At 41.5% G+C, this 60,948-nt stretch overlaps 3 protein-coding genes across 3 annotated transcripts; 1 reads left to right on the top strand and 2 right to left on the bottom strand.

Annotated features, from left to right (window-relative positions):
• Window positions 1-882: 882 nt before the first annotated feature.
• Window positions 883-6,051, bottom strand: LOC141779648 (2-iminobutanoate/2-iminopropanoate deaminase-like). The gene is made up of 6 exons (XM_074654559.1): window positions 5,935-6,051; window positions 5,153-5,258; window positions 4,167-4,221; window positions 4,010-4,078; window positions 2,059-2,114; window positions 883-1,393 (listed from the first exon to the last, which is right to left on the bottom strand). The coding sequence occupies exons 1-6, from the start codon at window positions 5,997-5,999 to the stop codon at window positions 1,334-1,336; spliced, it is 411 nt and encodes a 136-aa protein (XP_074510660.1). The 5' UTR covers window positions 6,000-6,051; the 3' UTR covers window positions 883-1,333.
• A 236-nt stretch (window positions 6,052-6,287) lies between these two features.
• On the top strand, window positions 6,288-21,201 carry pop1 (POP1 homolog, ribonuclease P/MRP subunit). Its single transcript, XM_074654557.1, has 16 exons — window positions 6,288-6,420; window positions 6,638-6,770; window positions 7,917-8,057; window positions 9,281-9,456; window positions 9,586-9,846; window positions 9,968-10,055; window positions 10,880-11,058; window positions 11,907-12,181; window positions 12,293-12,386; window positions 12,488-12,596; window positions 12,717-12,836; window positions 15,634-15,755; window positions 15,882-16,073; window positions 17,116-17,270; window positions 18,755-18,991; window positions 19,679-21,201. Exons 2-16 carry the CDS (start codon window positions 6,641-6,643, stop codon window positions 20,367-20,369), a joined length of 2,970 nt encoding a protein of 989 aa, XP_074510658.1. The 5' UTR covers window positions 6,288-6,420; window positions 6,638-6,640; the 3' UTR covers window positions 20,370-21,201.
• An 833-nt stretch (window positions 21,202-22,034) lies between these two features.
• nipal2 (NIPA like domain containing 2) lies at window positions 22,035-54,704 on the bottom strand. Its single transcript, XM_074654558.1, has 11 exons — window positions 54,456-54,704; window positions 42,472-42,540; window positions 40,589-40,757; window positions 31,257-31,316; window positions 30,537-30,658; window positions 28,129-28,225; window positions 26,800-26,935; window positions 26,468-26,556; window positions 22,974-23,037; window positions 22,783-22,880; window positions 22,035-22,621 (listed from the first exon to the last, which is right to left on the bottom strand). The coding sequence occupies exons 1-11, from the start codon at window positions 54,564-54,566 to the stop codon at window positions 22,515-22,517; spliced, it is 1,122 nt and encodes a 373-aa protein (XP_074510659.1). The 5' UTR covers window positions 54,567-54,704; the 3' UTR covers window positions 22,035-22,514.
• Window positions 54,705-60,948: the final 6,244 nt, after the last annotated feature.

The raw sequence follows: 60,948 nt of genomic DNA, 5'->3' as shown, positions 1-60,948 counted from the left end.
TGTAATCATAGTATATAACATTGTTGTAGTACTCGAGATCGGTTTCAAGACCACCTTTTTGAAGGCCTCGGTCTCTTCTCGGAATTGACCGCATTTCTGCTCAGACTCGGAAAAAGAGGACTGCAAGGATCACTAAATTGTCAGATTTATTTGTTAACATCATTACTGTGATTAGATGTAAAACTTCCTGCTTCAAATGCAACCAATAACTTGACTCATTTCTAACTTGATATTTTTGTTACTGTTAACGGCCTTCACCCCTCCGAGTCCCACCTTCACACTCACTCCAAGAAAGTGAAAGCGGGAGACAGGAGAGGAAGCTGTGGCTGTCTGAAAGAAGATGTCAGCCAAATCTTCCGTAATAAAATGTGGATGCCTGAAAACACACAGCAAGACTGGGACTGGGACTGGTCTTGACTCGGTCTTATCCTGCCTTGGTCTTGGTTTTGACTCAATCTCAACCCCTCAAAGTCTCGGTCTTGTCTCGGTCTCTATACACTCTCGTCTTGGTCTTGACTCGGACTCGCCCTGCCTTGGTCTTGCTTTGACTCAGTCTCAACCCCTCAAAGTCTCGGTCTCGATACACTCTGGTCTTGGTCATGACTCGGTCTCGGTTTAGGTGGTCTTGACTATAACACTGGTATATAAGCCAAAAATCCTTAGAGCACTGGTTATAGCAGGACTGCTGTAATCTATAATCTATTTTGACCATTATCTAGGGCAGCATAACCCATACTGTCCTCTTGTCTATAAATCCTATACAACCCTGGGGGCATCAACACATATCCAATATAAAAGAACCAATCACCGAGGACACGAAACACACTTCACAAAGTGATCATCCACATATAGTTCTGCTGACATCAAGGAGACAAATCACCATTTAAGCAGATTAAAAACATTTATTATTGAGTAACATTTGATCATCCATCCATCCTCTGGCACAATGAGAGAGGACTCACTGCCACGGGTACGGCCGGTGACAACATGGCTGGTAGTGTAATTCAATAGGGCCAAACAAGCTTAGGTACTTTACAGCTATTGTAAGTGAAACGTGAGCAGAGGGGATTTAAAATGCGGTGATGTCTCATCAATGTTAATGAAAGAGGAGAAAGTGTACTGATCCTGACTGCTGTTAGTCTGCGAGGTGACACATGACAATGTTTATTTATGGCAGCGTTAAATGCTCTACAAAATATGATACATCTATAATAGAAATGATTACGGGAATTTTGTTTTATCGATTCTTGACTACTCTACAAAACAAGGCACATACTGTATAATGTTCAGTGATCGTGGCTTTTCCAGTTTTTACTTTTGTTAGATGTAATTGTTATGAAGCATCGGTCAGAGGGCCCAATACAGCAACGGCCTCAATCTCAACCAGTCCATCCTAGAGGAAAAATAAAGACAGGGGCTGTATTTGAAACTGCCTACTACATTCTACTGACAAATGCAGTATACAGTAGTATACAGTACATACTTCATACTGCATTCCTGAGTAGTATGCAACGGTTAAAGCGATGTATTTTGCAGTATGCTAGGCCAGGCTTTAGCCTTTAAACCGACTCATAAAGCACTGAATAAAAAAACAAAACTCGTAGAGCAAATGTTCAATTTGCCATCTAATATTGTAAAACTGTAAACATTCAAAATCTACACAGTTGATTTCTCACCTCAAAAATTTCAGAAGTGAATTAAGTGATGAAATAGCTACGAAAAATTTTAAAAAAAAACTCAACTGTGACTGCTGTTGTTGTTGCAACCATAGTCTGTACTGTTCCAGTGCTTTGCATTGTGGGATACAGTAGGCGAGGTAGACTGATCCGATGCATACTGGAGATTTTTTTTCCAAATCAGTACGACATCCGGGTACTTTTGGCATACTGTAGATTTTGCTTTTGTTCGCGTACTGCATACTACATGCTACATTTTGGTCAAATCAGTACATATTACTAGTATAGTATACGGTTTTGAATACAGCCAGAGAGTTTCCAGTTTGGGTTCATTCTACTGCAGAACAATGAAAACCAGCATAAGTGTTCATCAGATACTTACTCTGGGGAGAGCAGCGACCTGGTAGGCAGCTCTGGCTGGGTAGTTAGTGCTGAAAACTGGAGAGCAGCACATTTAATGGCATTAAGTTACCAACACACACATATTAAATGGAATAGACACATGGCAAAAAACCCGGAGTACAATGGGATATATAGACAATAGTGTAACTTGTGATTTCTGAGAAGGATGTGCTTTAACATGAGGCACAACTAAGGATGACAATTAACTTTCCTGCTAACTCCTGCATGTTTACATCCTGTATTTTATACTGATGTTCATTAACGTGCTCTGTCCATATCATATGAATAAATAAATGAATTTTTATTAAAAACCTGACACACCTCTGATTTGAAGTTATAATAAGCAACATGTTAATATGAAATGCTCCTCACTGAAGACACTTCATCTGTCACAGCAATAAAAGCTCAGGTGTAACTAATAACATTAATTAGGGGCTCCGCTCCATTGGCCCAGTCAGTCTACACAAGCAATCATTAGTGTTATTATTTACACTAGTGTTTTTTCCTGCTAAGACGCATCAGTGAAAAGCTCTTTTGTTACTGAACCTACATCCTGTTTATGAGAGCTTTTGTACTTGATGTTCCACTGAGTGTCAGGTAGGTATTTAATTAAGAAACATCCTCTTGTACACAGCAAATGATGTGTTTTGAGGCTACACTAACAACGTGGGTGACATGCAAAGTCAAAATATTGAATCTTTGGGAACACATTTAGCTTTCTTTTGTGAATTGGCAAAAGCTTTCCAAAGTGTGTTTTACTGACACACAGATATAATTTTCTTATATAATATACCTGTATACTTTAAGATTATATGGTACAGTTGGAACTGGGACACGGATAAAGGAAAATCAAAATCAAATCCAAACCTTTCCTTTTGTTTAAACTACTTCAAATGACACTGAAATGAATATGATGCCTGTAGATGAAAGTCATACTCTCCATAATGAATATTTCTGGGTTCCCCTGCATGCTTTGTAATTAGAGTTAAAGGATTTTTTTTGGCAGTGTGCTGAGCATCAAATGTGACATGTTGTCTGACATTTACACCACAGGCAGCAGCAGATCAGGTTTCACTCCGCTTAATACTGACTCAGCACACGTCAGCACTCCCCGTACCGGTGTGGTGACAAAAAGTCGGCTTATTTCATACCTCTGAGTGTACTTTCTTGGCATATTTACAATAGGAAGAGGCAATATGAAGGATAACAATCATCTCAAGGATGCGGCCAGACAGATATAGTGGTTAGGTTGCTTGATTGTATGTTTTATTTTAAAAGTATATAACCATAGATGAGCACTCAGTTAATGGTGTGAACTCTGGGTAAGAATGAGACCAGTATGCAGCCAACCAAGTAAAAGTAACACGTGTGTACGCCGGGTTATTTAATGCAGGTTTCCTGGATTGTGCTGACACCCAGTGGCAAAGTCTGTATTACAAGATGCAAGTGATGAACTTTTGCCTGAGTAGTCACAAGAAGAGTAAAAGCTTCAGTAGGCAGAATATTTTTGGCATTATTGGGCAAAAAATCCACAATAACCTTTCAGCTTTATTGTAATTCAGTGTTCTGAGAGAAAACTAGACTTCTGCACCTCCTCATGGCTCTGTTTTCAGGCTTTAGAAAATCTAGCCCGTGATGGGAGACTTTGGCCAATCACAGGTCATTTCAGAGAGAGAGCGTTCGTATTGAGCGTTCCTATTGGCTGTGAAATCTTGCAGATGCCATTAGGAGCACCGGAGGACAGAGGCACATGACTTTTTTTCAGATTACCTGTCTCATGAACTACTGTCAGGATATAGTGATCATTTCATAAAAATATATTTTTTTAAATCATATTTGCTCCATTTCTACCCACTGCAGCTTTAACCATGGCTCGGCAGCAATGAAAAATTGCAAATACAAAAATTGATAAGTGAATCAATGATACTTACACTGCTTGTAAACATCGTTGACATTGGTAAAGTCCTTCATGTCAGCTAAGAGCACTGTGGTTTTCACAACTGCAGGAAACAATGACAAAATGTTTAAGAGAATTCTCCTCTTTCCAATTAAAATGCAAAAGTTTTCAGACAGCAGAGTTTTTCTCACCGTTCTCATAACCACACCCAGCTGCTTTAAGGATTTCGCCCATATTCACAAGAGCCTGTGGAAACATAATTTCCAAATGTACAGTAGGTGCTCTGTTCTTTAGTCGTGTATTTTGATTTGCTCTTCTGTGAGACAAAGCTGATAGAAAAAGAGATTGAAATGAGACGAGAGGAAGCTCGTGGATAGGGATGCACCGATACCGGATCGGATGTCGGACTGATACTCACTCTTATGGGGCCGATCTATTCAATTCAATTCTGTGTTTATATACTATATATATTATATACAGTTATTTTGATTCCTGTTTATGCGTTGACCAATTTGTTGCTACATTAAAAAAATAACACTTAATTTTGAAGTTTTTTTACCAAGTTGCTGGTGTACGATTTATTATTTTAATAATAAATAAAAATTCAGTAAATCTATATCTATGTATTTATTCATAAGATTTTGTTTTACAAACTTAGTAAATGCAATGTTTAAGTCAAACCTGACGTTTCCTTACACATAACAGAATGATCCCGGTCACTTCCACACAGTGAGGCACACAGCTTATTAATTAAACACCGGTATCGGATCGGTACTCGGTATCGGCCAATATCCAAAGCCCAGGTATCGCTATCGGTATCGGGACTGAAAAAGTCAGCTCGGTGCATCCCTACTCCAAGAGAAAAGATTAATTTACTCTCAATAATAAATTCTAATTATACATTTATTCACACTGTAGCAGCCTCTTGATGAATAGAAAATGAGAAACCTAAGAGAGATTAACTTCGTGAACAGAATAAATTGGAGAAACCACATCAAACTCATCATTACAGTAAACAACTTAAATAACATCTTAGATAGTTTCCCATTCTGCAGTGCACCTGGTTAATGAATGAATGAATGAATGAATGAATGAATGAATGAATGAATGAATGAATGAATGAATGAATGAATGAATGAATGAATGAATGATGGGAGGGTGTTTTATGGTGGGTCACCTGTCTGGTTTGAGCCTGAACACCCCCTTCCACCAACTGTCCACTGGCAGGATCCATCCCCAGCTGTCCTGAGACGTACACAGTCCGATCTACCACCACTGCTTGGCTGAGGGACACAAACAGGAAGAAAGAATCATCTAAATGGGATTAAAGGCTCTTCAGAAAGTGTGAAATCTTCTGGTCCTTTCTGGTTCTTTCTAGTGCTTTTCATTGCAGAGCAGACAGGCAGTAAACAGACATTTTGTTAATTTCCAAAGTTACTGATAATGCAGAAATTTGGATTTAAAAAAAGACTTTATTTATGTGTATCACAATTTGACTACACCTCCACTTGCTTTTCTCTTTTATCAACTCCTCTGCAGGGTTCATGTAGTTTCACAACTGCAAGTGTAGTTTAGAAACAATTTAACCAAACATCTGAATGCAAAGTCATACTAAACTTGATAAGGAGAACTCCATTGATACAACTTTTAACAAAGTTTGCTGTTGATCTTAATAGTTTAGCCTTTCAATGGTTTTCAAAGTTTAAAGTGCAATCCCAAAAAAAACCTGTACTTTGGCCCTCAGCACATCTCACTGTAACTACTGCCCTATACCTCCAACCACTACTAGACCACACAGTGTGCACTTAAACACAGCCTGTAGGATTATAATGAGGAAAATATCAATAGCCAGAACTCTCTTAACATCTCACCAACTCTGTTAACACAATATGGTGCATGAATGTTATTTTCCCAGCTGTTTGCCAGCTGTGACTTGGTCTTCTTTCAAGCTCTTCTCACCTGTACGGCCCGATAGCAGCAGGAGCTTTAGCTGTGCTGATAATCCTCCTGATTAATGCAGCCATTTCATGAGGAATATACGAATGAAACCAGTGCTGCAACTGAGCTGCAAGCAAGGACACTAGTCACTGGATGACGTCACGAAAGGTGGCCTTACTGTAAATTACGTTTTAGACGCGCAAAGAAGTTTTTTATTTTCCATTTTTTGAGTACAGGCATACTGTTGAAATATTACATCCTCAATTTAAAACAAGTCGTGACAAAAGAGGACATAATTTCAAGCGAAATGTCGGTTTGTTGACAGTGTAATTTTTTAGTTGCGCCCATACACTACAACTCCCATGAACACCACGTACCAGGAAGCAAACATGACGTCAACACGTCAACCAGCGTGAGGAGAACTCACATGGTGTGCTAACTGGAAGAAGAGCAGACGCCTACATTTACAAAGTTTACTCACTTACAATCATACTGGGGAATCTAGAGGTGAACACATGCTATGTAAACATTATGTACTTCTTATCATTGTTTAGATATGTTGTGTTTTTGTTAAGTAAACCAACTCAACGTGGAGTAAAGTAGCCTCGCTAGCTGGGTAACGTTAGCAGCAGCAGACACTGGCCAGTCATGGAGGTGTTTTATAAGTGTCACACTGTCAGCTGGCGTCTAAAACGTGCCTTCTTGTTTCTTTGTTTCTTCATAGAAAATGTCTGCAGCTAAAGTGAAGATGAGGGGGAAGAAGATGAGGAACCAGCCCGCCAGTGTTCAGTATCCATCATCTTCTCCTCTTAATGCGGGGGGCAGCAGACAGAACGGAGGAGACTCTCCGGTACCCGGTAACCTCACTGTGCCTTCTGCTTTCATCGGTTATGGTCCAATATGTCTGCCTTTGTTCTCCCTCTTCACCCCTCTTTCTCTCCATCACCTCGTCTCCTCTTGTTGCTGCATGCTCAGCGTTTCAGAGGGTCAGCAGCACATTACAGTCTGCATCCTGTCTGTCTGACACCATCATTTATTCATGTATCTGTCAATGAATTAACAAACACATCCCAGTGTTACTGTCTTCAACCCATCCGAACCTCCCTGCGGAGTTTATTTAAAGGGAATAATGATGTTAGGAGCAGCATTCATGGTCGAATTAACTCATTAGGGGGACTTTGGGGGTAAAATGAGCTGTGGCCTCCTATGCTGTAATAATAGTCTCCCCCAGGTTCACTGTGTGTCAGTCAGTTGTGTGAGATCCTTTGAAATAACACTATTGTTTTTAGGAATGTGCTATGATTGTGTAAGCATAACAACAAAAGGAATTGCTGTAGCCTTTTGTCGGAAAAATCCAACTTAAATCGAAGGCACTGATTTAAGTTTGATTTGTGGCCACTGATGCACCATGGGTATGTGTTTTACGCATACTAAAGAGTCCATTGTCCATACAAAATGTATAATGTTCCTGATGATTTATTTATCCAAAAAGAAAGCAAACGAACACAAAGAAAACATGGATGTCGCTGCCTCTCTTGTTCTGATTAAAAAAACAAAAACAATATAAGCCCACCCAGGTGCATGCTGGTCCTATACAGTACCTACCTACCTACCTACCTATATAACCAGTTTTACCTGATTCATGAACAAAAGAAAACAAAATACTAATTACACAAAATACTAAATATAGGCTACTAAACAAGAAATTAATTAAACTAAACAAATAACTAGCAAAAGAAAACACATCTAGAATAATACATCAAACAATACTACTTATTATTAGTAAAACAACAACTAAATACTAACAACAAATAAATAGCTCCTACAGGAATATTAAAGGTATAAAAAACAGATTTTGACACAGAGCTCCTCTTTAAGTCAGAACCACATGAACAGTACAGAAGTCACCATAAGACCCTTGCCATTTCTGTTTTTATCCTGCTTTATTAACAAACACATGTTTAAATAATCACGCAAATGACAAAATAATGATCATCCCACAGGTGCAGGTGTTGATAAAGGTCCATCTGACGTCCATCCAAGCACAGGAAGGCCAAAGAACCCTCAGCAACGGGGGGGATGGGTCCGAGGACACCAGAGAGATGGTGGAGGCTACGCCAAGGAGATGCCCAAGTACATCACTGGTAAACACATTGTCCTACTCATACAAATTCACACTCTACTGCATACTGTAAATACGTTTTTTTTTTTTTTTTTTGAAAGATAGTATGACTTCACCCCCCTGTGTGATTGTCCAATGAGAAATTCTGATAGCTATTGAGAGCCGTCTTTCACCATTTATTATGCTGCAGGCCAACGAAAATGAACAGTAAAATGATAACATTTCGTCCTTCACGTAAACATCAACTTAGGACACTGCAAATGCAGTATCACCAAAGAACGTAAATTGCTAAGAAGTGAAAATCAGTTGATCGTTCCATTGCAACGTCAATGCCCAGCAGCAAAGCTACGTTCCCGCCATTTTGGACTGAAAACAACTACCGGACGCCAGTAAAACGTCCGCCTACAAAGGGCTGTACAAAAGTAAAACAAAATTATTTCTGTTCTATTGTCATAATTTTAATATCTCTACTGAAATGGCCTGTGTTGAACAATACAAATATTATAAATATGCATACTATTACAACTATTTAGTTACAAAACCTCCAAAATAAATCTAATAGACCACAGACCATGGATGTAGAAGAGGTTGTGTCCTGTGCTTTTGCCCTGCGTGTTAGTAAATAGCCTACAACTACATTAAAGTCTGTTTATGTCGTGCTACCAGCACTACTATCTACTGGCCGATAGCCGGTTATTTGGGAACAGAGACGTTAATACATCCACCGCGGTACAGGCTTACAGCATACAGCCCATGGGTGTACTATAAGACAATAAAAGTGATGAATAACAGCCAATATATCCATTATTACAGCCGCATACAGCTAGCAGGAAACAGAACCCTATATGTCATATGAACGTGCAGGGCGGCGCAGTCCCGTGGGTCTGGTGCACGTTCATTATGGCGAGAAAAACACTAATTTGGCTATTAGTGAATTTTACAACTTTTAGGACATAATGATTTAAATGAGGGCTATATAAGTGTTCGTACTGGGAAGTTGATTTACCTAAAAAGAAATTACCCTCTGATTTACAGATGGCTCTTTACACATCCATGGCCACAGACTCATTGGTGTTTTCAGTCCAAAATGGCGGCAGCACTACCGCAGCGCCATCTAACGGCTGTTTTAAAAAAAGCACCGGAGTTTCGTCTCTTTGCTTCTACACTCTTTGGTATCACAGTCAGATTAATGACATTTAAAATTCAGTGCCTCCACCCTTCTCCCCTGCTCCCATCCCTACTCAGGTGGAGCTTTTGCCAGGGCCAGGGCGGCAGAGGTGAGCACCATGCAAAAGGCCGTCGCCAAGATAACGGGCAGCTGTCATGTGTTTGGAGCTCTGCCTAAACACATGAGGAGACGGGCCATGGGCCACAACACCAAGCGGCTCCCTCTCAGACTGAGAGATGCGGCCAACAGAATGGTGAAGCTCAGAATGTTTCCTTTTAGCATCTTAATGTCCTACTTAACATTTGATGTCTCTCGTTCCGTAGACCGACTCTCCCCTTCTCCGAGTACAGTCAGTGACATTTCTGTTTCCTTCCTCCACCAGCGGGATAAGAGCCTCCAGGCCGGCTCCAAGAAGAAGAAAGAACAACCAAAGTGCAAGAGCCGCAAGGCCCGGCGCCGGCACGGAAATCTGCTGCTGGAGTTCAACCGCCGCCAGAGGAAGAACGTGTGGCTGGAAACGCACATTTGGCACGCCAAGCGCTTCCACATGGTTAAAAAGTGGGGCTACTGCCTCGGGGTCAGAGCCACATACAAATGCTACCGGTCTAGCTACAGAGCAATGAGCAACCACTGCCTGCTACAGGTAACCATCACAGCGTTGGAGTGTGTGTTATGTTTCATTTTTGTCACAAAATTAGGATTATAATTAACTGGATTTTGCTGCCAGTAAAAAAAGTGTGACCTTTTTGGTTTTGTCGACCCAGGACCTTTCTTACTACTGCTGCATAGAGCTACAAGGAGAGGAAGACAAGCTGCTAGCTTCACTGTCACAGCTGACCAGCAAGGAGGCCGGTGAGAATACAAAATATAAATTTTGTCTTTTGTTTATGCTAAAGAATACTGGGATTGTGGACGTGTTTTCCCCATGCATCCTTCCTCAGTGAGTTTTGAGCATAGACTGTGTATATATAGATGGACAACATGTCTCCACTTCCTCCCACTGTACAAAAGAGAAGTCAAAATATCCTGGAAACGGGGGCTGCCGTCTTGAGATTTGGACGTCATTTGGAGCCAGAGTCTGCGCAGTAGTGATAGGGCGGTGGAGCCGCGGTATCAAGGTCGTGCCCGCACACCCGCGTGAAACAATCACGAGTCGAACACAGCCGCAGCTTGTTAGCGTGAGCCACCTAGCTGCTACGTTACTACTTCACTCAGAGTAGCTTTCAATCACAACGATCACCGTCTTTTTATAGCATGAAATTACTCATCAGAAAAATGAACACTTGAACATACATCAGTGTGATAAGAACTGCCTTAAACAACAGAAACCATCATGGGAAAAATGGATTTGACGTGCACTTTGACTTTTTAGTTTGGACCATCCGCTAACATGGAGGGGGTGGGATTCATGACCTAGAGTGCAGCCAGCCACCAGGGGGCGATCCAGATGTTTTGGCTTCACTTTTGGGGTGCTGTCATGTCGTCCATCTTTATATACAGTCTATGTTTTGAGTAGTAATCTGTGTACTTGTTAAGAACAATGCAATCTGGTCAAAGACAAGTAGATCACTACTTGATTATTAAAAGTTTGGAAATTGCAATGTTCAGCTTTAATTTCAATGATAACATTTTTGTTTGAATAATTGGAGTAATATGAATGTGGCATGTGTTTTCAGGTCCTACATTTGCTGCAGCACTGAGTCTATCAGGGCAAAGACAGGGCAGTGTGGTGGTGTACAGAGCAGGACAGTACCCCTCCCAGCCCGTGGGCCCTGTTACCTTCCTCTGGAGACCCCGTACACATGGCTCAACACACAGGCAGCTGTGGATTTGGGCTCATCCCACTATTAAGCAGGTACAGTGGGTGCATTATGAAAATAGAAAAAAATTAGGATGTAATGTTCTGACAAAAAATTAAGGCTGTCAGTCGATTCAAATATTTAATTGTGATTAATCGCACATTTTTTATCTGTTCAAAATGTACCTTAAAGGGAGATAAGTCAAGTATTTAATACTCTTATCATCATGGGAGTGGGCAAATATGCTGCTTTATGCAAGTGTATGTATATATTTACTATTGGAAATCAATTAACAACACAAAACAATGACAGATATTGTCCAGAAACCCTCACAGGTACTGCATTTAGCATAAAGAATATGCTCAAATCATAACATGTCAAACTGCAGCCCAACAGGCAACAACAGCTGTCAGTGTGTCAGTGTGCTGACTTGACTATGACTTGCCCCAAACTGCATGTGATTATCATAAAGTGGGCATGTCTGTAAAGGGGAGACTCGTGGGTACCCATAGAACCCATTTTCATTCACATATCTTGAGGTCAGAGGTCAAGGGACCCCTTTGAATATGACCATGCCAGTTTTTCCTCGCCAAAATTTAGCGTAAGTTTGGAGCGTTATTTAGCCTCCTTCTTGACAGGCTAGTATGACATGGTTGGTACCAATGGATTCCTTAGGTTTTTCTAGTTTCATAATGATACGATGTTCTAGCTTTAAAACTGAACCCGCTACAACCTAATAATTGTTGCATTAATACGTTAAATAAATTAGTGCCATTAAAACAAATTTGCATTAACGCGTTATTATTGCGTTAGCTTTGACAGCCCTAAAAAAAGGGTTTAAAAAAGGTTTAATTTTAGTAGATGAATGGAGAGACATTAACTCCAGTAACTGTGCTCTTTGCAGGAACTTCTTCCTGAGTTACAGACTGTGTGCCAGTGTTGTGAGGCTGTAGTGCCTCCAGTTGTTCCAGCGGTGACACCTGCTGAGGTTGTTCCCACTCCTGAACCAGAGCCAACGCCTGAAAAGACCCCCGAGTCCAAGCAGATCACTGGAACCAAGAGAAAGCGACTCTTTAAGGATGCCAGTGAACCTCCTGCCAAGAAGATCCTGGGAGATGGAACCAGATCTCCCACCACCCCAGTTACCTGGAGGTCCAGCTCAAATGGAATAGTTATAAAGTTAGTAGTGAATTTAATTGAGATCTAAACTGAGTAAAATGTGCCTTGGATGAATTATTTTTTTACTCCAAATGGTGATGTATTTGTATTTCACTCATGGATGTGTTGCAGTGATCTCACAATGGAGATTGTACGCTATCGCCTGATTGGACCACACTCCCATTCTGTCCTGGCAGAAACTATGGAAGCAGCTACAGACTGTGACGTAAGACTTGTACTGTTAACAACATGAAAAGCAGAAAAGCCTCTGAAATATATTTGCTGTTCACTCTGGTTGTTTTATATGAGTTTGTTTTTTCTTTTAAGGAAATGAATAAATCCCAGCCCTCCTCCCTCTGGTGGCCCGAGCAATGCAAAAACGAGAGCAATATGAATCTGCATCAACAACAAGCTGACGTCTTTCACATACTGAAAGGTCTATTGTTATTTTATTGTCAGTGTGAATCAAAATACCATTGTTACCATTTGTTTTTTTGGCACTTTTTGTGAGGTATGTGTGTGCTTGTTTATCTAACTGTGACTGTAATTCATCCAGGCATCTATTCAACTGGAGAACTCCCCTCAGGCACAGTGCTGGGTCTGACTGTAGATGACCCCAGGCTGACTTTACCAACAAAGAAGGTTAAAGCTTTGCCCTGTGTAAAGCAGGCACAAGGTAAAATCTGACCTACCAGACAGACAGTGGAGGAGTGTGGGCAGTTAGTTTACAGATACACATGGTTAAAACGGGCATGCAATCAGAGATTATTTCCCTAGACTTTAATCTCTTTACTAATGTGGACTTTGACCTATAGATGGATGAAATGTTCCTTTTTATATATGCCTGACCATTAAATAAGACATATACCTGTATAAAGTTGAGCATAGAGTCAGTCTGTTGTTTTCTGGTCACGAGGTTGTTTCACTGAGTACACATCTGGTTCTGTGCTCCGGGGGGCCTCTGCCTGGCCATGCAGATGTTCCAGGTTCGAATCCTGGCAGGACCCTGTACTCCAAACACACCCTCAGTGACGGACAACAGCTGATTCGCTTTGCTCAATTCTGATTTGAATTTAGTCATTCCCTTCGCTGTAGAGCTTTTTCTCAGTTGGCACATTTCTAATTTACGCTAATATTAGGCCAAAGATGCTGGTGCTTTGCTCGCATTAGCGGTTTGGAGTAGAGGATCAGAAGGTCATTGCTTCTCCTTCTTATATTTTACACATTGGACCACCCTCATCTACAGTCTTGCATTTATAATTTTAAGATCAACCAATCACAAGATATTTCTTGCTTTGCATTAATATTTACCAGCAGCTTGATCAGCATTAGCAGCCATAAACAGCCAGGATTATTTTTCAAGCCTGTGACATGTAATCACAAAATGATGAAAACCTCTTATAAACTGTGTCTCCGGATTAGGAGAACAGCGGGAGGTGTCACTAGTTTCATGAGATTCACATTTGGAATTTCTCTCCTCACAGAGCTGCCCACTGGCTGACATACATTGGGGCTTAATGATTCTACCCAAAGTGTGAATGGCTTTGCAGCCTCATTAGCCAATAGTATTTGTAAATTACACCTTGTGTTTATTTTAATTCTCCACATGGGAGTTCCAGACATTGAAAGCCTGCTTCAAGAATTAAGTTTACTGAGTTACCTGGTTGATGTTGTTGAGTAAAACCTGGAACAGGTTGTTTTACAGTGAACCTGGAGTGATTTATAGGGTAAATACCTTATTATCATACAAGAGAATAGTCTTTGTTCCCCTCAAATCTTTTCTCTATATCTGTGGGTCCATTAGTGTGTTATCACTTTTAATGATTGTCAAGTTAGATCAGGTATATATCCTTTGGACTTGAGCTTTAAATCACAGAGAAAACTTTTGTAGATTTTCAAATCCTTGGGAATGTCAGAGCTGCTCTTTCACTAATTGTTCAAACCCGATCACTACCAGATTCTGTAACATTACATCAATTATATCATTTAATATTTTTTTCTATATTGTAGCTCCAAAATCAATCTCACTTCTGCACACTCATTTCAAGAAACGGCAATATACATTATTTATATTGTACATGAAAACATTTAATTAAAGTAGTTTTATGCTCTGTGACAAAGCAGCATGTTAAACACATTTAAAGGAACAGTGTGTAACATTTGGGGGGATCTATCGGCAGAAATTGAATAGACTTTAGACTTTAGACTTTATTGTCCCACAAGGGGAAATTCTTTTTCATAGCACTGTACTTCTCAGACACCAATACATACAACAGCACACAGTAAAACACAGCGACAGCAATACAACAGTGACAACAACAGAAAAAGACGGACAGCAGTACACACTCAGGCCTGTTCAGCGACCCCAGTTGTTTAGGGCAGCTATGACTGCTGGTATCAGGCATTTCCTGAAGCAAGCCCTATTGCACCTCAGTGTTCTGTACCAGGGCCCAGAGCGGGGCATTATGGTGAGGTGGTGAATGAGTGGGTGTGTGATGTCCTGTGCTATTGAGATTGCAATGCGTGCAATGGCTTTGTTGTTGAGTTCTGTGAGGTTGGGTGTGGGGAGACCAATTATCCTGGCAGCAGTGTTGGTTATCGATGTGAGTTTTGTCCGATTAGTGACGGATAACATGTTAAAAAGGCAGGTGGAACAGTAGAGTAGGATGGGCTGGGTAATGCTCTGGTACAACAGCAGGAGGAGATGGGGGGCAACATAAAGTCCTTTCAGTTTGCGGATGACAGATAGTCTTTGATGACTCCTTTTTTGAATGTCATTGATGTGTTGGTCAAACCTGAGTTTATTGTCTAGAGTCACTCCGAGGTATTTAAAGCTATCAACTACTTCAACTGTTTGGGTATCGATGATGATGAATATAATTTTAATGAATATGTTTTCTTTAGTGTTTAATCACCTGAAAATAAGAAGTGTTGTGTTTTCGTTACCTTAGAATGAGCCGTTGATACCTACATAGGGAGCGGGTCCTCTTCACGGATCTGACCGCCATGTTTCTACAGTAGCCCAACAAACCAAACACGGGCTCTAGAGAGGGACATTCACGTTTTCGCATCAGTCACCGTAGTTCTCCTACACGCTTGGCACACGATAAAAGTTTCAGTTGGTTGCAATCTGCAACTTCACCAGTAGATGCTGCCAGATCCTACACACTGCACCTTTAAAATTTGAAATGTCACATTTAGTACTCATTGTGAAACCCAGTAAACATGGCTGTTTTGTGGTGTTTAGGGTATTTTGCCAGACCAAAATATCCGTTGAAGCTTAGCGTCACCACACCTGCGTAAATGAAGGTGCGTCTTATATAAAGTATGAATAATATGTAAATGAGGCTCTGTTAGACTGTGCCAGATGTTGGGATATAAATCAGAAGTAGAGAGCTTCACAAGTCTGTCCTGACACTCGTGATGCTGGTCATACAGGAGCGTGCCATGTGTGTGCTGTTTGTTTGTTCCAGAGGTGGACGAGGAGAAGAGGAGGGAGCTGATGTTGCGAGGAGTCCCAGAACCCTGCTGTCAGAGTTACCTGTGGGAACAGTCTGTCCGGGACAACGTCACCGATAACAAGATATCCGAGCAGGTAGTTTATCATTTTCTTACTTCCAGAAATGTCACTCTTGATACTTTCTTCTACGTCTTAGCCTAAGAGCACAGATAAGCGTAGGTGTTGCTCTTACCTCTATCATTGTCTTAACATTGCCTGCAGGAGTTGAACCGTATGAAGAGAGAGGTGCTGGTGCCGGGCTCCAGGCTGAGCCCCACTCCCCCACAGGGCCGAGTCCCCATCCTGCTGGTTCACCAGCCTGGCAAGCAGGTGGGACGTGAGATGAGCTCCTGGGGTGCTGGATGGGACCTGCTGCTCCCTAAAGGATGGGGCATGGCCTTCTGGGTACCACTGGTAGGTAGCATAGACAGTGCCTTTTTATTTGATTTAATTTCACTTTATTATCTTTTAATTTCTACCAGGAAGTAGCAGTTTTCCTACAGTAATATAAGTAATAAGTTTGGTTTAAAACAATTAAAAAACAAACATCCATTCCATTCTGAAGAGCTGCTGCCATTGTCACACATGCGCGAATGCAGGTGAGTTACCATCGCCTGCTGAGGAGATATTTGCCTGAAAGTTTACCAAAGTTGAACTCTACACGAATCCCAAGTTGTGAATTTGCTTTGCAACCGGAAGCAAACGTTTTTTTTGCCCCTTCGCTCGCAAAAAATAGAAGTTAACGGTAGCCAATTGTTAATTTTGAGCGTGTATGACGGTGCTTTGACACCTCTTTCTAACCGAATGCGATGTGAACATCAGATTGTTTCAGTTTTTCCCAATGAAGTTGTCCTAACCTGCTCTGTGCTTCAGCAAACAGGCTAAGTGACGTGCCGCTTGCTTACAAAAAAACGCTCGCCCCTGGCTCTATTTTAACAAAGTTTTGCGCACCTCCAACCTGTTTTCATTTATCAAAATCGATGCTGACAATAACTGACAGTTAATCAATGTCAGAGTGACATTGCTCGTAGTATATCTGGACAATTCTTCACGCTCCATTCGCCAGAGTTCGCTCGCTGTATGTTAGACATTAATACATATGAGCTATATTATATCAGGTAGATTGATAAGGCCTATTTGGTGATATGGATTTTATTAAAACTAAAAATGTGTAGGTTTCCTTGTATTTCACTGAAGGTGCTCTGAGGCTGCATGTATACGGTGTATATTACACTGGATGTCAGTATGAAAAGCTCTGTGAAAGATGTTTTCATTATTCGGTTGCCTCGTCCATGTTTTGGGGCAGTTCCATTTTGTTTGGACAAGCACAGTGAAATGTTAAATGTACCTTGAAATTTAAAGGCAGACCAGAAGCCCTCAGGTTTGCTTTGCTTTGTCCAAGTTCCCTAAAATCCAGCGTTGACTCGTTTCTGCTTTATTTCTCCCTCCCTGCCAGGTGTACAGAGGAGTTCGCATTGGAGGGCTGAACATGAGTCTGAAACATTCTCAGAATAAAGGAGCCCCCCACTTCCCCCACGATTACCCAGACTGCCCTGCGGGCGTCCGTTTCCAGGAGGAGCAGGAGGCGCAGCTCCTGGACAAGTTCAAAAGGTCAGCTGAAAACTGAGCAGGAAAGGAACCAAAAATAGTAATGTAGTATGTGATTATTATTATCAACGCTGTTTTCATCGGGGACTTCTTGTGCTGCCAAAGCTTTTGTATATCTTGTAATATTAGTTTGGCTCATAACGAGTATGTCAGCCTGCTGACGGAAAACAGAAACTTAAGAACTTGCCCAGAATATAGAAGGTCTATTTTAATGACAATATATTTTAATCAACCGTTGCCAAACTGAAAATGACCCTTTAAACTGTGAGGGGGAAACTGTTTTCAGTTAAATAAACATAAAGTAAGGTGATAATGAGACTATGTGGGAACTAAAGATGTTTCGTATGGTCTGTTACTGTATGACTGTACAATCATCTGCTAGGAAAAGATCATATTCACCAGCCTACAGCCTTTCACATCAGGGATTGGGGCCTGGATCTGAGTAAACTCGACCCCAAAGTCCAGTTCGTTTAATTAGTGTGAACGCTCCGTACCGTGCTCGGGCACGGATCGACGAACTGTGCCCGAGTCCACTTGGTGATCTCAGGCACGAATCATGTGTACTCGGGTACGGTTCGCATCAGTTGTGAAAGCCAACTGTACCAAGTGGACCGCTATTTAACACGAGTAATGTTTGGAGTCAGTGAGTAGTTTCGAAAGGGCAGACTTATTTCAACGTCGTCGGTCTCCTCCGAAATCTGTATACATATAAAACTGTTTCATGTCTATGTCTGTATCTGCGCGCAGCATCTGCCGATCTCATCCTCTGAACTGCACGGGCCGTGGGTGATAAAGCAGGAAGGCAGGCGAGAGGGTCCTTAAAATATAGACAGTACTAGGCATTGGAGTCGGGCGATGTTTGTTATTTTATTTAGCTAGTTTCATGATCTGCCTCCCAAGAACGAGAGCTGCTCAGCGGGCAGAGAGAGAGACAGCGGGGGGAAAGAACGTGCAGAATCGGCATATTTTCAAATCATACTCTGTGAAATAAGAGTTTATTTCGACCAAACCAGAGTTGGTGATAGTTGGAAAGACTAATGACGACAGTTTTGCTGAGTTTTTTATTTTGTGGAGTGTGAATAAAGTGTTTTACGATGCTCCGCCACGAGAACAGCTGATCTCAACATAAACAAATACACATAGATGATGACGCAAGCGTACTCGGGTACAGAACAACTTTACTAATGTGAAAGCTGATCAAAGACGGGGGGGGCAATCGTACTCGGGCACGGTATGGATCAATCATACCTAATATGAAAACGCCCTAAGTAAGTGGTGAGAATTTGATGGATTATAGGTTTTGATAGAGGGAAGCACTCCAAAGCTCTGACCCCAGTTATGCAGATCTTTCCCACCATGCAGACGAGATGGTTATAAGGCTGCGTGCTTCTCTTCCACTACTATCAGCAGTCATGATTTCTTACATGAATTGGCAGGGTTGCCCCCAGCAGTTTGACATGGGTTTGACCTTCTGACCTCTTCTGTAGGCGTCCGCCCGCCAAAAGGACCAATTACATCAAACATGGCTGTCTGGCTCCGTTCTGTTGCCCGTGGCAACAGCTGGCAGAGGAGTGGGAGCTTATCTTGAGGGAAGGAGGAGAGGAGAGGAAAGGAGAGTGCCAGACCCAAACCACGACAGAGGCTGACACAGTGATGGAGGAGGAGATGACATCACACAGAGATGTCACCGTAACAAAGCCTCCGAGCCTAGTCACCGTACTGAGGTAAATGTTTGTCGTCTTTTATATTCCTGTTTGTGATATATACTGAAGATTTATTCTTCTTTTTATTAGCCTCTCGCTTGTCTTATTGTGAAAATAAACTCATGTCTGTATTGACTCTAAACACACCCACTGCAGTTTTACGCCAAGCTCCCTTCAGACATCCCGCACATCTAAATCACACTTCTAACAATATTAATGCAGTTGACTTTTAAAGGTCCCTTGAGCAGAAATGTGCACAGTTTTTTTTGGGGGGCGTTTTGGCATCCGATCATCACTTCTTTCCTATTTTTTTATTAAGAGACCCCGGCGCAGCTTTTGACAGGCTTGATGCATGGTGCTTCTCCAGTCTACCTCCCTTTCATCATAACGTCCCTGATGAGAATACCCAAAGTACATCCAGCCTTAAATTGCTGCAATACATCACAGAGATTAGTAGAGGGGAAGAGTTGCATCTATCCTCATAAAACCATCACACAAGCTTTGAGTAATGACCGACTTTATGAGAAAGAAATTAGATTGATTCCCACCGTCCATTGGCTGCCTTTTTGTTTTCAGCATTAGGAATTAAAAAAATGTGCTTCAACCAAATTTAATGTCTCTCGGGGTGTTTAATGGCGCCAACTTTTCTTTAGAATATGAATCACTTGTTATAAATGGATATTGGTTGTTTTTTGTTATGCCTCCTAGGAACAGAAAGTCCCTGAGGCTGCTCTCTGGTTGGTGCAGACCTACTACATCTAAAGGTCAAAGGCCGCACCGTGTTGGTGAGGTACCTCCTCTGGACCGTTCAGCCATGACGTCGTTCCTCGCAGCACACGAGATGAGTCTGGTGTGGGTGCGTCTGTCGCTACTGTCCAAGGGCAAACCAGAGCTCCACGCCATGGTGTGTGTGCCAACCGCAGAGGACCTGAAGCTGCTGAAGAAAGCGCCTGTCAGCAGCGGCCCACAAGAGCCCCCGCACAGAGAACACTTTAAAAGTAGAAATAAACGCAAAAAGAAGGGCCCCAAGAAAGCTGCTGCATCATCTTCTAATAAGACTGAAAGCAAAGAGTCAGACCTCCCCTCTGCTCCTGAACCAACCCCCACTACATCTGAAGTCCCCAAACCATCCCCCCAGTCCTCCTTGGACGGCGTCTTTGGGGTGTGGCCGGACCCTCTGCCGAGCGTCACCTCTCACTGCTCCCGGGTGACTCTCGGCTGGGTCACTCAGGGCGACTTCTCCCTGTCTGCGGGCTGTGGGGAGGCTCTGGGGTTCGTCAGCGTCGCCGGCCTCCTCAACACCCTCTTCAACCAGCCGATGGAGCACAGGGGAACGTTGCTGCTGCGCAACCCCACGTCCCTGACCTACCGCTTTGCTAAAATCAACATAGAGGTCTGAAGGAAACATCTGAGCCCCTTCTACTCAACTTTCTAAAAGCTCTGAATTCTTGGGTATGAAAGATCAACACGACTTCTGTCCTGCAAAGGCCCTGAAACAATATGTAATTAAGTTGCATGATGCTTCATTCACTCAGTGATCCCTGTGCCTTGATAGTCCACGATGGCTGAAGACTTAACGGGATAGTTCGGGTGTTTTGAAGTGGGGTTGTATGAGGTACTCATCCATAGACAGTGTATTACCTACAGTAGATGACGGCCGGGGCGCCCCCAGTTTGGAAAAACAGACCAACACAGGAGCAAAGCGATGTACGAATGTGGACGGGGGCAGCAGCAAAACATATTTTGGCCACCTTAAAGAAGCAATATCCATTAAAGTGTAGACTATATTTAGAATATTTTCACCGCTACGCTGACAATGGATAAGTACCTCATACAACCCCACATCACAACACCCAAACTATCCCTTTAATGGCATGCATGGGGCATGACTACAAGCTACCTGGTTGTTGCAAAGATCATTTTTAGTTGTGTATATTTTACTCTGGGAAGAGGCATCCTTATTGTTTCAGTTCAGAAAGGTTGGTTGCCTTTGTCAGAGGGATGCTCCACAAAGGGATCAGTTTTCTTTTATCAACTGGGTTTCCAAAGTTAATTCATTTTACGGCTAATTTTACATCCTTCTCTATATCTCTGCTAATGACACTGCAAGCAGTCAAATTAATCAGTTTGAATTTGAGAAAGTGTCAGTTTCTGTTTAAAAAATGGCTCTGCATTGGAAAGGTTTTGTTTGAACATAAGCTAATAAAATCTTCATACTGCACTTGACAGAATTGGTCATCCGTGGGTAATTAGTGTCACCTCCTCCTTTTGTAAAACCCTACAAGTGTTACAGCACACTCAGTATGTAACCTCCAGCAGTGAAATGTGCATTGAACAACTGATGCTTTATCATGCATCTTTTTATAGTTACACTGCCATGAACACTGGTTTCCCACACATCCCATAATGTGTAGGTGGCAAAATAAGAGTTTTGTTGCTTGGCAACACTAAAGTTTAGTAGCGGTTGAGTGTATAGTCTGAGGTTTATTTGAGGTAAGGATGGGCAGGCAGACTGTGCATTAGTGCTTTTTACAGTGGAAACACTTGGAAACGGGTTTCAGAGTGATGCATGCTCATCAAAACAATTCAAACCTGCCAGGTAAGTGTGAGCAACTTTAAGACCCAATCCCAACGTCCACACTCACAGACTCTGAGGTGCGGTCCTGCAAAGTCCAAGAATGTTTCGGGCTGTCCCACTGTCAAATTGTCAGGCTCTCTCGCAGACATTTTTAGCCTTTTATGAACACTTTCCAAAACACAACAATTTCTACAGACTTTGCCTGAGGGAATCACCCACAATTTGCAGTGTTGTGACGTAAAACACAGGGTTACCACGGTTACCAGGGGAAGCTCAGAGGCATCAAAAAAGACATAAACGAGGAGGGAAGGTTTATATAACTACTGCTGAACTACTTCTCTGTTTGTCATTTCATATTAAGTGAATTAACTTCACCTCATATCAACACCACACATGTACAAAGTTTTCTGGTCATCTTTGAGCTCCCCCCCACCATTAGAGGGCAGTAGTGCTTTTATTATACCACATGACATGAAATCTCCAGACTGTTGAAACATCACATTTTGTCCTTTTATTTATTAACTGATCACACAAAGACCAATTTATTCAATCGATTACCGTAATACATATGTTATATTACATATATCTTTATACATTTGTCACAGTGGACCTTTTTTTTTTAATGAAACTTCTAGTAGGGCATTTAATGTTGCACTGTGATCCTGAGGTGTTTCATCGCATTTGGTCATTTATTTTCCTCATGACAACCCTGCTGGAAAATACTGTTAACTCGAGTTTTCTAGGATATTGAAAGAGATGCTCGCCATTTTTGACATAAAATCTAAGACCAATATGGCCACCGATACTGCCGCTCAGCTGGCACTTGTTTGAACTGATGCCTGCCGCTTATTTCTATAAATAAAGATATTATTGAAGTACCCAGGAGGAAGAAATGCGCACACACACACACACACACATACATACACAAATCCTCCAAAATTACAGTCCCGACAGATGGAGCTGCTCCTATGAATCGTCTGTTTGGAGAGTTCTGTTGCACATGAGTTTGGCTGCCAGCGATCCGTATGTCAGACTCTTTGCCTCGGGCTGCACTTTGTCTGTGTGACTTCTCCCTATGAACACGGACAGCAGAGCTCATTAGAGGGAACCTGCTGCCAGGGCTGCAGGCATTAGCAGGGTTACAGCTGGCTAATCAATACACACACCATACTCAATACAGTTACGTCAGCACTGTGTATATATAGAGCTGATTAAAAGTTGATCAAAAGCTTACTTGGAATCTTATCCATTGCGATAAAATTGGGATCTCGTTGCTTTATTTTTGGCCTGTTTCGTGCGATCAGGAAAACTCCGAGGAAAGACAGAAGACAACTGGAAAAGAGTTTCAGGGATGATAACATCTTACAGTAAATTATATCACATTTTAATAAGCTGCAAAATGCTGGTGTGTTATTGAATACTTACCCAAAAAGAAACATAAAAATGTTGAGCAATGCCAAGCCTTCAAATTCCTGGTAAAATACTATCCCTGCAAAATGAAAAAAAAAAAGCATATTTCACTTCTCATAGAATAACAGAATAATGTAGATCATCTCGAGTGTTTTGTTTGTGAAACATAGCCCTGGAAATCCTGAGCACATATTACACCGGGACGATGAGAGGAAAGAGTTTGATTATTAACTGAAGGGTGTAGTTCTTACAGATGAGTAGCAACACAGAAAATGTTGGATAGATCACTGATTAACCCTCAATAGAAAACTCACTTTTCCTTTGCTCCCTGCACCGTCCACAAGTCCACGGCTGTCCGACCAAAACAATAATGTGGAACAAAACTAATCCTTAAGGAGGAGTCCACCCCCAGATGTTATTATGCTGCCAGATATAATACATCAGCAATTTTGTGTTCAATGCGGTCAATTGTGGGTGATATGTGTGTAGGTGGAGAGAGCAATATGAGAGCAGGAGATTCTCAGAAGAGGTGAGAGGAACTCAAATCCCTGCACGCCTTGTCTCTTCCTCCTCTATGATTACAGGACATCAGTGCAAAATGGTGGAAAGAAGCTGTCGCTCTTCTGTTCTAAGAGACACCAAAAGCTGATGTTTTGGACCGCTGGAACATTTTCTGCTTTTACACTCCACTGACGCTGCACTGGAAATAGCTAGAAAGAACATCATGTCACCATCAATGTATCCACTAGAAGAACAACAAACAAGGTAATGGATTTAGTAATGCAAGGTCCGTTGTTTTAATAAGGGCTGTCAATCGATTCAAATAGTTAATTGGGATTAATCACAAATGAATTGCACATATTTTGATCTGCTCAAAAGTATTTAATACTTGTATGAACATGGGAGTGGGCAAATATGCTGCTTTATGCAAATGTATTTATATATTTATTATTGGGAATCAATTAACAACACAAAACAATGACAAATATTGTCCAGAAACCCTCACAGGTACTGCATTTAGCATAACAAATGTGCTCAAATCATAACATGGCAAACTGCAGCCCAACAGGCAACAACAGCTGTCAGTGTGTCAGTGTGCTGACTTGACTATGACTTGCCCCAAACTGCATGTGATTATCATAAAGTAGGCATGTCTGTAAAGAGGAGACTCGTGGGTACTCATAGAACCCATTTTCTTTCACATATCTTGAGGTCAGAGGTCAAGGGACCCCTTTGAAAATGGCCATGACAGTTTTTCCTCACCAAAATGTAGCATAAATTGGAGCGTTATTTAGCCTCCTTTGCTTCAAGCTAGTATGACATGGTTGGTACCAATGGATTCTTTAGGAATCTGTGTTAATGCGTTATCACGTTAACTTTGACAGCCCTAGTTTTACATCATAATAAAGTGTTTTAGCGTGTACTTTTCCCTCAAGACAAGCATGCTTTTGATAGTCTCTCTTAATGTTTTCAGATTGAACAAAGAGCACTATTACTGCCAGGATAATAAAGACCTGAGCCAACACAATACACACGCTGTAAATACTGCAGACTTTTGCTGAACAAGGACTCCTAAGTGGTTCACATATACAGCAATGAATCACCATCTTGACTGCGTATTATGTTCCACGGTGATGTGTCATGAATCGATTTCAACTATACTGCAGTGAGTTTTGAAGCACATCATCAGAAAAAAGTGTTGAGTTTGAGTTGGGATGTGATTTTTTTTTTCTTATTGCCAACAAATCAAAAGACCAAAACCAACAATGCGTAAGTCTAAAAATACTTTCTGACTCCTCTATCCTGTTTGTGGCACTCAGCCCATCGGTTACTACTGAAGATGTGAATCTTTGTCTTATGGGTCCGTAATTTAAGAATCATTTCACAGAATTTTCCTGGAAAGAATAATGTAATTTGGTATAAATTACAGGGAAAATATAAAAAAATGTCCTTGAAAGAAAAGCTTAATTTTGTTTCAAATAATTTATTGTCTTTTAAAACATTTATACAGAGTAGGAGCAGCTTAAATTTTTACACTATTTCCCGTGATTATATATATATATATATATATAGTGCTAAGCCTCCTTTGCGACAAGCTAGTATGACATGGTTGGTACCAATGGATTCCTCAGTTTTCTAGTTTCGTATGATGCAACTTTAGCTTTAAAACTGAGCCCGGAACAACCTCCGAAAGATCGATTGTGTTTATGCATTAAAGAAATTAGTGGAGTTAAAACGATTTTGCGTTAACACGTCATCGAGTTAAAGGCACGGTTGACGATGTTCTCCAGTCTACACTATTTGTTATATTGGTTGAAATGGTCTTTACACCCCGACAGCGATCCATTACTTATGATCTCCGAAAAAGGACCGGAAAAGAGCCGTCATCTGTAGCTGCTGTAATCCTGTAAAAACGTCTACCAATCACTGCCTCGCGGTCCGCTTGGAAAGAACCAATCAGATGCCTCCCTGTCTGCCTGCTCGTACTCTACCCCTGGTGTGCACCAGCCTGACCTCAAAGCGCGTCGCCGCCGCTAGTTTACTGGAGAATGGAAGAGGAAACTCAGCCCTGCAGTAGCACTGCCGCGGTTACTTGTCATGAGGTAGCGTTGTTGAGTTGAGGTCCTCTCTCCGCTCTGTGTCTTTGAAGTAGTTACGATGCGGCGGTGCTCGTGCATGTGTGTGTGTGGGGGGGGGCGTTACCTTGGAAGGAGCCCCGAGGGGAGAGGGGTGGGGGGGGTTAAGACGGAGCTCCTGAGGCTTTCCAACATCGTCGACCCTATCTTTAACTTTGACAGCCTTAGTTAAAAGTCATGTGTTCTCTCCTCTCCTCTTTGTCCTTCCCTTTTACTGAATTTTGTATCTCTCTGTTTGTGATATTGTTTTTCACAATATTTTCAAAACCTGCCAAATGTTGACAAAAGCGCCCAAAACGTCTTCTACCAGCCCAACGTTATTTTTCCCCGTCCAGCTTCATCAAAAGTAGCCCAATCGGGCAGAAACCAGCCCAATCTGGCAACACTGCGAGGCTGTGAGCATGATAAGTAGACTCTTGTAAAAAGGCTCAGTAATTTCCTGAGTACTGTAATTATTAGCAAACACAACTCAACATGAATCAATTATGTTTTCACTGGGGACAATATTCAGCCACAGATTAAAACGTATTTAGTTTGCTAACATTAGTAGCACCAGGACAATAAGATAAGATAAGATATTCCTTTATTAGTCCCGCAGTGGGGAAATTTGCAATGTAGGTGGGATTGACTCAAAATAAACTACAGTAGCTATAAAGGAACAGGTCACCATGTTTGGACATCAATGGAGCTCTGAGCCCCAGAATAAGTTCTATCAGGCTATGCAGAATACCAGTATTGGATCAATTCATTGCTGGTTTTGGTCTTTTAATAGGATTTGTTGACAATAAGAAACTTGTCTTATCATTTCAACAGACAAACAGAAGCTGGTGAGTGAGTAAACCACAGAGAGAGACAGCTTTATGGTTGACATACCTGCAAGAATGGCACTTGCGGTGAAAAACACAAAGTTGATAGGAACCACCTCTGTGGCATCGAACATCTTCATTGCCTGATTGAGAAATCTGTAGAGAGAGGAGATAAGAAGATTGGAGCGGTGGATATAATGACCTTGATTATAGAGACAGTGCATAGTGGCCTATTCATCCATCATAATAGTGTAGGTGTGCTGCAGGTACAATGTCACCATGTCCAATATATAATTCTCTTGAGTTTGTTCAGGAAGGAAGGAGGGGATTTGAGCTATAAAAAGAGGCTGGAAAAAAAAGAAGGTACACAGAAGAAGAGAGAGAAAAACCTTGACTAACTTGATCTGGAAGGCGCAGGAGGCGACCATGACGGCAAGCATGACGTAGAAGATGGGGTAGATGAGCTGCAGCTGGCCTTTTATTGACTCCGTGATCATCCCCGACACAGCTTTGACTGAGATGACTGTCAGAGAGGCTGCAGCAACACAGAAGCAACAGCAGTTTTTAAATATCGACGGTGCAACCGGTGCGGCACAGAATCTGTCAGATGGCCCAAAAATCACCTTCCTACACCGTGTACATACTGAATCCGTTATATGCCCTTCAATTACGTCATATAAACAAACCACGTAGGCTACCTATCAGCTGTGAGCTCCAGATCAGACCGGAGATGTAACCACTTATCTTCCTTCGTTTGTTCTTTTTAAACAGAAAACGAGTTTAATCTTGTGATATTTACTGGAAGTAACAGCAGTAGGAAACGTTCAGCTCTCTGGTGATCTCCCTCCAGCCAGCTGCCACCTTATTAAGGTTTTTGTAGTGAAATGAGGAAGATACAACTTCACCAATCAGCCGCTCCTGGTCCACTGAGGCGATTTTAAGGCGAGCGACAAGAATAAATAGAAACAGGTGGGCGTCTGACAAAAGTTCAGCTCAAAACGGCGTGCCACATCGCGTTGCGTCGCTCATGGCCAGGATATTCCAATAAAAAATGACACGGTTCTAAAGCGGTGTTGTTAATGACTTTGCGGAGCACAAGACTTGTAGGATAAACTTCTAATGGGTTCAGTACTGGTTTCTTTTTATTATGATGGAGTGGGATCAGGGATTTAAATCTATAGCACTGTATTGTTACGTCTCATATGTTGGAAAATGTGCCCCTACTGTTATCTGTGTCTGTGTGAACATTTGGCCGTTGAGTCCAGGGCAGGTTGTTAAATTAGCGCTGATAAATTTGGCGCTCCGGCTGCTGTCCGTGGTGCTGATATAAGGCTGGTTTGCAGTATGGGAGTTGTATTGTGAGCCTCTCCATGGTGGCACAGCAATTGTCTGGAGTGGTTGTGTGTATACGTGCATGTGTGCGCACAAGCGTACGCTTGTGTTTGGGGCGAGGGCCCAAGAAAAAGTTTTTGCATCCCAATTATGTTACGCTGCTGTCGATAAAAGACTTCCTCGTTGGATCATGCTGATTTGTAGAGGCGGTTGTGGTTTGTAGTGAGTTTCAGTGAACTATTTCTCTTCCGTCGTGCTCTACTCGGCTCTAAACTGAAATGATGACAGAGCACGAGTCCATTTTTGGTAGCCAGGCAACAAAGCAACCTCTGACTACCTAAAACGGTTTAATCTGTAACCTCTGCCCCCAATCAGACAGCTTCCATTTGTTCATACCTAGCAGGGCCACCAGCAGCATCACGACGACGATGTGCTTCATTTTCCTCATCTTGTACAGATAGAGCAGGATACAGAAGGCGACGAGCTCTATAAGCTGTAGAGAGAGAGAGAGAGAGAGAGAGAGAGACATAAATCATTAATTCAGATTCCATTTTCTCAAATTGTGCACAGAAAATGAAAATCTGAATTGCACTCGAATTGTATTTTTACTGACCATTTTATCTATTTAACAGAGGCAGTGAGCAGTGCGCTTTAATTAATTAAAACAAATGAAAAATGAAATGGATTGCCACAGTCTTTAATGAGGAGGACTGTCCTTGTGAGTCCAACAGCATTCAGCTCAAAGACCTCTGATATAACGTCACCCAGCTCTAATGGATGGAGAATAGGAAAGGAGGACAAAAGTAGAACTGAGGGGAAAAAGGGCAAGCTGACCTTTAAATGTCTCTTAAAACCACCACCTGTATCTCTAGAAATATGTTAAATAGAGGGCTTATTTCAATGGATTTAGAAAAACATACACCACTTGACACTACACACACTGTCAATGACACCAACACTGTTTAATAGTCTTCCAGATGAAACAATTCAATAGTACGACCCCTGAAAATAATGAGAAGACAGTGTTGGATATTTCATTTCCCTCTGATTAATCACCAGCTACAGTTCATCCCGTACAGTCGGAGGTTGTTCCTCCGCAGGCTGATGAGCATTCACAATGCGTTGCCAGAAATGGAAAACAGCATATCCTTTTACACACCATCGATCACTGCAGCCAGAGGCAGCAAGACCACCTCAATATGAAAACATCTGTCCGCCCATCTGTATTTTCCTGATATCTGCTTGAACATTTGTTTTCCATCCAATATCTGCTTTTTTAAAAATTGTTTATTTCTGAGTGTGTTTACATTACAGGACTAGATTCAAGGGTTGAATATGGTTGAGAGAAATGATGTGTCCTGAATAATGATGGCACTGCTACCCAGGGCACACATTCACTGTTTACACTACTGCTATGGCTGTTATCATTTTAGGTTCATCTCTGCCTTGTTTGATGTGCAGATAATCGGTTGTTCCACAAACAGTAAAGGGAATATTTGGGTTTTGGAGAGAGTTTTGGTGTGATCATATTCAAGTGTTTAAAGGAACAGTGTGTAGCATTTAGGGGGATCTATTGGCAGAAATGGAATATAATATTAATAAGTATAGGGCTGGCAAATTTAAGGCGATATAAACGCAAATTTGTTTTACCGCCACTAATTTCTTCAACACATTAACGCAACTTTTAGGTTGTAGCGGGCTCGAAGGAGCCTAAATAACACTCCACACTTACGCAAAATTTTGGTGACAAAATGATGTAAAAATAAAAGTTGAATCAACGAAGTCTCAACAAAATGATAGAAGGATTTCTTTTCAGGTTTTTATAGAAGTAAATACTGTACATAAAGAAAACTATATAAATATCATAAATGCAATAGGCTACAGATCCTCAGTGGTGTTCTGCTACTAGTTTCCTGAATAACAGATCAAAGGTGTCCCTTTCTAGCACAAAACAGTGCTTCTCTTTACTCCCCACTCAGCACTGTATTTCTACAAGAGAAGTTTAACCTGAGACGAGGAAAACACAGAGCTTCCTCTCTCGCTCTATCTCTGCTGCTATCACGGGAGTCCTGGCATCAATGGAAAAGCAGCAGGATAAGACCTTCTACTGCTGAATTCCTCCTTTAAAAACATCCAAGGTGTTTTCGACAAAGACTAGTGTCAACATTTGCATTTTTGTGATGAGCAGCTTTTTGAAAAAAACACTTTGTTTCGGCTCTGTGCCAAATCCGTCGCTATGGTAACAGCTGTGTTTATGCCATCCCTGCCTGAGGCGAAACTGGAGTGGGAGAGCATACGGGTGAGTGTTAATGCACCGGCAGACCATGAGGTGGGGTCAGTATTTATATTTGTTTTGCAAAAACATGGACAATCCTTGTTTTAATGGACTCGCCACTACATAAACTCCATGAAACACAAAGAAAAACAAGAAGAACAGGATATCTTTCAAGGTTGCAAGGATTAATTATTACATCGTTCTCTGAGGTCAGGTTATTCATCAACTGTACTTCAACTCCTCTTTTACAGAGGATTAATATACATTAAATACTTTAATTAACCCTTAAAAGTAGCCCTCCTCTTGCTCCTCTCCACAGGGAGGTTAAAGGTTAACAGCACGACAGGAGCTGGTATATATATATATATATAGGCTACAGTACAGGACATTTCAGTGCTGTGCTGCTAAACGTACCATATACAGCAACCCATGTGCACATACAAACAGTAGCTCCAAGGAAACAAGAGCATGCTTATGTACACATAAATATTACTGGAGTCAGGCTGGAGGGTTTTAAAGGGTTACTTACGAGGTAAAGCAGGAAGTGCCAGCTCATGACGTAGTACTGGACCAGATGGGCTGTGATGTGTGTGGTGGTGTGGGGGGCAAAGGTCACCAGGACATACGTTCCTGTTATTGCCAGGGTGCCACCTGTGGAAGAAAGAGAGGGCGGAGAGTGGTGAGATTGTGGTAAAATGGTTCTGTCTCTAATTCATATGTGAATGCAAAACTAGAACAGCAGAACCCTTTTATAAATAAAACATTCATTCAATTCAGTGTTTCCAATATGTGGCTGATAATGTCACTCATCAGCAATTACAAGACGATAGCGAAACGGGCAAAATGTGCTGATGATTAATCCTGGAAAGCAACGGTGTGCAGGGCTGATATAAATTTCCAATCTAGCAGTTGTAATGACCGTTCATTGTGACGACCATCACGACCGTGGCATTTAAGAGCACTCTACAAATTGTTATGACAAACAATAGCTTTTCATAAAACAATATAATAGGATAGGTCTGTCTGTTGAACAGATTGTGCCTTTTTTTTCTCCACTGGCAGAAACACTACTAGTAAATAAAATATTTTTATCTCAGGCAAACTGAAATATGCTTCCTCTGTCACACAGAGATGATCTGTGAAGTCACACTGATGTACCTGAACTCTAAAAATGTTACTTCTCAATAAGTCACAGCAGCAATCTGAGAGGATGTCCTCAGTGATCCAGAATGATCCAGTGTTTGCTTACCAACGATGTCAGAGGCGCGCACCGTCTCCTTGAGGAAAAACACAGATATGACGGCGCTGGCTGGGAAGAGAAAATACATTCCTGTTAGTTTAACCGCCAATAAAACATGCCACAGTTACTATTCAGTCTACTAGAATATAATCTGAGCTCGTACACAGTTTTATCTCACACTGTATGTGTTTAAAAAAGCAATCAGATACAATTATAACACAGTCTGGACACCAAATAATTTGAATTGTAGATCTCTGTTGTTTTTTTTATCACAATAACAAAGCAATCAATACCTCATATTCTGGATTTATTTATTTTTTGGTGTCAGTTTAATCACAAGCAAGGTCAGATACTTGACTGAATATTGACTTCATATCAATTACATCACTAGTGTTGCAAACAGACTGGCTGTATACATGTATGCTGTTATTGGGTTAGGAGTAATTTGATTTTACTGTGCAGCGTGCAACGTGAAAATATCACTGTAATTTCTCATATATATTACGCCTATTTTAATGTCTTCACACTGGTTACCTGTTTAGTTTTCGTATTGATTTTAAAATCCTGTTATTAATTTATAAGGCGGGCGGCACGGTGGTGCAGTGGTTAGCACTGTCGCCACACAGCAAGAGGGTCGCAGGTTCAAACCCGACTTTCAGCCCTTCTTTGTGGAGTTTGCATGTTCTCCCCGTGTTAGCGTTGGTTTTCTCCGGATTCCTCCCACAGTCCATAGACATGCAGGTTAATTGTTGACTCTAATTACCCGTAGGTGTGAATGTCAGTGTGAATGGTTGTCTCTCTCTGTGTGTCAGCCGTGTGATAGTCTGGCGACCTGTCCAGGGTGTACACTGCCTTCGCCCAATGTCAGCTGGGATCGGCTCCAGCCCCCCCCCCCCCAGCGACTGCATAAGCAGTTACAGATAAAGTTTATAAGGCACTGCATGGCCGTGCACCAGACTACCTCTCACAAATGCTTTTGGTTTAGGAACCAGGAAGACACAAAGCACAACAAAAAGATGTGGCGATGCTGCTTCCAGCCTTTACACTGGAACAGCCTTCCAGAGGATCTGAGCTGAAAATATTGATATTTTCAAACGTAAACTAAAAAAAACAACATATATTTAGTCTTTCATGTAGTGTTTTACAATTTTATTATTTATACTATTTTACACTCTATTTTACTCATTTTGTTTTGTCAACATTTTACTACTTTGAGTAACTGTTGATCGTTAAGACATTTATCAATTTATTTGTCAATCGCTTATGAAGCATTTTGAAGTGCATTTGATTTGTTCGAAAGTTGATAAATAAAGTTTGATTGATTGATTGATATTGTATATAGTGTAGCAGAAAAGGGGAAAAGAGAGAAAAACGTCCAGAATAGCCCTTTTCCATCCAGACAGGAAAAGAAGGTGGGGAAGGAGATAAATGAGACACACCTGTGAGCTGGTGGAGGGGAAATCAATTAACTAAAGCAACATGGAGGAGAGCAGAGAAAGAGGAGTGAGAGTGGCTGAAGGAGGAGATCATTTGAAGTTAAATTCAGTTTCTTTGCTCTTAAAAGAAAACAGTTGACATATACTGTATAATAGTAAACTGAGCAGCAAGTGAGCTAAGAACCGACTGGATTCAATAAAGTTTCTTGAACAACAAGGCTCTGCTGGAGGTGTGCTGATCCCCGGAGCAGGTGGAGGACTGGAGTCTTGGACCTGTTTGGAAGCAGCTGCGGTCTCCTTGCCTTTGTTGGGCCGTCAAGATAAGTCTCCTTTACTGAAACTCTCCAGGCTTCTCTATCTTTTTCTCCAAACCCCCCCTAAACACCTAAACCTTCACACACTGAATTGGATTGAACTGAACTGGGTTCATTCAGATTGGAACGGACATTCACACACACATTCACCCTCACCCCACAAATCTTTTAGTAAAATACTGACATTTATCTGTAGTCCTCCTTTAATGAAATGATTTAAAGCAGGCGTGTCAAACTCATTTTAGTTGATGGGCCACATACATACAGCCCAATTTGATCTCAAGTGGGCCGGTACCAGTAAAACCACTGCTTTAATAAATCACGACAACAAAGTTTTTGCTTTCTTTTAGTGTACGAGTGCATTCCTGAAATTTTCACAGTTAATGAACAAAATCCATTTCCAAAAGAGATGAACAGTCGGCTAAGACTAAAAACAGACTGCTGTTTCCTCAAACCTACCAACAATTCATTCATCTTCTCTGTTCTCAGTTCTCCTCGCACATTTTTTGTATTTTTCACCACGATGAGTCCGATAATGGCGTCGAATATTATATTCCTTGAGCACTGAAAGGTGCTGTGAACATACCAAGCACACTAGCTTCCCATTTACCTCTATGAAGAAATAGAAGTGGTCCATTTTTCTGTGTCCACTTTTCTCCTTTTTGACAAAGATATTTTCCAACGGTGGCTCCTGCATGAACAGAAGCCCATGCTTGACAGTGCTGTGTCACGCAGCCTGTCGTGGGATCTGTAATAGCGTATCCAGCATGGCCCGTTAGTCTTATTAGGACAGCGACACCCCCAGTGTTTAAATAGGAATAGCAGTGCATTTTATTGAAATATTAGAATTAATGACTTCTCTGCACACTTTGCAAAGTCATCCAGTGGGCCGGATTGAACCCTTTGGCGGGCCGGTTCTGGCCCCTCAGGCCGTATGTTTGACCAAATGTCACCCCTGATTTAAAGGACATTTGGTTTTCTTATTTGGACTGACTCAGGATTTGAGTTTTGTTTCTCATTAATGGATATATCGTCTGTATTGTCTTTTGAGTATGAACCATACCCTTTGGATTTGATTACTGTTATTTGATAAAAATGAATCGCGGCTGTGTTTTGTTTATCTTGTGCATTTTGTAGCGAGGGTAGCAGGCTATCTGGCTCTCCAAGTGGTTTCCAGTAAGTTTTTTTTAAAGTGACAGGTTAGAATATTGATTATTTTTCTGTCTTATTTTGGATATCTGGGGGTTAAACCTACGTTATAGTATGTACACATCATATGCACGTACACACAAAGCAATCAGCCATGCATGTGTAAATGCATGTCTACATAAATATACATGCAATGCTTGACATGTTTATATTGATCAGCCCGATCAAATCTGTCAGCTTGCTTAGATAAATGGAGCTCATTAGGACTTCATAACAGCAGCAGCGAATTACGGCAAGATGCCATTCCTTGACACGTTTTTCATGAACCCTTTCATCAATATCATTGTCAGAAACGGCAACGCTGAAAAGCAATCAGTTTCGCATGAGCTGAGGCTCAGATTACAGTCTTCTTAATGTACCCACGGGGCGTGCACCGAACCGAGGGAGGCGGATAAACATGCAGCATTTGGGCTGTCGCAGAGACGGATAGCGAGACAGACAGATATGCATGCGGACACACAGACATGCCGATTAACAGATACACAGATGGGTGGCCACAGAGACAGACTAACTGCCTGAGACAGATAAACAAACAGGCGGTGGACAGGCTGACGGCGAGGCAAATAGATATGCAAGTGACAGCAGCAGCCCAGTGAGGAGGTCACTTTACAAAATACACTGTGGCTGCCATATTGGAGGTCCAACTAAGTGCCTCATTTTACATCCTTTTCTGTTGTTTTATTGTTATTTTTTTCCACCAATATTTCAGCACAGCCAGCTGTGTTTGCTGGGAGATTTTGGACACAACCGCAGCGAGCCAGCCAGCCAGCCAGCCAGCCAGCCAGACGGGCGTGCAGGTGATGGCACGCAGACAGAGACAGACAAATTGAACGAAAAAAAAAAATGCTGGAAAATATTGAAAAACAGTCAGACACGCAGTCTGAGTTTGTGTGCAGGCTCTGCCACCATCATAAGGAGATTAGCCACGGAGCATAAACAGCATGTCACCAATGGGATTACTGCGGTGTTGTTGCATGACACACAGGTTGTCAATACGGATGTTAAAGGGGACCTATTATGCTTTTGTGCTTTTTCTCTTTCCTTTAGTGCGTTATATAGCTTTTTTGAGCATGTAAAATATCTGCAGGGTTACAAAGTCCACGCCAAAGCCAGTTACTCTCTCCCACTGACACACTGAAATGCCTTGATTAAAGTCCCGCCTTTTCTTCCGTAATGTGGTGATGTCACCAAGTAAATACATTTGCATAATACCTGCCAAGCGGCTAGTTTGGCACGCCCTCAAACAACGCTAGGTAGAGCGGAGCTGGAGCGGAGTCCGAAGAGTTTGGTTCGGTTGACCAATCACAACAGTCGGTATGAATCAGAAATGCTTTATTGATCCCCGGGGGGAAATTGGGACTTTACAATTGCTCTTATATAAACATAAAGAAATGTAAGAAAATAGAAAAAAGGAATATGTAATATGTCAATTATGTACATAATAACACAATGTATGTAGAGAATAAAAGTAAATAATAAAAATAAGAAATAATAATATAAGAAATGTACAAATATTTGCATTAAGACATGCAATATACAACATATAACCACAGAGCAAATGAGTAAATACAAAATGCTGAGAAGTGGGATCTATTAAGTGTGTTAAATATAAATGCAAGAATGGTATAAATAATAATTAAATACAAATATTTCTTGAAATGTACAGTATATTAATGATAGAGTATTGCACAGTTGAATTATTGCACAAATAATTGTAGAGTTAAGTTGAGAAAAGTAAAGCGTCTTTTGATGTAAACATGTTCTTATAGAAACCTGAATTATGAGTATGCACCTGAAAATGAGCATAATAGGTCCTCTTTAAACAGTGACTGTAGAGCACAATTGCAGTTTTATTAGCAAAATGCTTCCACCTGAGGGCTGATTTTAGGCAACGCTAATAAACCCAAGACATGAAACGCTTTACCATAGACAAAAAATAAGGAAAATTCAAGTTGAATCAAAGCTAAATTTCGCCTCAAGTATGCTCAGTGTCTTTAGACAAAATCATAATGATAGTGTCTTTCAGAGGAGACGTGTGAAACAAGGCATGGTGGTGCGTGATGCCTTCAGGGACATTACTGTCAAATTGGAAGTTTATAAAGACTCTCGTTGGTATTCTGATGAAACAGTCAGTCGTTAAATATTTCATACTGCGAGCGTGTTCGCGTATACATTTAGGACTCCTGCTTTGCCTCTGGGACCAGCTGGATCTAACAAGTAACCATAGCAACACCGTACAAAGTGAGATTCACACGGCTTGATAAAATGAGAACTGAGGTAACCTCTGGGGTGCATAGTTCTGTCACTGCTCCTGTGTGTTTATGGGTGTGTGTGTGTGTGATGTGATGTGTAGTAATGGGAACCTCCCTCTGGGAAAACACACCATGTCAAACATTCTTTCACCACCCGGATCTGACATGAGTGGATGAAAGCAGCGAAAATTGAACTTGTCATCTCCCAGACAAGATCAAATAGAAGAACACAAATACTGTGTGAACACAAAGACACAAAAATGGTGACTGTTGAAAGCTTCCCCGTCCTGTGAAAACATAAGTATAAAGACCGGCTTTCAGAAATTTCCAGCAACAGTTTTGGAGTTTTGAAATGTAATATTAGATGTTATACCATCAAAAGTTCTAGTTGTGAGCCTGAATGACAAACCAAACTTTTTTATTATGTTTCTGTGCTTTTTCCCTTTCCTTTAGTGTTTAATAGTTTTTTGTGGATGTAAAAGGTCTGCAGAGTTACAAAGCCAAAAGTCCATGCCAAAGGGAGTAACTCTCCCCCACAGAAACTAGGGGTGAGAAAAAAAAATGTATTCACATATGTATCAATTTTTTTTTTTTTTTTACGATTTTGAAATAGATTTTTTTAATGCCAGAATCGATATATTTACTTAATTTGAGTCTATGCGGAGGTAGAAGGAAGTTACCGCTTTTATTGTTGTAGTCTGAGTAACGTGACGTCATATCTGTTCCGTATCCGTCAACCAAAACAAACCGCAGTCGGATGCAGCGAGGCGAAACAAAAAAGTAAAAAACGGCGGAGGTTTCACGTGGATACGACACATTTTAAATCCAGTCTATTTCGTGAAATTGTCTCGAAATTTAATCTATTTGATTCGTGTACATAGACACAAATTTACCTTTTTTTTCGCGACGCTCAGCACGACTTTCAACAACGTAATTTTTGTGCATTTTCCTACGAATGTCCAGCAACACGTGATGCACGTGTCAATGTCCGCTCAATGTCCAATGTCCCGTGTTTTTTGACCCACCCAATCACCCCGGCCTCCTCCCTACGTGGCTACTCTCTATACTTCCCGGTTCACAATTACGTGGATCACATACAAATTGATTTCTTGCTGACCATCACGAAAAAAAAATCAAAATTTGTGTCTATGTACGCAAATCAATAAATAAAATTTCGTGACTATTTCCCGAACTGCTGTGCGACTGGGCTGGATAACAACTCATCTTAGTCAATGATTCAGTGCTGCAGGGCTAACATCTGCGAGCGATGCTGATGCAGTGTGGTCTCTGTTTATTTCCACCTTTCCAGCCTCCCTCCTCTCTAGCATGTGATGACATGGTATCTGACGGAGGGAGCCGATGCTCTGCTCCATACAACAGCATTTGGGGTGATGCTGTCATTCCTAATGGAGACCGGTGGGCTCTGTGGATGGAGACAGCGGTAATTGCTCTCCATGGAGTGTCAGCGTGCCGGCGTGACATGCAGGGACAGGCGGATGACAGCGGCGTCATCAGTCCCGCTCCTCCTCTGCCTCTGCTTTCCACTCGCTGTATATCTCTGCCTGTTGTCTTATTTCATTCCTCTCCTCTCTCTCCCTTTCCTTCCTTTCACCTCGCCATCTTCTCCTCTCTTCTACCCATCCAACATCCAACCACTTGCCTCCCTCTTGTTTACTCACCCGAGGCCTCCCGCTGTCTGTCCCCCCCCCCCCTCTGAGCCTTCACACAGCTCTTGGAAAACAGGCACAACAGCGCCGCAGGAGGTGTGTGTTTGTGAAGCATCTCTGGTCGAAAAAGTCCGCTAGACCTGGGTGTTTTTACACACTAGTTACTCACGCTTTTGTGTGTGCTCATTTGCGTACAATATGTGACTCAGCGGGAGGTGAGAAATGGAGTCACAATGGCAGACGGCAACCTGCACATTTCCCCTCTCCTCAGCTCCTACTTGTTAGCTCCGAGGAGGACAGACTGTGTCACATCTTCCTCTCCTTCCCCTCCTCTCACCTCTTCGCCTCTCCCTTCATTAATTCTTCAAGAGCTGCATATTATTCGTGCACACTCCAATGCTACACTAGTGTCTGGCAATTAGTGGTTTTTATAGGGATAATAATGATGAGTACAGTAATTGTTAATACTTTAAAGAACGTCATCGTGTCGGCTTTACACGCACCGACGCAGCATTGGGAGGTTAATGCTCTCTGGAGCGACTGCCATGCAAAACTACAATGGACAAGAGGTGCAGCCTTCTTAACAAGATTTGTGGTTTGGTTCAGTGCTTTATTTAAACCATTCATCCACTTGTGAGACGTGACTACAGGGAAATCGTTTTGAAGCGTCGGGGTAATAGCTGTCATTTATATCCATGACTCACCACCACCTCCAGCGCGCTGAGTGATCGGTGGCGAGAGGCAAGAAGTGAACCTGCTCAATATTTAACCTGTGTTTGCATTGAGCCGCTGCTAGCTGTAGCAACCGGGCAGGCTTTGTTTTGATTGGCTAATGAACCCGGCTTGGTTCATGACAGCTTTAGTAGTTCACACTGTGGGCTGTAAAAATGATCATTCCTGGAGTGGGTTTGGTTGGATTTATAATGTCAGAAGTAGTTGGACTTCCTGAATCACTCATAAAATTTGAAGGGTGGAAATGTATATATTCATCTTCTGGATCCAGTGCTCGATATAAACTTGGAATTTGGAAAAAATGAACATGTATCTACACGCTGACCTGCTGTGTAAGGCTGTAGAGCAACAATTGGAAGTTTCTTTTTGAAAGCAAAGTTTGTGTGCGTCAGAGACTCCACTGAAAGAGGTGAATCAGCCTCGCAAGCGAAGAGAGATATGTAGTCGTGATACACAAGATGTAAATAGCTCTCTCATAAATACTCGTATCAACATGGGAGTGGACAAATATGCTGCTTTATGCAAATGTATGTATTTATTTATTATTGGAAATCAATTAACACAAAACAATGACAAGTATTTTCCAGAAACCCTCACAGGTACTGCATTTAGCATAAAAATTATGCTCAAATCATAACATGATAAACTGCAGCCCAACAGGCAACAACAGCTGTCAGTGTGTCAGTGTGCTGACTTGACTATGACTTGCCACAAACTGCATGTGATTATTATAAAGTGGGCATGTCTGTAAAGAGGAGACTCGTGGGTACCCATAGAACCCGTTTTCATTCACATATCTTGAGGTCAAGGGGACCCCTTTGAAAATGGCCATGATTTCATTGCCATAATGTTGCGTAAGTTTGGAGCGTTATTTAACCTCCTTCGCGACAGTCAGACATGGTTGGTACCAATGGATTCCTTAGGTTTTCTAGTTTCATATGGTAGTAAAACTGAGCCCACTACAACCTCCGAAAGATTGATTGGCTTAATGTGTTATGGAAATGAATGACGTTAAAATAAACTTGCATTAACATATAATTATTGCGTTAACTTTGACAGCCCTAATATACTGTATATATCTTTATTACACGGCTGTGTTGAATACTTGATTCTGATGAGGGCGATGAGAGACCCCTCTGCTTTGTGTCGGGGTCCACCAGCTGCAGCATCGCCCTGTCTGGGATTCTTTCACAACAATGACCGGCTCGCTGTACATTATCCCTTAAGTGGATATGAAATAAGTCTTCTTGCAGTCCCATATTGTCATAAACTTCATCTCTTCGATTAGATTCTTCCTAATTTTTGACAGATCTTTTTAGGATCCGTTCTACAATGTTTTCCAGTAAATAGTAAATGGATCCATATTGGTACGGTACTCGTATGGACTTGATTCTTAAACGAGATTATAGAAAAGATCATGACACAATTGTGTCTGTTACTGATAATGGTTTTAAAGTAAAACTGAAACTACTAAAACTTTTTTTGGAGTGACCATATCTATGAAAAACCTGAGTCACTGAGATTTCATATTGAACTTTTGGAAAGGTGAAGTATCTGTACTGTACTACAGCTCTCCTTCTGTATTCTTGATGCATTTGAGTGAGTTTTTTTTCCAGATAAAACAGACTTTCAGCATGGCAATGTTTCCTGTTGCTCCCAAGGGAAGCAACCTTTCCTCCTGCCTTCATGCATGGATAATGTATGAGGGGGGGGGGGAAAGGTCGCACTTACCTATGACAGACACGCAGCCCAGCGGGGCTATGAGCGATGCTGGGGCGAAGCCGTAGGCAGCAAAGTTTCCCAGCTCCCCGACACCCATGAGAACCACACCGCTCCACCACAGCACGGAGGTGTAGTAGGGCTTGGAGCCACGCTGAGACTGACGGACGTGGGCATATTTCTGTCAGGAGGAGAGGGAACAGGAACACAAACTCAAACATACACAAATACAGATAAACCTTACATACAGCATTACACTCACACAACTCTAAACACACCATAACACCATCTGCTGATTAGTATTTCATCTCAGAAGAGGCATGACACCAATTAAGCAAATCAATGAGGTGGGAAGCTGTACAAGGCCAACGCAAATGTACACTTCATAATCATTAATAGTTCTATCTTTGCAAGCTTACACCGGCACTTTTTCACATGTAATTGAACACAAGTTGTCACGCCCTCACCATCTGTCTCACACACCCTGCCACAAACACCTCAGTTTCTGCACCTGCATCAAAAGAGTTTTTGCATGTGCTATTACTGTCATCTATAGTGGTTATTTGCATAATAACACACAATTCAAATGATTGTGAAATAAATTATAGTATTTTTATTTCAATATTTGCCTTGATTAAAAAAACATCTTGTCATAAGTAGTTCTAATTATATATTATAAGCTGCTTAGAGTGTTAGGAAGATAAACAGGTCATATTTCACTCTATTTTATATTGGTGTGAAAACATCTCCTTCAAACAACTGGATTTGACCAAGTTTCTCACCGAAAACTACATTTTACAAGATTAAATTTGAACGCATCATGATAGTGTTATAATTTACCATCGCCCAGTACTCACTTTTACTGAGTAGAGTCTGAACGCAGCATAATGTAACTCAATGGAACATCGGTTAACGGAGCTCCTTAGCGTCGTGCTGTTGGCAGACAAGCCGGTCTCTTTGATTACTCTGAGCAGCATCATGGCAACAAATTACAAGTGTCTGATTAAGTTAGTTGTTCCACATGTTTTAAAGCTTGTTCCTCCACGGCTTATTTTGGATTTACAGTTGTGACAAATTGCAGCTTTATGTCTTCTTCACTCACACTGAAGAACTTCCACACCAGCGACATGTCGTGTGTGTGACGTTACTGACTGTGCCGCTGTGTGCCGACGTACAAACATAACGTGGAGGCTGTACATGTGTGTGTGTGTAACCGGCAAAAGATCGGATATAAGAGACTGCTGAAAACCGGCCGGCTTCGATCGGCTGCTGATTGACGGTTGATCTCTAGCTGTTAGTTTAGGAACAGTTGATTTATGCAGCAGAGTTTTCTATGAGTGGAGCACGTATTATAAACGTCAATATCGCAGTCTTTCAAGTTCATTTAATTGTGGGAAGCCAAAATCGTGATTATTAATTAATTAATTATATTTAGTTGATAACATCTATTCTCTTGGGTCGATTATTTAAAAGTGTGCAACTCAAAAACAATTGCACTTCACTTGAAATAGTGCTGACAAGGCATCAGGGAGCATAATTATGAAGTATTATAATCAGGTCCAGACACAAAGTGCAAACAATTTGCTGTTTGATTACTTTACTGGACACTTTTATTGCTTACCACAAATTTAAAATGAAATAGATGTTTGAACATTCTCTTCTATTCTAATTCAAATAGGCTTTTAATACACAGTCGTGTCTGCCGTCTGCTGCACAACGCCTGCGGTGAACAAGTCAGCAGATCACACAGTCGGTGCCTACGTTCACTCGGATCCTGATGAACACACAGAGAGAGGCAGTCTAGCAGCACTAAGAGAGTAGGAAAAAGAGTCTTTACAGGCATCATGTGCCTGCTGTGTGTGTCTGTTGTACAGCTGGATTCCAGCGCTTCCTACCTGTATGTTGAGTGAAATGCTGATGAGGACGTTCCCACATATGGAGACGATGATTCCCAGGAGATAGGTCTGTGGGAACAAACAGTGAAGAGGCACAAGATTAGGTGACGCTCTACTTGTCACACAACAAATCCAAATACCCCATAATACCCCCTCCAGCTGTCACATCTGTCATTTCCATGACAACCACAGAGACCGCCGTTCCATTGGTGCTCTGTTCAAAGGCCCTAGTGTGTGCTCCTGTGAAACGGAGGCTTCTAGGGTTTCATCATATTAAACTTTCAATTCTCACACACTCACATGCAGTAAAAAGCAACCAGACACAAACACTCCCTCACCCTCTTAACTCTCCCACGATATACGACACCACACAAAGGTCCATGGATGCAGGTTGGTACACACCGTTAGTCACATAAACACCCTGGTCATGACACATATGCAAGGTCTTAGGAGTAGAACTCTGATAATGTAGCGTTGGTTGAAAACGTGGACAAGATTGAAGTGTCACACAGCAGCAAATCAACACGACTATGTGTCTACAGCCATGTTAATGGCTCTGGGAGGCTGTACTTTGGCTCAATGATAAAACATCAGCATGCTAACATGCTTACAATGACAATGCTAAGATGCTTATGGTTGGCAGGTATTTACCATGTCCACCATAGCATGTTATCATGCTAACATTTCCCAATTAGCGCTAAACACAAAGGCATTAGTTTTGCAGGTATTTGGTAAGAAACCAAAGTACTGTGAAAATTACAATTTTGACCTGATGATGGCTGATTGATGGATCGCAAAATTCAGTAGTGCTACATCCTCTGGAGACCGTGAACACGTTCTTATCCCAACTCGTCACATACGGAGGCTTTGTCAGACCCCTCTGCGTCACTTTTTGGTCACAGTAAACACGTGCTTAATGTTGTGAATTAAACAAAAAACACTTGCTTTGGATGAGGCAACAAAACCTCTATAGTTAGGTTTAGGAAAAAACAATATGGTTGGGCTTAAAATTACTACGTTTTTACAGTGAAAATGTGACTGTTGTGACAATCAGCTGATTGTAAAGTGAAAGTGAAACGTAACGCATGGGACACGAACAGCGGCCTCTGGATGAAAGCCCTCCCGCTCGCCCGGTGTGTCTCTTTTGCTCTTTATGATACGTAAATCACAGCACTTTCCCTGTGTGTTTACTGTTGCCACAGATGGGTTTACATTGTAGTTATTGGAACGCCCGGTGCGTCTCCTACCGCCGCTAAAGAGTGCCTTGTGGCGTAATGTCTGTATTAAGTTTCATGGCAATCCATCCAATAGCTTTTAAGATTTTTAAGACCAAAGTGTTGGACCGACACTGCCACCCTAGAGCCACGTAGCGTGGCTAAAAAAGAACATAAAGCTCTTCAGAAAAAATGGCTTGCACCATGAGATTCTTGGCCATCTTTTTGTAGCCAACTCTCAGCAGGAATGCATGATGGGTGTTTCAGTGATGGAAAGAGAAGCAGGATCCGTTTGCTTTAAGTGTTTCGAGAATATGCCGGGCTACATTCCCCCCCACTCCCCCCCACCCCACCCCCCCATATGCTTGGAAAATGATTGCCAAGAGGGAATTTAATTTTAGGTCATAAACATACCGGTGGCTGTGGGCGGACAAAGTTTACAAAGAAATGAAAGAGCGCCGTGGGGGTGGAATGTGAATGATGAAAACCTAAAGAAAGAAAGTCAATCACTGTAGAAGAAGTAACAGCAGCCGAGCACATCCAAGTATTTATCCCTTGAAGGAGCATTACGAGAGAGAGGGAGGGTAGAGAGAAAAGAGAGACGGGATTGCAAAGACGGGAATTGAAACAAAGAAATAGGAGGCGGAGGAGCTGCTAAATGAGAGGAGGGGAGATGATAATAAAAAGATGGGAAAGAGGACAGCAACAGAGAGGCAATGCTCAGGTTCAGCGGTCCATTCTGCGAGATAAGACGGGCGGGGGGTTATTGTCAATAATATCCATCTGATATTATTGACAATGAGATAAAAACACTGTGGTCAAAGGATACTAGAATGAATAGTGTAAATTAATTCACATGGTCTCCGAACACAACAGCTGATTACTATCACGCAATCCACAGGTCGTCTAGCGCTCTGTCAGAGCACATTATTAGACACCTTCAGTGGAAAATATGAATCTTCACACCACTGCGGGGAAGGAGATGACATTATAAATTACTCTTAAAGTCATTAAGACCAAAACCCATTCTCTGAACAAGGAGAATAGCCTTCTGCTCTTTCTATCTGCGTACAGTGAAGCATGCAAAGGATCCCCAGACAAAATGATGAAACACAGTTTCTCGTCACCTTTCTTTTAATGAGACCAGCAGTACAACAGGGACTGCGGTCGAAAAGTCTTTTCTGCTTAAGAAGGTTCCTAACGGAGTAAAATGATTCAGAAGTATCTAAGTGGTAGCCATAATTAGAGCTGTTGGAATTCTCTAAATACTAAGGAAAGGTGCTTCAATGCTTCCTTTCTTATCTCATTTAGCATAGGATACACTGGACCATCCGTTACCAAAGGGAAGGAGATAATACCGCCCCACAAGTCCTTGCGACGGCCACTTTTAAAGCGACGCATCATTCTGACAAATGATATGTCATATACTAATTGTGATTCATGTTGAACAAGTAAAAAAACAAAACAACAATAACAAATAAAATGAACATATAGCAAACAAATAATCAACATAAATAAATATTACTTCCGAAAAGGAGTAGGAAGAAATATACATTTAATGGTTCTACTCCTTCACCATAACTCAAAAAATAATTCAATATTTATCATATAAACCTTTGTGGTAGCCTGTAGGTTATTCCTTTTTTATTTCAGTTCCAACCTTGTTAATGAAGTCATATTTTGCACTGGTTATCCACGGCTATCCACAGGTCAGATAATCCTTTATTATTATTATAGGGCAGCTCCCAAGCTTTGGAACTCCCTCCCACAACTCATTAGACAGTCTGATTCCCTCACCCTATTTCAGTCCCGCCTCAAGACCCATCTTTTCTCCTCTGCCTACTCCTAGCCCTCCCTCCCCTTACCCATTTGTCCATGTGTATGCATGACAGTGCGCCTGTGTGTGTCGTTTGTCTGCTGTTTGTCTCACACCGTTTCCCCCCATAGTGTAAAGCGTCTTTGAGTCCTTGAAAAGCGCTATATAAGTTGAATTTATTATTATTATTATATGTTGTTGTAAAGTGTTCCAGCAGCAGAGGGACTGGCGGTATCTCTCTTTCAGACGCCGCGGGTGAAGCAGCATGTCACTGAAGGAGCTATTTAACAACGCACGGGGCGACCATGCACCTTTTGTAGTCCATCTTCAGAAAGTTTCTCCACAGTAGACCCGCGTTCCTAACATCCGCTGCCATCGCATCATAATTACGGAGCATATAGTGTAAGTGCAATCGGATTCTCTAAACACCACGGCTGTCTTTTCCTAAGACCTTCTGAATTCTCCTTCACATCTTTCCTTGACCTCATGACGTTTTCCATCGAGGTCAAGGAAAAGTGGTTAGGAAAAGACATTAGGATGTCATTTTTTTAACTTTTCAACCGCAGCCAGGGTCTCATCCTCAAGTGTGCTTCATCACAGAGGCAAAATATGAGTTTGGAATTGAGTGTATGAGGAGCAGGTCTGAGACTGAACTTCAAAACCTCACATCCTAGCTGCAGAACTATTATGTACCTCAGACTTTCACAAACTATCAGGCATTTCCTTACTTTAGACTTTTTAAAGTATTCTTGTGTAGCACTCTTGCACGGCTCTTTGAGTGTACAAACACTATTTTATGTTCACTGCAGACACATCAAGATCAACCACATTTCTACTTGTTGGCAGCAACTAAAGTCAACATTTGCACTCAAGACTCAACTTTGGCGCAGCGATGTTTTGGCAGCATGCTAACATGCTCACATGACAATGTTAACGTGCTGATGAGTCAAAGGTGTTTACCATGTTCAACATCTTAGTTTTTGCATGTAATTATGCTGATATTTCCTAATTAGCACGGGACACAAAGTACAGCTGAGGCTGATGGGAATGTCATCACATCTGAAGGTATTTAGTCATAAACCAAAGTATTGGACAAAGGGATATTTTGACACCTTGGTGCTACAAAAAAACTCAGATGACCATATAAATATATACATACATTTGCATAAAGCAAGCATAATTGCCCACTCCCATGTTGATAAGAGTATTAAATACTTGACAAATCGTCCTTTTTAAGGTACATTTTGAACAGATAAAAAAATGTGTGATTAATTGCGATTAACGATGGACCATCATGCGATTAATCGCATAAATATTTTAATCGATTGACAGCAAACAACCAAAATCAAAATAAAACAAAAACATAAAATTAAGCGTTTGATCCAACATTAAATAAAACCCAATGTGGGTGGTTAGGGTTAACCAATATTGTCCAGAAAAATACTATGACATGGACTCATTGGACACATAGACATTTACGTCCCTGTTAAAAGTTTAATTAGAGTCTAATTTTCAGTCTTCTGTCTACATTTCTAAACATGACAGGACTAAACTATGGCTGATAACAGTTGTTGATGCAGCACACCCAGGTCTACTGGCACGGGATATGTAGTCTGAAGGAAAGAATAGTACACAGTAGAAGTGAGTAGAGGGAATGAGGAAAGACCTACAGCCCATTTTCAATTAGCGTTGACTTATCTGATCATCACCCATCAGCCCACTTTAATTTAAAACCACTTGTGTTGTACCCTCTTTATAACTACATAACACAGCTCATCACCTCCTCACCAGCCTGATGGAGGTTTTAAGCCCAGTGGATTTGGGTTTAAATACAAAACCACCACCATACACTCCTCTATTTCACAGTCTGCCGCTATCTTCTCAATTTCTGCTCACCAAGTCTGATGAGTCCACTGACCTGTAACAGAGGTAAACAGGATTTTGACTCCAGTGTGTCTGTGTGTGTGTGTGTGTCTATGTGTGATGATGGTGCTTGCGGTGCATCGGAGGTAAACAGGATTTAAGAGGAGGAGGTGGGAAGCAGATGGGCAGCTCAATGATGGGGACTGATATCACATCAAGATAAAAAAAACCTGTGTGTGTGTAATGATAGATTCCATCCTCAACTGTTGAAGCAGACAGACAGTCAGACAGAGAGAGAGAGTGAGTGGTGGAGAGATGACTACTGTGCTCTGTGGTAATTCATGATCAGACAGGCAGCGTCATCCATCAGGCCAGCTGTGCTCTGTTCACTAAACCAAGATCAATAACCTTGTCAAGCTTTACAGGACAGAGTGTAAGTGGCCCGCTGCTTTGCTGTTACTGCGCCCACGAGGAGGCTGCTGGTTAATGCTGAGAGGGGCCAGGGGGCAGACTGAGGTGTGTGTGTGTGTGTGTGTGTGGTTGTGAGGGAGAAACAGTGTGTTAAGAGAACAAAGCGGTGGATGTACAGCCTGAGGATAGTTTATTCCACAGACTTCACACAGGAGATGTGGCAATTTGAAGTGTGAAGAGTGAGCCAGCTCACCTTTTCATTGGATTCATTCCAACTAAGCAAGTGAAATCGATCTAATTACAGTAAAAATATTTTTTGTTTTTGTTTGTTATGTCAGTGTTGGTGGGAGGGTGCACCCGATTCAACTCTCATCAGGCCATTAAATAAATGTTATCAGTCAGTTAAAAGCAACACGTTGTAAAACTGAATGAAATGTCACGTTTTGAACACAAACAAAAAGGCTTCTTTGGGTTTAGGCAAAAAAAACAGTTAAGTTTAGGCAATAAAACTATGACTTCTTTAGGTTTAGGCAACACAAATTACTTTGTTAACTTTAAGGAAAAACATTGTGTTTTGGGTTAAAATAACTACACATTTGTTTCTGTCTATACTGTAGCGCCTGACTTCCGCTTCTGCTCCTGTCATAATAAGTACGGTCGCTAGAGGTCGCTGTCGTGTTCTTTTATACATTCTTTCGGTGATCTACCATGTGAATAGATGATAAAACCTACTAGTGGGTGTAGTAGGCCCCTATCGACCCACATCTATGGGGCTTATAGCGACTGACCACGTCTATTTATAGCCAGACAACAGTCTAATCGGCTGGGAGAGAGAGTCTCTACCCACCGAGGGAGATAAATACAAGAGAGAGTGAGAGAGAGGAAGATAAACAGAGAGAGGGAGAGAGAGAGAGTTTTCCTGTTACAGGAAGAGCAAACAAAGCTGTCGAGACAGGCGAGGCCGGTACACTGGGAGTGCCTTTGGCTTGTGGCTTAGCAAACATTACACACTTTACCTAAGGAAAGCAAGAGACTTCACGCCACAAAGCTCCCTGTGTTGCGCTGTACTCGTGTGTTTAATATTTTGCCACTGATGTTTTACAGAGCTGAGCATTTTTCTGCTGTTAAACTTCACTGTACTGTAGCTGCATGGGAAAGAATTCAAGAGAAGGCCACTTCAGCTATGCAATGGTGGGAGGTAACTAAGTGCATTTACTTAAACTATTTTGAGGTATTTACTTTATACTTTATGTGAGCATTTCCATTTTATGCTACTTTATACCTCACTTCTACTCCAGTACGTTCATGTTACTGTTAGTGAACTTACTATCTGTATTAGAACTATAATTAGGGATGCACAGATCCTACTTTTTGAGTCCCAATACCGATGGCGATACTTGCTTTCCCAACTTTGTAAAGCATAATGTGACAAATAAATACAAATATAGATAAACATTTACTGAATTGTAATTTACTATTAAAATAATAAATCGTACACTAACAACTTGGTCAAATATCTTCAAAATTAACAGGAATTACATTTCAAGTTTAAACCTTTTTAATGCAGCAACACATCGGTCATCACTTAAACAGCAATTAAAATTCCATTATATATTGTATACAGTATATAAACATAGAATTGAATTGAATAGATCGGCTCCATTGTCACCGATAGCCCATCCAGCTATTTGAGTCAGTATCGGCCAGATATCCGTTCCAGTATTGGTGCATCGCAGACTATAATAAATGAAACTACCTAGATAGAGTGGTTGAAACTAGCCATAGCACATTAATGCATCAATAAGTATAAACCAATATTATAATATATGTAATAATGCAACACTCAACAGGCGGCATCTAGTGATGAGGTTGGAACCAACTGAAACATCTCCCGTGTGCCAAGCGTGTAGGAGAACTACGGTTGCCGATGTGAAAACATGAAAACGTGAATGGCCTATCGAGAGCCTGTGTTTGGTTTGTCCGTTCTGGGCTACTGTAGAAACATGGTGGCCGGCTCTGTGAAGAGGACCCGCTCCGTATGTAGATATAAACGGCTCATTCTAAACTAACAAAAACACAATTCTTATTTTAGGTGATTATACACTAAAGAAAACATACTTATTAATATTATATTCCATTTCTGCCTTTAGATCCCCCTAAATATTACACGCTGGTCCTGTAAGTATCGATATTTGGAGATTTTATCCAGTTGTTTTAGGGTGAACTTTCCCTTTACCACTCCAGTGTGTGCGTTTGATGAAGTCTTCTGGGTTGTTCCAGGCCAGCCACACGAGAAAGCTAATTATACCCCAGCTTTCCTTTTAGCTTTGTCAAAACGTAATTAATTTGTTACAAAGTGGGATTCAGTTGCACAAAATGTCACCAGAGAACAATTGACACTAAAGAACTGACAGCTTAACCGGCAAACGATGCAGCGCACAATGACACCGACACCGAGCGGCACGGTTAAAGTTTTAAATGCTGCTGCCAGAGTCTTAACAAGAAACAGCAATATGACTGCGAGAGTCAGAGGATTGGATTCTTTAACCTGACATCGATACTGATTGTGAGGGAGCCAGTCAGACTGTTGTTTTAGTCAGCAATTAAATAAAAAGTCATGATGACAGAAACTCAAACAGGAGTCCAACTGCAGCAGTCAAGCAAGTTTGAATATCAAGAAATGCAAAAGTCAGCAAAAACTCTGGGAACTGCATCGGCACATTCATCATCAACGACACATGGCAAGTTTTGTCCACTGTGTTTACCATCATGTGGTGGAATAACTGTACTTCTGTATCTTTTAAATCAAATTGCAGTCGGTGTATTATGTAAATTCCATTACATAAATGTCAGAGATAAAGTCCATTTCAGTTTCTAGTAATTTCTCCCTGGAAGTTTTTCACCCTCTAGGTACTCATAAGTCATGCAAAACTGAAAATAATGTTTGGTGCATTATAGGACTGGACTGAGCATCAGACCCTGAATCCAAACAAACATGCATGCACACGTTACTTCTGTGTACGTGGGCTTCAACCTAATTTATATTCTTACTGTAACCTTAATCCTGCACCCCACATCTAACCTGGTAAGGACATTTATCATCCTCATGTTATACCACACACATACACGCAACTCTAGTGACAAGCAATTTGTCACGGGTGTGTACTTGGAACAAAGCAGACTGAAATCACGGGATCAGAACGCAACACCAAACTCTGAACCCTTCTGCAAAGCATGTATCGCTGCTGCTCTGAATCTAAACTAAAGCTGAAGCAACAGAAGCCGAATAAGGACTGAGGGCACTGATCCTCCTCTTCCTCCTCCTCGCTTTAGGACACTGACCCAAAGACGGACGGACGGACGGACGGACAGACAGATAGACAGCATGGCCCCATTGTGTCCACTGACAATGGGCATCTGTCCCTCCCTGGGATGGGCTGATCTCTGGATGAAGCCTGTCAGTTTCTGCTCAGAGGTGATGGGTACAGAAGAAGCAGAGTCTCAGCTCAGAGACGTAGATGAGCGAGGATGAGAACGACAAAGAGAGAAGGATCGAGATGCACTATTTATTTTGACATTAGGGCTGTCAATCAATTAAAATATTTAATCGCGATTAATCGCAGGATTGTCCATATTTAATCACGATTAATTGCAAATTAATCACACATTTTTTTTATCTGTTCAAAATGTACCTTAAAGGGCAAATATGCTGCTTTATACAAATGTATGTATATACAGTATTTATTATTGGAAATAAATTAACAACACAAAATAATGACAAATATTGTCCAGAATCCCTCACAATACAGAAAACAGACTACCGCCGCCTGCTGCTATGGAGAGTTATTTCATCTCATGCAGGTGCAGAACGTACGTGGTAGTTGGTCGTCGGCTGTAGTCTTTGCGATGTGTTCGAGTGCAACTTTTTGGCCATGACAAAGGCGACGTGAGGCGACTCAACAGTCGACCTTCGTCGCTGCTAGTTCTTTGATGTCGGTTTGGTGTGTCTGGGCCTCAACAGGTGATCCAACCAATGGGACCTCCCGCAACATCAACATGTTCAGTCCACCAGTGAAAACATTTCCAACTGTGGGAGGCAGTCAAAGTGCGAGACAGACAGATATTGTCCCCCTGGATGTCGGGATGTTCTCTGGGATGGTGGGTAGCTGGGACCATTAGCCAGCTGCTCAGGACTCTTACAGTAGATCTATTCTCTCACAACCCACCCATGGGCCATTACTCATTACTTACGCCTCTCACTCCTCCTCTGTTACTCTCTCTCTCTCTCTCTCTCTCTCTCTCTGTCTGCCCCCCCCAGTGGTAATGTCACACAGAGGAAACACACTGACAGAGGAAGATGAGCATGGCGAGAATGTGTGTCTGCATAAGAGTAGGAGGACAGAGGACTGACACACACATAACAGGACATTAGCGAACACACACACTGGAAGAGAAAGACTTTAAAGGGGACATATCATGCTCATTTCCAGGTTCATACTTGTATTTGGGCAGGGCTGGCTCTAGCCCTTTTGGTGGCCCTAACCCTAAACCCGTAAACCGCAACACATATCAGACATCACAATGTTTTTTGTATTTAAATAACTGTATTTATTATAATATAAATAAACAATTGGTCCCTGATATTGTTGGCTTAAAAGTGTTTATTTAGTTTCACTGCAATTTACACTTTTATTAATAAATAAGTGCGGCCAGGCTGATGAAAAAGTGAGAGAAAGAGAGTTACAGGGGTGAAAAGTGTATTTCTTTCTTTCATTCTGTATTTGTTAATTTTAACCTCAATGCAGAAATTGAGGGAGGCTGCCCAGCAGCAACATTTTATTTTTTATTTTATATTTCTTTTTAGAGGGCGACCAGCCCCCTCCAGAAGGTGACGCCCTAGGTGACCGCCTATATGGCCTATATGCCTTAAGCCGGCCTTGAGTTTGGGGTTTCTACTAGAACATGTTTACATGCTTTAATGTTCAAAAAACACATTATTTTTCTCATACTGTCTGTCTGAATATGCCTGTATTCACCCTCTGTCTGAAACGCTCCGTTTTAGTGCCTGTCTCTTTAAGACCCCCTCCTGAGAAAGCCCAGTCTGCTCTGATTGGCTTGCAAGAAAAATATGGTGAACTTTTTCAAAGGTAGTTCTCAAGCCGTGGGTGATAGTATATTAATGAGCCTGCACGTGACATAGGAATGGGAGCCAAATCTGATTGGCTTGTTTAATCACATGTTTTCTGACTGGGTTCTCATATCTCACAGTTTGTGGGTTGGTAGGAACTCCAGATCCCTAAATGTATGTGCACAAGCACTGGAAAAGTGAGTTCTTCTGTGATATGTCTATATTACCATGCACAAACAGATTTGCAGATACTCAACTTGAGAGTCCACTTACAAAGTTAAAAGTTCAAAAGAAAGAGAAAAGGGCATTTCAACACAATGACTTAGTCACGATCACTTTAGAAAATAATTGCGACAGGTGCCAACACCGATAGATCTCCGTGCTGTCGGGCCTCCTCATCCACACTGAGTGCTCATTACACAAAGAGCTTTAGAGGCCGAGGTTAGATTTTGACTTCCAAGATTTTTTTTTTCTAGACTACCTTAATCTCTTTTTGGAAATTAGTGTGTAATGTCCTGCTACAAATTGAGTTTTGTGAGGGAGAGTTCCTGAAAGTTAGTAAAGGAGAAACATCAACACTTTCCTCCTATCTCTTCAGCTCTGAGTGTTGCAGTGAAGCTGAACAGCTGAAACAGGTCCATCATGATTTATATCACACATACAAAGGAAATAACTCACGTACAGTAGAAATGGGCAAAGACACTGGCCTCCAATGACATTTTGGGAAATAAAGAAGGATGAAATTATGTAGGCTACAGATTTTTAGGAAGTATTATGGTTAGGGAAGGAACCAGAGAAATAATCCTCCAAACTTGCGCTAAATTTTGGCGAAGAAAAACTGGCATGGCCATTTCCAAAGGGGTCCCTTGACCTCAAGATATGAATTAAAATGGGTTCTTTGGGTACCCACGAGTCTCCCCTTTACATACATGCCCACTTTATGATAGTTTGCAATGTTATGCAAGTGCCTGTGAGGGTTTCTGGACAATATTTGTCATTGTTTTGTGTTGTTAATTGATTTCCAGTAATAAATATATACATACATTTGCATACTTGTCCACTCGCATGTTGATAATAGTATTAAACATGCCATTAACCGCAATTAACTATGGACAATCATGCGATTAATCGCGATTAAATATTTTAATCGATTAAATATTTTAATCGATTAACAGCCCTAATTATATTCTTCAAATTATGTTTTTAAATTGTCTTCAAATGGCAAAAATGCAATAGATACATACCTCCTCTTATATAAGTTGACATCTACATTAAGTGATTTACCATGAAGTGGAAAAAGTCTCTTCAATTGAACTGTCTGATCAAAGAGTTGAAGTTGGTTTATCTCACAATACATTCATGGTTTGATCAATATTAAGTATTAATCTATTCCACAATCTCTATAATCAATAATCACCTATCAGCCAAGATAACTATGTTGGCTATGAACACGTTTCCCCATTAGACTACCTGTTAGACTACCTGTTAGACTACCTGTTAGACTACCTGTTAGACTACCTGACTGAACAGTCTGAGAGTTAAACCAACTCACCCGGAGTGGGTTCTCCATGATCTCCCCGCTGTGAGCCTGAGGCGAGGTCAGATCCGTAGTATGTGGAGAACTTGAATTCGCCATGTTTTCCTTCTCGTTTAATAAGGACATAACGTTTATTAGAGACTCTCTTCACATCTTTGACATCGCTGTTATTCCAGCTCACCCCATCCCGTGCATCATCCTGGTCCCGTGTCACTTCACTGGAGCTCAGCAGGAAAAGTTCCTCATTGTTGGCGGATCAGGAGTTTGTGCTGACTTCAAGTGCGGTCGGAAAAATGGAACTTTTCAGTCAACCATGTGGGGTCGGCCTACTGTTTCTATCTTTTAAATGATATGTTAATTGGATTATTTTTGGGGGGTGGATTGCAATTAAGAATGAACTGCATCAAAATCTTTTCTACTGCTCGGAGAACAGAGAGTACATTTTACAAGGTGGGCCCTTGTAAATATATTGCCTTGCTATAAATAAATAAATATATATTTATATATATATATATATATATAAGGAATAATCTGGCGTTATGATACGTATCATGATACAAGGGTGACATGTCAATATATTGCGATACTGTAAGCAAGGCAATATTTTGCAATTTATTTTTCAAATCTAATTTTAGGAAAACTGTCATAGTATAAAGACACCGCCATATGCATGAAATCTGAATTTAAAAAAAAATCACTATGTAAAATGGCTACTATATGGACCAAAATTACATAATTACAATTGGACTCCACAAGAGTCTTAGCTTTACAGTCATACCCAATTTATGCAACATATCTTGAAGTCAGAGGTCAAGGGACCCCTTTGAAAAGAGTTGAGTGTTATGCAGCCTCCTTCAAGTCAAGCTAGTATGACATGTTCCCAATGGATTCCTTAGGTTTTTCTAGTTTCATGTGATGCCAGTATTTAAGTATTTTAGTAGTAAGTTTTTTTTAAAAATTATTTTCTTGTCCTATTTATCAATTTTCTATTTCCTTTATCTCCTGACTTACTATTTCTGTTAATATTAAGGTGTAGTATAGATATTTTCTCTGTATTGTCAATCATTTTAACTTTAATCATCCATAGTTTAGAATATATTTTTTTGTGGTCGGCTGTGGTTGCTTGTGTGTTTTGTTTTTTGTTGGTATTGAGTGTTGTTGGGCAAAACGAAATCTTTTCACTGTACAGTTACTGTTTAAGTCATCAGTGAAAATCAATAAAAAGACCTTCTGAAAGAAAGAATGAACTGCATCAACACATAACTTAGTTTCTAGACCCACTTTGTTTACATTCATTGTGCGACTTCTCTGATTTACGACATTACGAGGTGCACTTGAAGGCAGCATATGCGAACAGGTGCAGCTCCTGTTGCGCGTCATGTGCAGAGCTCTCCAGCGCAGGTAACCACATACTGGCGTGATGAACTAACACTTATCTTCCTGAAGTTAAGAAAGAACCCCCCCCCCCCCCCCCCCCCAAACACTTCCCAGACTTGACTTTGGGTACCAGCGTCTCTAGTCGGTGTTAAACACGACGCCACCTGCTGGCCACATCCAGGATAACAGAGAAATCTGCCTCCACACACACATCTGATTTGAAAAGAGCCACATGATGGCTGATGATGATGATGATGTTGTCACCTACAGGCAACAGGTGTTTCATTGTGTATGAATCGGCTAATTTATTACCATCCACTCCTCATCAGCAGCTGAAAGGGAGATAGAAGATGGATCATCACAACAAGGCCGGCTACATCAGGAGGACAGCATCTGATCTCCATTCAGTCTGGGTCCAGCTGTGTGGGGGTTCGTCCCGGTCAAAGGGATCATGAGCTGAGACACATTGTTGTGTCTTCCTTTCTGTCAATAGATGAGTGATGAATGCTTGTTTGTTCTGGTGAGCTAAACAAAATGATTTATCATATGCAGATGGAGCTGACACACACACACACACACATGCACACACGCACACACATTGATATGAGGTGTATTACTACCACATAACTACATTTCATAATCAAAAGAAATTAGGACAAGGATCTACATATAAACTGCATTTCAAATGATCCTCAGGTTGACCACATACAGTATATTGATTGATACATCCTCACTGATAGGGTAGACTAGACTCAATCTCCATGGGGTGGCTCAAAGCGGGTCGTCCACCAATCGTAAGGTCGGCGGTTTGATCCCTGGCTCCTTCAGTCCACATGTGGATGTGTCCTTGGGCAAGATACTTAACCCCAAATTGCTCCTGAAGGCTGTGCCATCGGTGTGTGAATGAGTATTTAGATTAGATCCTGAGCAGGTCGGCAGCCTCTGCCATCAGTGTATGAATGTGTGTGTGAAGGGGTGAATGCTGACATGTAGCTTAAAGCGCTTTGAGTGGTTAGTAGACTAGAAAGGCGCTATATAAATGCAGTCCATTTACCACTTTCGCCATTGGTATACAGTGGTATATACTGTACATGGTAGGGGTGTCATAGTATCAGATTTTCACTGCATGATTATCGTGGCCAAAAGAATTCACGATAACCTGGGGTGGATTAATGCACAGGCTGGCCTAGGCTGCAGCCTAGGGGCCCCTATGATGGCAAAGGCCCCGGATTGGCCAGATTATTTTTAATTATTTATATGTACATCAGAGAAAAATAGAACAACCGTGACCCCTATAGGCCCATAAGAAACATTCAAAAAAATTAAACAGCTGATTCGTCACTGCTACTGGACAGAATAGCGGCAATATGTCAGAAAGGAAATATGATCGTGGAGCACAAAAACGAAAAGCACAATGGCTGAAAGAACACCGTGACCCCAAGATCTACTAAAGAAAATCCCTAAATTGCTCGATATTTCAAGGCTTAGAGTAACAGTAACTGTCTCAATGTGTGTGTGTATGCTTTCAGAGTGTGTACCTGTGGGCCGAGTAATATTCCTAGCACACTTTTACACATGGCATGATGAGAAGGGGGCCCCACACTGTAATGGAAATTCTGTCAATTTCCCTAGATGAGTCCTAATGAACATTGAAATAAAGATCTCAAAACAGATGAAATGTCTTTGTTGTATTTTATTCTTGCAAGAAGAGGCACTGGTTATACAGTCACACAGAGTGTGCAGAAGAGCACACTGAAGGAGGAATTTACAATGTGATTATATAGAAATCTACAACGGGGAGTGTGGGAAAAGGAGTTGTTTTACACAGATAAGGAGTTGTTTTTACAGTGTCCCAGTGAAAGTCGACACTCAGTACTTTTTCACTACTTGAGACAAAGAGCACACATTAGACAGAGTAGACAATAACTTTCCACTGTTGCACAAAGAGACATCGCTACATACATAGTCATTTTCCATTACATTTCCCCCCTTTTGATCATTCTATCAGGAAAAGTACTTCATCAGACATATTAATTCACCGAGATTCAAATGATATCATCATAGTAATACATGAGAGCAATACTGTGAATGAGAGCAAGCTGGGGAGAAGAAAATAAATAATTTATACAACGGTGTTATCGTCAGAATCATCAGAATCAGTATCATCTCGATAGTCAGGAATAGGGAACAAGTCAGGCTGCATGCCTGCAGTCTGAGAAAGAGGAACATAGTGGACCATGGTCTGCGATATCATCCTGGTAACCATAGATCTCAAGCAGGACACAATGCAAGACAGGAAAACAAAAAGTAATATCAACAGTATCCCTGCCTTGACCAAGAGACCCTTCCAAGAGGATGACAACCAAGAGAACCAATCCCAGCCTTCAGGGACTATCAAATCACGGGATAGTTGGCTGTGTAGAAGAGAATTAAGATGAGAAATTACATGCGTCATGTCCTTTGCGTCAGGAATGTATGTGCAACACTCAGTACCAATAATATGGCAAACACCGCCTTGAGAGGCAGTGATCAAATCAAGAGCCATTCTATTTTGCATGGAGTTTCTATTTCTATACATTCTATTTCTGCCTTGTCCATGACCATGTCCTCCACGTCTTCTGCGCCATGGCTGCTGTGAAGACTACTGGTCCTTCTCGTTTTTGACTGCAGTGCATTGTTTTTCAATATGGCGGGCGTATTTCATCACCTCAGCCAGTCTAGAGTTTTCCCAATCAATGCAACTTTCCTTGACCTTTCCACCAATATCTGGTCTGAGACCAGCTACGAAGGCGTATCTCAGGTAGGTCTCCCACATTCCTGAATCTAGTCCCAAGTCCGTGGGCTCACTAAACCCACTGTGGAGGGTGAAGACACCATGGAGTCTGGTGTAGTAATCCTCAACAGGTTCACTTTGTCCCTGTTTGCATGTGGTGATTTTAGTCATGTCGACTTTCAATGGGAAGGCTGTTGTCAATCTCTTGATAAGGTCCTCCAGTAGCCTGCGGTAAGGAACATTTACAGCCTCTTCCCATTTGGCCTCTTTAAGGCGTCGATCATCATAACCAAATGCGTCTTTTATCTTGGCATAGTTGGCAGCACCCAGATGTGTGAGGAGCAGTCTTTTCAGTTCGTTTTCAGTGGGTTGCCATTCTTTACAGAAAATGTAGAGTTGTTCTGCCATCTTTAAACCTCCTGATGACAGTGGAGGTAGGTCACCACGTGCGTTCTGAATGTCTGTGGCAGTCCATGGGCGGTGAACAAGGGAGGGGTCTCGTGGGTCTGCCACTTGTATCATTGGCAGCTTGACAATTTCAGGCGTATCCTCTGGCAGGCTGGAAATCACTTTCTCATCTGATGAGGCCTCAGCCTGGGTGTCTTTCTCTCTCTCCATCTTTGTCAGAGACCTCGTTGTCATGTGCTGGCCTCCTCCGACGGCCCCATCCACCCCTGCAGAGGAAGTTGAGCTTCCTCCTCGGGCGGACGAGTTGGAGGAGCCTGCTATGGGGGCAGTGGCTTTGTTAGACGGGTTGATCTCCTTCTTTTTGAGCTTGGATTTACTGTCTTCTTCCGGGGTGCAAGGAGGAAGATAGGTGTCCAGATCAGGGTCCACCTTAGACAGCTCCTTAAACTGAGGAGAATAGGGAGATGATGGTTTATCTGACTTTGTTTTAGAAGTTACTTTAGGCATCCGTTTGCTGTTACTCTTCCTTTCCCTACGTTCTGCTTCTCTCTTCCATGCTTTCAGACACTTTTTATGTTTTTCTAATTCCTCTAAATCTTTCGTCTTAACCTTCTTTCTGTCCCTCATCTTCTTCTCTACTTCTGTTAATCTGTTCTCTAGCTTCTCCAATTTATTTATGCTGAATGAGCCTCTAGGAGGAAACCCATAATCTTTAATCCATGTAGAAACACATTCTATGCTTTCCTTTCCGTATTTGGATCTCATGACATCGATACATCCTCCCTCTGGTGGAGAATCCTGAGTTTTACTCTTCCCTGAACCCATCCTGGAATTTCAGGTACGTGTACACGTCACTTTACAACACGGGGCGTCCCTCGTGAGGTTTAGGTTACTATAGCTTAACCAAGATAAAGCTGTAAGGCGGACAATGAACCTCACTTTAGGCGTGGTCACTTTCCCTTTTTTTCCTCTTCTCTGAGTCAACAGACTTCAACAATTGCTTCAAACAATTGCTTCAAAGATATGTTTTCCTTTTAAGCACTGTGTGTGTGAACAATGGCCACCTAACACAAACACTTCTTAGGTCAAGAAACTACAATGTTCCAAACTAATTTAATTTTGAACATCCATTTCTATTTTCCAGTTCTCCTGTATTATCCCTTTCTGCTATGGAGGACAAAAGATGCCAAAGGATCTCAAATCACGTCAGGAAATTACTTCAACCAAAATCCACAACAATCCAGTTATTTACTAGACAAGTGGAAATTATTATGAAACTCAATAAACCTCAATTTCCATGTTCTATTTCATTATTTATATCATACTGGTTTTGTATAAACTGTCTTTCAATATCGTTATTATCAATAATTAAAAGAAATCGGAATTTCAACGTCTCACCCGGTTAATAGTTGATTTGTTGGACTCAATCAGGTCCTTTGGATCCCAGTGGAGATGGTCCAGAGCCGCCGTGGATCGGTCCTGTTGTCTCTTAACTTGTCAAGGTACAGGCAGGAGGTTTCTCCTGGATGGCCAGTCACCGGTCCCCCGTCGTCTCAGGACGATCTTCCATGGAATCCTGCTGACAACGCCAAGTTTGTAATGGAAATTCTGTCAATTTCCCTAGATGAGTCCTAATGAACGTTGAAATAAAGATCTCAAAACAGATGAAATGTCTTTGTTGTATTTTATTCTTGCAAGAAGAGGCACTGGTTATACAGAGTCACACAGAGTCTGCAGAAGAGCGCGCTAAAGGAGGAAGTTACAATGAGATTATATAGAAATCTACAACGGGGAGTGTGGGAAAAGAAGTTGTTTTACATAGATAAGGAGTTGTTTTTACACAGTGTCCCAGTGAAAGTCAACGAGACAAAGAGCACCCATTAGAAAGAGTAGACAGTAACTTTCCACTGTTGCACAAAGAGACATCGCTACATACATAGTAATTTTCCA

The sequence above is a fragment of the Sebastes fasciatus genome, chromosome 12 (genome assembly GCF_043250625.1).
Source record: "Sebastes fasciatus isolate fSebFas1 chromosome 12, fSebFas1.pri, whole genome shotgun sequence".
NCBI lineage: Eukaryota > Metazoa > Chordata > Actinopteri > Perciformes > Sebastidae > Sebastes > Sebastes fasciatus.
Note: the sequence above shows the minus strand (reverse complement) of the source record. Positions and strands in the feature narration are given on the sequence as shown.

Coding starts and splice junctions, on each gene's coding strand:
- LOC141779648 (XM_074654559.1), bottom strand. CDS start 5,999: ATGGCTGCATTAATCAGGAGGATTATCAGCACAGCTAAAGCTCCTGCT. Junction 5,259..5,934: donor GCTGCTATCGGGCCGTACAG/GTGAGAAGAGCT, acceptor TGTGTCCCTCAG/CCAAGCAGTGGTGGTAGATC. Junction 1,394..2,058: donor AGGTCGCTGCTCTCCCCAGA/GTAAGTATCTGA, acceptor TTTTTCCTCTAG/GATGGACTGGTTGAGATTGA.
- pop1 (XM_074654557.1), top strand. CDS start 6,641: ATGTCTGCAGCTAAAGTGAAGATGAGGGGGAAGAAGATGAGGAACCAG. Junction 9,847..9,967: donor GCAACCACTGCCTGCTACAG/GTAACCATCACA, acceptor TTGTCGACCCAG/GACCTTTCTTACTACTGCTG. Junction 15,756..15,881: donor ATAACAAGATATCCGAGCAG/GTAGTTTATCAT, acceptor CATTGCCTGCAG/GAGTTGAACCGTATGAAGAG.
- nipal2 (XM_074654558.1), bottom strand. CDS start 54,566: ATGTCCTTATTAAACGAGAAGGAAAACATGGCGAATTCAAGTTCTCCA. Junction 42,541..54,455: donor TCATGGAGAACCCACTCCGG/GTGAGTTGGTTT, acceptor TTGTTCCCACAG/ACCTATCTCCTGGGAATCAT. Junction 31,317..40,588: donor GGGCTGCGTGTCTGTCATAG/GTAAGTGCGACC, acceptor TTCTCTTCCCAG/CCAGCGCCGTCATATCTGTG.